Consider the following 71,406-nt stretch of genomic DNA (forward strand, 5'->3'; position numbering starts at 1 on the left):
TATTTGGTTTGCGGAACTGATAGGCATATTGGCAAACTAATTCTGCCTCTCCACTAGGCAGTTTGGCTGGTACAGTTATACCCTTTGTAGTGTAGACTACTCCTTAGAGAATCATTACAGAAGTTAGAAATGGAAATTATTACTATTATATATTAGGTGTATTTCGATAGTGCCTAGGAGCCCCATTGTGCTTGGCATTGTACAAACACAGAACTAAAAAAGCTTATGATCTATTGGGTCCTTTTGCAGTCTCTCAGGTGCCAGGCAGAGTTCTTCCCTGGAGTAAATTGTTCAGTGCTTTGTCCAGTCTTCCTGTAAATAACTCAAGCAATGGGACTTGCACACGCAGGCAAAACCGCAGCATTTTGCAACACAGGATGCAATCAGCCCCTGTGTATCTAAGATCAGAATTGAGCCCTGTAGTTATACTACGTGTATTTAGGCATGTTCAATGAATCCTATAGCAAAATGCATTTAATTTGTATATGTACTTGTCTTCCAAGAATTTTTAAGAGCTTGCAATAAACACAGCCAAAGCGATCACTCAACAAATTGAAATCACTGCTGTGTTAATGGGGCTACTATATTTGGATGAAATTTAACCCTAATGACTTTATCTTGTAATCCGGTAAAGTGAATGGGTCAACAGAAGTTATGCTTAGAGAGCTGAGTGGACATTTCTCCAGTGACATCACCTCTGCTGCTCTCTTGATTTAATGTTCATCCTTGGTTAATGCCTCATCTCTCCAAACACCCACAAACTAACACATTACTGTAGATTTCCCTTGCCCCGCCCCAGCAGGTCAGTTTATTCTGGATTTAATAAGTGTAATGCATTCAACGTAATTTTCTAGGGTTTGCTTATTAATCCCTCCCTTTGCTGCAGTGGCTGCTTTGATCTCACCTCATGCAAACAAAGGGCTGCTGGTGCCAGGTTTGAATACCAGAGATGTACTGTTATCTCTTTCTGCTATCCCAGCCTGTTGCCTTTTCTCTTTTCTGTTCCCACTAAAGGCAGAAAACAAGGATCTGCCTCTCCAAAGCTGTGACAGACTGATGAGAATGTGAGTGGGATGTCTCATCCTAGCAACTGGGCCCACGGAGGGCATAAGGGACCTAGTGGGCAGAGACTTGTAGGTTTGAAGCTGAAAGGCTCAGGTTGTAAGTGATGTATCTTCATCTAGTAGTTGGGTCTGTGGTGACCAGCATATGGGTTTTCTTCCACTGCCCCTGCAGGCTGCCTGGGGATCTGAAGCCAAATACAGCAACAAAAAAAGCTTCCAGTGTATGCAAAAGTGTGTAGGGAGGAGATTTCCAAAGGCATACAGAGCAGTTAGACACACGGCTCCCATTGAAAGTCAGTGGGCTTTGTGGGCCCAATTCCCCTGCATGATTTTGAAAATCTCCCCAGAGATACATGGCCAGAGATACATGGCCTAGGCCGATATACCAGGTCTTGTAAATAAGCATCCATGTATCCCCATGCATCCAACCGTGATCACTAGATGTTGTCCCTGGTCTCGGCCCACAGGTGGACACTATACATCACTGCCAGAATTTTCATACACCAGAATGCATCCATCCCTGTGGAAACTGCAGCAGGGTTACATTAGAGGTGAATCTGGCCCAGTGAAACCAGGCATGATGACTGAATCTCACGGCAGTTAGGAAGAGCGCCCAGCAGTGGGGATGCTTCTCTCAATTATTCGAGTCTCTTGGAAATCTCAGGAAACACAGCCCTTCAGTCAGATTTCCAGCAGCCACTATTATGGGTTGGGCTGAAAATACTTATGTTGAAAACCTCATTGAAAGTTTTTGGGCATGTTCACTTATGATCCCAGTCACCCTGGGGAAATGCAGAGGCATCAGCAAATATATGGCAAAAAAAAAAAATCATCTGAATATTTTCAAACTTGCAAAAAGTTTTCATTCTAGTTCAGTTCAAGTGTGGGGCTGAGGTTTGGATCAGTTTTAAGTGTTATCCAAATGTATATTCACCCCTCCCTAGGAGAAACATTCAGCAAAATTCTGAGAAATGGAGCCAGCTCTGTGTGCGGTCCAGGAGCCATCTTGGTGGCAGAGGGGAAAAGGGCTCAGGGTGGGTGGGCTGGGAATGCAATACCGGGCTCATTTTTGCTGCTCCTTTAAAATATATTTGTAACTCTCCCCCCCACACAACTTTCCCAATGGGTGCAGTCTACTGACTGCAACTAAACAAGCTAGAGGACAGACCATGCCCCCAGCAGGCCACATCCCCTATGGACTAGGGTAGGCTCATTGAGCAGCAGGGTAGCTAATCCTCCTGCTATTTAGAGTGAAACTGATCCCTGTGCAAAGAGCCAGCACAAGGCCCATTTACAAGGACAGGTTGCAAGTGGTGCATTGACTTGGGCCTGTTCCTCCAGGTTTACATGAGGGGGAGCAGGTGGGTTAAATGGCCTGAATTCTACCCTCGGTGATAGCTTGCTCATTCCCCTACCTGGTGCTCTCTTGAGCGTGATGCTGGAATTCTGTGTAGCTACTGCATGGGGTGGGTCAGTGACAGGGGCGCTGAGAGCTTGAACCAAACTGTAAACCCAGTATATGATGGAAACCACTTTGAGACGGGAGTGCCGCCGCACCTCGGGTTCCAGCACCTATGGTCAGTGAGGAATCTGCACCCCGCTCTCCCCACTAATATACCCGTCTGGCAGAAGCATGACCCCGCCCCATCCCTGTTGCTAACTCACACATCCCGTGATGTATATTCTATTCATAGAATATCAGGGTTGGAAGGGACCCCAGAAGGTCATCTAGTCCAACCCCCTGCTCAAAGCAGGACCAATTCCCAGTTAAATCATCCCAGCAAGGGCTTTGTCAAGCCTGACCTTAAAAACCTCTAAGGAAGGAGATTCTACCACCTCCCTAGGTAACGCATTCCAGTGTTTCACCACCCTCTTAGTGAAAAAGTTTTTCCTAATATCCAATCTAAACCTCCCCCACTGCAACTTGAGACCATTACTCCTCGTTCTGTCATTTGCTACCATTGAGAACAGTCTAGAGCCATCCTCTTTGGAACCCCCTTTCAGGTAGTTGAAAGCAGCTATCAAATCCCCCCTCATTCTTCTCTTCTGCAGACTAAACAATCCCAGCTCCCTCAGCCTCTCCTCATAACTCATGTGTTCCAGACCCCTAATCATTTTTGTTGTCCTTCGCTGGACTCTCTCCAATTTATCCACATCCTTCTTGAAGTGTGGGGCCCAAAACTGGACACAGTACTCCAGATGAGGCCTCACCAATGTCGAATAGAGGGGAACGATCACGTCCCTCGATCTGCTCGCTATGCCCCTACTTATACATCCCAAAATGCCATTGGCCTTCTTGGCAACAAGGGCACACTGCTGACTCATATCCAGCTTCTCGTCCACTGTCACCCCTAGGTCCTTTTCCGCAGAACTGCTGCCTAGCCATTCGGTCCCTAGTCTGTAGCTGTGCATTGGGTTCTTCCGTCCTAAGTGCAGGACCCTGCACTTATCCTTATTGAACCTCATCAGATTCCTTTTGGCCCAATCCTCCAATTTGTCTAGGTCCTTCTGTATCCTATCCCTCCCCTCCAGCGTATCTACCACTCCTCCCAGGTTAGTATCATCTGCAAATTTGCTGAGAGTGCAATCCACACCATCCTCCAGATCATTTATGAAGATATTGAATAAAACCGGCCCCAGGACCAACCCTTGGGGTACTCCACTTGATACCGGCTGCCAACTAGACATGGAGCCATTGACCACTACCCATTGAGCCCGACAATCTAGCCAGCTTTCTACCCACCTTGTAGTGCATTCATCCAGCCCATACTTCCTTAACTTGCTGACAAGAATACTGTGGGAGACAGTGTCAAAAGCTTTGCTAAAGTCAAGAAACAATACATCCACTGCTTTCCCTTCAGCCACAGAACCAGTAATCTCATCATAAAAGGCGATTAGATTAGTCAGGCATGACCTTCCCTTGGTGAATCCATGCTGGCTGTTCCTGATCACTTTCCTCTCAAGTAGTATTCTTCCTACTAAAAAAACAAAGACAAACCCCCAATGCAGAAAGAGAACTGACCACACATTTTGCTGCCCACTAAAGGGAATCCTTTTGAATGCTGTTTCAAAATAGCCAGAGCTGGGTGGATTACATCACATAACACCCTCTGCACCTCTTCCACCCTCCCATCCCCCAGACAGGAACTTTTAAATTCTGGGACTATGACAAAAGAAGATGGGGGCGTTGGAAGTAGCTCCATTGCCTCACGTTGTCTCCGTGTTGCGGAGTTCACAAACACAAGGTACACAGTCAGAACAGCCCAGGGCAAAGTTTGTACTTTGCTTGAATCCGAACTTTTGTTTACCAAGGTAATAAACCAGTCTCCTCTTCCAGGTGTAAAAGTTATTCTGAAAAGGCATATTTGTATTGCGCCCCGCCTCAGCTGTATGGTATGTGCTCCTCGTCCTACTCGGTGTGTGCACTGCCTGGACTGCTTCTGAGCCGGGGGGGTGGGGGTGGGAACAAAAACCCCACAACCTCTGTATACACATAGGGAGGAATGCGGCTGTTGTGCCAGTGGAATTAGGAACCTGGGAAACAAATTAGGAGCCCCAAGAAACCTTAGTGCACCACTAATCTAGCTCCTGTACTCCCACCTGTGTTCTTTGAAGCCCAGCCCTTCCCTCCTCCACAGTATTTGGTGCATTTGCCATTAGGTTTGCTGTGTAAATCCTAGTGCAGGATCCCGGGCAGGTGGCCCTCCCGGCCTGTTTGACAACTCTGTTTAGGCAAGTTGAGCTGCAAACACTTATACGGTATCCAGCTCTCCACCAAGTTATGTACTCACTTTGCCTCCCCTCACAAATTGCCCCAACAGGCCCCACGCATTAAATAACATGAAGGATTTGGTTCGCTCTCACGAACGCTGAAAAAATGTCAGCCTTGCGGTTTCTTACACCTCACCTTTTACTCCTAGGTTTGGGCCATGATGGTAAATATGGTCAACTCCTGATGGTATATACGGTAAAGTTTCGGGAGAGCAGACCCACTTTGGATTAAATGGGAAACACTCCAAATGTTTGCCCATCCCTTGCCACTTGTTCAGTGGCCCCTGAGCTTCCAACCCATTAGCAGTTGGGCCTGGACACTTGGGCTAACATCTGCGCTCTAGAGAAAAAATGGCATTCGTTTTTTTAATGAGTGAAAGTGGAGAGGGTCTTATCCAAAAGATGGCACTTCCTGCAACCCACACGCACCCCGGGCCAAGGCGTTGGGTTCGGTGCTGTCTCAGAGAGAAGAGTGCCATCTACCGAATAACCAACTCCACTTCCTGCAGCAGTTCTGGATTTTCCTTGGATATCTCCCATTCAGCCACTGCCCCCACTTAGCTTATCAAATGTAATGGGATGGCATCTGGAATTGCTAAGTGTTAAATGCAGGGGTTGCGTAGACTCTTGCATGAGTACACACCAGCCGCAGGTCAGCAGCAAACTCTCCTCTATTACCTGCTATTTCTTTAGGGACAGACTCAAGGGAGCTGCTACCATCCAATAATATTTAAGCTGCACCATTCATGCTATAAAAACCTGCCCACCACACCAGTGCCTAACATCAAGGCTGAAGGGAAGAGGACAAAGTGTCAGGAACTCAGCTGGCTCTGGGCACTGTTGCCTAGCAACCCCATGAGCTCGGCTGGGCCCATACACCCTCACTAAGTGACTGTGCTCCCTGACGGCCCAACGGATCCCTCTTACAGCCTGGTTGCAACAGCAGCCCAGTGGCTGATCAATGCTTTCCGCTCCCCGCAGCTGTGCCAGGCCTCCTTCCAGCTTCCTTGCACTGCCCCTTGCCTGCTGCACTCTGGGCCTAGTCCCTGCCTGCCTCTGAACTCCTGATTCCTGGCTCTGACCATTGACTTGCCTCCCGACCACGATGCTGGCTCCGCCCTTTGGTTCATCTCCGATTGCTAGGGCGCACTGCCTGCACCTCGCTACGTGACAGGACGGACACGGTGTGTGGCATACAGGAGAAAGGGAATAAACTCAGAACACGAACAGCCTGGTAATGGCGACAGTCATTAAAAGTCAGGGATTCAGTTTGCTTAAGCATTCAGAACGTCTTTGGTCACGAAATCAGAACCCCAATCGCAATCTGAAACAAACTGGACTCTAAATCTTTTTTTAACTTTTAAAAATGTGGATAGAAATTCCTCTTATCAATTTGTTTTATCCTTTGGCGCCATAATGTTCACCCATGCACCCAAGCAACCTCCTCCGTGTTGTCCTAAATTGGACTGGAAGAGGAAATGCCCAGAGTAAGATTATTCTTCTTGTCTCTCAAGCCCAGGTGCTACCAGGACTTTACTGTTATAAGAGGACCCATTCTCAGGAGAGTTTCAACCCACTTGCACTCCAGAGCCAAGCAGTTCAGAGGCAGCTCTGGGTATGAATGCAGAGTGAATATGTTCATCATTGGTGGGTTGAGGCAGGATCATTGGAGCAAGAAGGTCCATGTTTGGAGGGAGTTTCTGACAATATTACCATGGACCATTGGACTTTAAGGATCCTCTATCTATAAAGTGGGAACAGCAGCTCACCCTTCAGCTTTGTCTGCTCCAGTCAGAGTGAACTTCCTGGTGCTCAGATCTTGGACAATGAGCAAGCACTGGGAACAGAGCAGAGATTGCCCAGCTTGCTGCAAAGACCTAGTGGTGGTTTGGAACTGCAGAGATCCCCTCAGACATACTTGAAAGACTACGGGATTGGGCCCCATCCAGAAATGATACCCCTGGAGTGTGGATGTGTGCCCACTTCCGGCCCTGGGAAAGATGGACCCAGCCTGGTACCTCCCAAGAAGAAACAAAATGTTGCCCCTCTTTTGGTTCAGGTCCATTCAGCAGCCAGATCAATTAGAGAGATGAGAGGCTTGGAACTTGCTCTATATGGGTTATGATTTCATGTCAGCTTGATGAGCACATTCCACGTCTCCTTTAACCACTCCAACAAGGCAGTGGCTGAGCCTTGTGTTCTTGTAACACATTAATTTGATTTTCCAGAAGTGGTTGGGAGTGGCATCTGATGCAGTGTTATGTCAGAGGCAGAGTAGATTGCATACGTTTTTTGATTGCAAAGGTCTGAGACAGATTTTATTGATACTGATTAGAAAAAATATTTCTGCAAATATTGGGGCACATTTTCAATGCATTTGCTCCAGCCAGGTTATGCCCATTTTGCATCCTCTTTCTGCAAAGTGCCACTGCCACCAATGTTCACCCAAAGGGAGAAATTTGCCCCTCTGCAGAAGGCCAGTAAAGGACTGTGGGCATCACGTAAGTGGAATCACACAACGGGCCTGAGTGGGACTTAAAGGATACCTTCTGCTGGCCCTCCGAAACGTGTTTTCAGTTAAAGTCACCCCCATGCAAAGTCACATGGACATGTGGAAGAGTAACACAGTATGGGTTGATTTCTTCCTACTTCATGCCTGGGTGCAGAGCTGGGCCTGGAATGGTTCTCAGCTCTAAAGGGTATGGTCTGTCCCTCACCCCATGTTTTGAGAGCCCATTAATTCAGTTTGTTCAAACAGGAATTATTGTGGGGAAGTTCTATGCCCTATGTGATATGGAAGACAGAAGGTAGATGATCACAGAGGTCCCTTCTGACCTTGGAATCTCTACCTCTGTCCATGGAATCTCAACTGGAAATGGATACACGTGCAGAAGTCTTTATATTGGAATTACTTGCGTAGTCATCCAGTCAGAGAACCGCAACAGTCCCATGCGACCTATTGGACAAACTGCAACTAAGCAACACAGCTTTTTCCGATATTTGTGATCAAACCATAGAGTCAAGAGGTTGATTTGTTTTAAAAGAGTCAAAGAAGGAATAAAATCTGAGGAAACTGAGAGCTGTTTTGGGACAATTCCGTAAGCAGGAAAAGCAGCTGCTGTTCAAATGTCCAAACCAGGGTGCCTCAGATTAAAGAGCTAAAGCAGATGGCCTGATTTTCAGAAGTACTGAACAACAAGGGAAGGAGGTCAATTGAGACACAACTGTGGTCAGAATTTGGCCCGTGATGGCTCTGATGCTGCAGAGACTTACGTATGAGGGCTTGACTTTATGGCACGCAAAGATTCCCATTGAATTGAATCAACCATGTGAGTCCAACGGGAATCAGAGCTGGTGTCAGTAGCTAATTTATGCCCAGGTTCAATAATGAGCACAATCTGTACATCTAGGCAATGGCAGGGCGCCCAGAGCTCTTGGACGGAGGTTGTATCTTTATCACTTTTACCAATCTAAAGAAATTAAATGAGTAAATAGATAATAACCAAAGAAATCCCTGATGGAGTAGGGAATTGGCAAACTGCTTCCTGACAAAATAAGGATCTCGCCCAGCCCTGAACCCAGTACTTATTTATCCAGGGTTTGCCAGGGCTGAGCCTCAGTCCCTCTAGGCTTGGCAGTTCATAGCCCTAGCACCGCTGGGCTTGCCACGTCAGTCACGAAAGTAAAAAAATTACTTGAGCCCCGGCACCTAATGGCTTACGCCCTGGCACCTCTTTCATTGCAAATTGAGCATTGCCTGAACCGTCACCCACTGCAAGAACCAGTCTTGAACAGAATCAGTTTTTAAGGTTCTGAAGTCTTCAAATAAACGGTGGTTGTTTTTTTCTCCCCGTTTCTGGTTGAGACCTAGAATTGACAAAACACAGCAAGAAATGCTCTTCTGGTGCCATTTCTGCCTCTTAGTAGAAGACAGCCACTATCAAAGGTGAATTTGGGAGCAAAGGACCCTAGAAGTGGGAGAGGCCAGCCATTCACCCCTAGATGGTGGGTAGGGGTAGTGGGCCTACCTGTGTGGGGGCTGGGAGGGAAAAATGGCTGCTGGGTTTCCCGAGAATAGAATGCTGGAGGCATTAGATGGGACCCCACCTCCCCAGGAAAACTTGCAAACTGGGAAGAGGAAGCTGTGGTCTATTGAGGAAATAAGCAATTGAATCAACTGTTTGGATACAATATTATGGTTCTGAGTGTGCTGAGAAGAACCTTGCATCTGGAGATCAGAGTCCAAGGGCTGTTGCATGAAAGGGTTGTGTGAGGATTAGGGAGGGAGCAAGGGTTGTGCAGCTTTCGAGCAGGGAAACCTCAAAAGCTGTGGTACATATAAATAAGCTTCAGCTAACGAGCCAGGGTGAGTTCCTCAGCTGACGTAAGTCGAAGCATCTCTGTTGGTTTCCCCTAGACTTTCGACTCCTTACCCAAACTGCAGCCAGATTCAGACAGTGGTGAAGTTTGCCTATCCCGAGTTGAACTCACTTTTACTGGTTTCATGGGAGAGCAACAGGTGTGGGAGGCATTGCTGAGGGGACGTACCTGTACACTCCTGCTGCGCACATGCCGCTAATGCCATGGAGGGCTGGAAGAAGTGCAGAGACATACTGGGGGGGCCTCGTTCCATGGGCCATGACCCTGTTCTCCTGGTCATGTCTTTAGCTCCTGCCAGCCAGCCAGCCCCACATACTAAGGGGACAAGATACTACCATGACAACTCCTCCAAAGCTGTGCAGCTCCCACAACTCCCATTGAGATGGCCCACACATGTTCTCAGGTAACACCTCACTTTCTGGGAGGTTTTTATGTGGGGCAGACTTAAGGTGGCCAACACTGTATTTCAAAAATAAGGGACTGCTTTCTTACCACCCCCACCCCACCTCTCCTCTCGATATTATTATTAGTGTTATTAATAATAATAATAATAATAATAATTAGTAGTAGTAATCCTAATCAGTAGTCACCTACATTCGCCAGAGGTATTTCTTGCTGCTTTTTGCAGCATGCAACAACCCTCAGTCTTGTTGTACTGAGATGAAGCCCGGGACAGGGAATTTTCTATTTCGGTTTATTTATTTAGCGTGTGCAGAGTCATCTAGCCAAGCAATGGCATCTTCAGTGGCGTGGTGCAGTTCTTTTAGGCCACCACTGAACCTAGTCAGCCAGCATTCCTCAATAATGTGCCTTATCATCTGTGTCACGCCGCAGCTGCACAAAGGGCTGTCACGATGGCTCCAGCAACACTGGTTGGCTGCACGCAGACCTTGCCCGGTCCGGAACCTGTCCAACAGGGACCACTGGCGATGGGACGGGTCAAAACCAGGCGGGCAAATTGCGGGGCCGGCGACAAGGGACTGGTTGGGGATTATAACAGATATCCATTCCTCTTGCCAGAGTGTTTCTGCCCTAACATCCTGGTGTGGTGGATGAGACCATAATGAGCGACGTGATGGCCAACGTGCAGCTGGTGGTTTTAAAAGATCATTGTGCAGCAGCAGACTTGGGTTGGCGCATACTTCCTCCAGTAACTTGCCAGTGGCGACCTCTCGTCTGATAGGAGGAGGAGCAATATTGCTCAGAACCGAGAGCCGGGGTGTGGAGTCGGCCGCAGGGTGCTGGAGAGGATACGCATGGCAGCATGTAACTACGTATCCACCAGTTTGGAGTGTGGCGATCAGCTCCACACTGGTGCCCAGGACCCCGCCACCGAATACGAGGTGGCAAGAGCTGACGTCCGCAGAGTTGGAGCATGAGCGCCCCACGACGAACCTGCCAGTTTGCTGAGAAGATTGTGGAACGTCTTCATATGGGACTGTGGGCCAAACTAGGCAGACTCGATGGGGCCCATAGTGAGTGAATAAACAAGAACTGCACGTGATTCCCATTCTGCCCTCTAGAGGACAGGAGGAATGCATACTCAGGCTGGGTACTACAATTCTTGGCAGACTGAAGATTGAATGGACCAGAGAGTGGACATGCCTCGTGTGTGTTTCTCTCTAGTTAAGGATCAAAGACACTCCTCAGTAATGCCTTGCATGCGGCTACTCTGAAAGCCAGTTCAGATCCAATGGGTCGTTCAACAGGACTGACGGATACAACTGTAATGTCAGATGTGTCGCTATCTCACTTAGCATCTGAACACATTTGGCTGATGTGACAAGTGGTTTCTTTTCAATGCCTTGCATAGAAAAGGTGAGTGTGGAATTGAGCTGTCATCTACAGCACTTTGTACCCAGTTAGTGCCAACCATGACACAATATCGTTTGATGTCACCATGTCCTCCAGTTGAAATCCAACACTTCCCATTGCCAGACAGCCTTACTTAGCAGGGGATCTCCAGGGCTGTTTCCTATTTCGTCTGTTTTTCTTAACTTTATACGTGTGTTTGAAAGACAGGGATGGGGACAGAGGGGAATTAACAGAACGAATAGATATATTTTTAAACCCAACTTTTTAATGATAAAAGATTGACATGATTCTTTAACAAATACCTGACTTTGGAGTGTCAAAATGTGGATGATGTCATAAAGTATTCAGGGAGGTTGGGATTAGGGCTAACATTTATTAGAGCGATGAAATCTGAGAACCTATTATTTTGAGCTGGGCTTTCAGTATTCCTCTGACATTAGTGGGGATCGTCAGTTGTTGCAAGGGGCAACTCACAATTGGACAGCTTCAAAGCATCTACTCTATCTCGTTGTAACCCAAACACAAGGACTTGGAAAGGCAAAGGCCATTTATGTAAGATGCTGGGTAGCATTTCCCCCCCCCCCCCATGGTAGTATCTTCTAGAAAGTCAGTCTGATCTTCCAAAGTGGGAATAGGAAACATTTGCTAAAAATCCTTTGTAAAGATTTGAACTAGATCTGATGTAGCCCAACCTAAAGCTGATGCTTGATGCAGGACCCACTGGATGAAATTCAATGACCTCTCTTATACAGGAGGTCGCACTCGATGATCATAATGGTCCCTTCTGGCCTTTGAATCTATAAATCTATGAAATAAAGAGATAATGTGAGAGCTGGGGACAAAGCATTCTCTGCTGAGAAGATCTGACTGTGGAGCAATCTTCCAGGGGAGATCAGTTAAATCCGGAGTCTGACCAGCTTCAGGAAATGTTTCAAGGCTTTCCTCCTTGAGAGAGCCTTTCCACCATATGTGATACTTGCAATTCAAATACCCCTTTTATTCCCAACCCACTAAAAACCCCTAACCTACCTCCCAAAACCTACCCCAAACACACTACTGACCCTGTAAAGGGAATAATACCAGAGACTCCAGGAAATCCACTAGGGACTTTGCCATTGCTATGGCTTTCACATGGCAGGTGTTCAGATACCGTGGTCACGGGCAGTAGTATATAAAACACTAAGATATACAAGATCGATAAAGCAATGATACTATCTAAGTGTCATGCTTCATCATCATTTAGAATTTGTTTGATAGCAACCCCACCTGTCCAGTCAATCCCAGATCAATATCACCAAGGTTTTCCCAGTGAGTTTGCTTTTACAAAGGTTGAGGGAGAGAAATACAGACAAAAAATACCAATTGCTCTAGGTCAGCCGTTCTCAACTCTGGTCCACCGCTTGTTCAGGGAAAGCCCCTGGTGCACCGGGCCGGTTTGTTTACCTGCCGCGTCCGCACGTTCAGCCGATCACGGCTCCCACTGGCCGCGGTTCTCCACTCCAGGCCAATGGGGGCTGCAGAAAGTGGCGTGGGCCGAGGGATGTGCTTGCCGCCCTTCCTCAGTGGGAGCTGTGATCGGCCGAACCTGCAGACGTGGCAGGTAAACAAACCGGCCCGGTGCGCCAGGGACTTTTCCTGAACAAGCGATGGACCAGAGTTGAGAACCACTGCTCTAGGTGTAGATGCCAGTACACTGGAGGCACCATGGTGACAGTCAAAATGGCAATGTACTTAACTATTTCACTGCTGAGCATTTTAGCAGAAACATCCAGCTGATATGACCAATGGCTTTAAAACTTCAGATGGCAGTTGGCTTTGGAATATTAAGGATATGCCAGCTTTTCCCATCCAGAAAGCATCTATGGTCAACTGGAGAACTAACAAGTTTATGCCACCAATGATACCCAGGCAGTGAAACCTGATTCAATGGAAGGGGGAAGTAATTTTTGTTCAGACTGTTTAAAACTCTTTGGGTTTGGTTGTTTTGGTGAAGAAGTCCTACTGGACTCAGACACATGCTATTCACCCCCCTGCTCCTGTCATTAAAACTTCAGAAAGCTTCCATTCCACATCTCTGAGTCATCCAAGAAGTTCTCCAGCACAAACAGGAAGATAAAGCTTGATGTTCCTCATGTCTCTAGGGTCAAAAAAACAAGCAACAAAGGAACTTTTCAAGCTGTCTAATGTGCCCAAAAGGTCCCTTGATTTTTCCTTGACAATTCCCCCTGCTTGTAAGAATTCTTCTGAGCAGAGCACAGACCTTAGCTCCGGCTCAGCAGGGGAATGACACATTCCTCCTGGGATGGGAATGGGACATGAGCTGGCAAGGAGAGAGAATGTCAACACTTGGGAGGCTGGGTGACTCCAGCCCCCCACAGCAGTGTTCTTTCATGGCACAATAATGAAAGCTTAGGGTGTTTTCAGAGCAGGGCTCTGATAACTAGAAGTACCAGACATTGGGTCTCCATTGGTATGCTTGTCTTAACTGCTGTCTTTCTTTCACAGGCTGCTTTTTGGACAGGAGTCAGCACATTTTGATTCCTGCATTCATATTTGTCCATGCCAGGTACAAACAGGGCTGTTTCACAGATGCCGTAAATGTTACATCAGTCTCTCCCCTTTATCTATGTATTTATAAATTTTGCCTTTGTTCCAACTTGGTGCAGCTGGCATAGGTAGCTAGCTACACCTTGTGCTGGAGGCCAGTTCCTGGGCATGTGCACAGCTTCTGGAGTCAGTCTGCTCATCCCCCTGTGGACAGGGCATGATCCTTTCCGCTTCTCAGGAGACAAAGCCCTCCTTGACTGCCACCGGAGAATGGCAGGGCTGGACACTACACTGGCAGGAAGGAGGAGCATGACTCTTGTTGGTGTCCATGCAGTGATGAAAAATGCCCCCACCCATCAAGACAATTGGCAAGCCTTCTCTTTACTCCCTGGAGTTACCAAGTGCGGGCCAGCCTCTCTAAAACTGGCTGCCCTTCTCTTTGGAGTCCGCTCGGGCACTTTCAATACTAATAAAATGTAGCAGCTCCGCGGGGAGGGTCACACAGTGGCAGAATCAGGTTTAGAATAAAAGCCACCTAATTCTCAGCTCAATCCTCTAAACTGCAGCCATCACTGGCCAAGGTGAATGGAGCTGCACTGATTTCCACCAGCTGAGAACCTGGCCTGTGCTCTTTGCCCTGAAGGGATTCCAATCTGGATTTTAGACACGACACAAGAAGGTATTATTTATTGGTAGTATTTTGATAGTGCATAGACATGCCAATCTAGATCAGGGGCCCAGTGTCTAGGTGCTGCACAACCAGGCGGTAAGAGGTGAATTGGGCCCCGAAATACCTACAGTCTAATTCAAGGCAAGACGCCACAAGTGCGTGTAACACTCAAAAGGAGGGCAGGATGCAGGATGCAGGATGCAGGTAAAAGGAAAAAGTGAGAGTATAAACAGACAGGAGGTGAGCAAAGGAACATTACAGAATGTATGGAGAGCACTTCCTTACCCATTGTGATGCTGCTTTGTTTATTAACTCACTTCTTCCACGTGCCATGGCAGGATTGGATTTGTGGATAGAACTGGTTGGGAAATGGAGGTTTTTTTCCCCATTAAAAAAATGTAACGGAAGCAATACGGTTTTTTTCCATCAAAAGTTTTCAACACTTTTGGGGGAATAGGGTTTGGAGTCTTGTTGAAAAACCAAAACTTCTTGAAATGTTTTCAGTTTTTGACAACTGAAAAATTCCATTCAGTGGGGTGAACATTTTTCAGGAGAAACAAACACTGTACCCCGACAGGTTGATATTCTTGAGTTTTCAGTTACTGAAAACAGAATAAAATCAGTTTGGGATGGTTGGTGGGTTGTTTTTGTTGTTGTTGTTGTTGTTGTTTTTAAGGAAAACCCCAAAAGTGGTATTGCAAATGGATATTTCCCAAAGCAAATTTCGTCTTGACTAAAAAAAGCCATTTTTCACCAGAAAAACATTTCAAACAAAAAATGCTGACCAGTTCCATTTGTAGGTTGGATTTGCATGAGGAGGAGAAGGTGTTGCAGAGAACAGTGGGATGAGAAGGGGCACCATGGAAGACACAGGCATTTGGGGAAAGAAATGAAGATACCATAAGTCTGGGGTCACTGGCAGAAAGAAGGTTCCTGGGGAGAAGGGCATAGGAGATGGAGCTGGGACAATCCACAAAGACCTTCAGCTTCCTGTGTTGTAGATCTGGCACCTATCACTGTCATTTTAAAAAAAAAATACAGTATTCTAGTAATCCTTGGTGTTACAAAGGGAGCTCTGGTTGAGGCTGAGACAGAATGAGGAGATAATGATGAATCTTTATTACAAAGATCAATTTTCTGATGGGCATGTATCTTAGTATTTCCAGTCTTAGCACCCCGATTGCTTCTGGTTTCACTTATGTGTTGGATGCTAGCACACTGATTTGTTTTTTGTCCACTGAATTTAATGGTTCTGAATCATAAAAGGGCCTCGATCCAGTTTCCAATTTTGTGGGAACACCTTATAGCGTTTAAACATCCTGATTATAGCTGATTCACCACGGCACTTAGATTTTGCAATCACAAAATCAGAAGCCACTTCTCAAAATCAGCCTAAATGTCTCTGGTTTGGGAAATTCTGCCTTAATTTGTGTGCATACATCCCATAGGCACACACTCACACATACAGACATCCATGTGCAGATGGGCACACACAAATACACTCCATGTTGGTGCTAGTTACGTTGATCAAGGAGGATAAAATGTATATTGCCAGCCTCCCAGTGCAACATACCAATTTTCAAGACACTCTAGATTGGAACAGTCCTGGCTCCAGATTGAAGGTATCCGGCTTCACTTCTATCAGCCAGTCCATGATCCAGATTCATAAAAAGTCATTGTCTAATAACTCGCACAGGGATCCAGGATCATTTGCCCACCATCCACACTTCTTAAGGGTTTGCCCTTTTGACACCCCCTCCCCAGCTTGCACCTACCATCTCTCCATCTCGTTGGACAGATAGGACCTCTTCCCACCCCTCAAAGAGATGAAATTGAGGATCCATCCCTACACATTCCAGTCTCAAACACTCCGGATCCCCTCCTCTCACAAATCTCTTAGACAGTGAGACAAATTAGCTGCTGGATTTACAGGAGCAGAGAATCTGGTTCCTTACCTGAATCTATGTATACAAGGATTACGTCGTCTACCACTGAAATGCAGCTGCCTCTGGTGTAGAACATAGCAGTTGTTTTCCAGCCCTCTAGCAATACTGCACAAAAGTTTAGGGAAGAAAGTGAAGAATAGAATATTAAATGGAGATGGTAGGTGGTCAAGATATAAATATCTCGTGGAATATGGCTTTGGCATATCTTAAACAAATATTGACTGGCTCTTGATGTTTCAGTCAACATGAATTGTCCTGAAGTCTAAACAAAGGAGCCAACAATGGTTTATAAAGCCAGAAGGCCAAGGTTAGGAGCATGATTGTTCTCTGGAGGTCAGTTGTTTAACCAAGAGGAAATAGTTTTCCATTAGAAATAACTTCAAAGCCAATTCAATAGCTCTTTGTATTAACCCTTTAGGTGTTGAAAGGTTTTGTGATGCCTTTGATGGTTCTTGTGAATCCTTTGGAAGAGAGAAGAATGCAGCATTGCAGCTTTGCAGATGGCACATATTTTCATACCTGAATTAATGAGGCAACATTAAGGTAGTTTAGGCCTGCTCTATACCTAAAATTTAAGTCAGTTTTTACATCGCTCAGAGAGGGTGAAAAACTCACCCCCTGAGAGCCGTAGTTGAGCCAACCTCAGCCCCGCCCTAGATACTGCTTGATTTCTTCCATTGACCTAGCTAACGCCTTTCAACAACAGAAAAATCCCATCTTGTGGCTGTAGCAAGTGTCTACACTATGGTGGCTTAGCTGCCATGCTGCTGGTAGTGTAGACACACCCTTGAATTTGGCTACATTTTTTAAAACATTAATAAAAAGAAACATCAATAGAAAATTTCTAAAAAATCAACAAAAACAGCTTTTTCTTTGACTTTCACCATTTACAAGACAAACCCTGACGCCCTGTGCTGGGGCCTGAGACCTATTCATTAATATTTATAAGCCACTTAGATAACACAGTAATGAGCACCTGAAATAAAGGAGTCTGAATAAATAAAACAAGCAACACCTTCTGTTCAACGGGATTACTTGTGGTCTTTACAGACTTGGGACCTTTAATGTGGTGCAAAAAGATGTGCAAATCAGCTTAACTATTTGATCAATGGTGCTTATTCTCCATTAATGTAGCATCCCAGCATAGCAATGGTGGAAGCTGTAGAGCATACAGGAATCAGGCATCATCACAATCCCATCCAAGGGGCACTACGTGATACAGTGGAAGGTTAGACATTCAAATACTCTGATGGTGAATGCCACGTACGAGGATGGAGTGGAATACCATGTAAGTTGAAGGATAGTCGGCAACAGCATACAGCATTAATAGTGAATATTGATTTAGAAAATGTAAACATTCTTTCCATTCCAGCGATCGCAGGTGCTCTTAGTAACAGAGGCCGCAGTTGTTGCTTTGGAAATCTATAACTACTTCTTCTAAACTAAAAACAGATCTCGATCCCATGACAACCACTAGCAGAAGAATTTGTTCTCTTGCAGCCAAACAATTCACAATCAATCCCTGCTACATGCTGAACTACTCCCTACGGCTAAACTCCCTCTGAAAGATGTACAAGCTATCTTTCATCTAGCAGATTTGGCCGGAACAATGGGAATCATCCTCTTCACGATATCATCAAAGATAGCAAGATAAAGCCCCTGGAGAAGAGTTTACAGTGAAATATGTATGACACGTTCTAAGGAGTACTGCCTTATACATTTCATTAATGATCTGGATGATGGGATGGACTGCACCCTCAGCAAGTTCGCGGATGACACTAAGCTGGGGGGGAGAGGTAGATATGCTGAAGAGTAGGGATAGGGTCCAGAGTGACCTAGACAAATTGGAGGATTGGGCCAAAAGAAATCTGATGAGCTTCAGCAAGGGCAAGTCCTGCATTTAGGAAGGAAGAATCCCATGCACTGTTACAGGCTGTGGACTGACCGGCCAAGTGGCAGTTCTGCAGAAAAGGACTTGGGGATTACAGTGGACGAGAAGCTGGATATGAGTCAGCAGTGTGCCCTTGTTGCCAAGAAGGTTAATGGCATTTTGGGCTGCATTAGTAGGAGCACTGCCAGCAGATCGAAGGAAGTGATTATTCCCCTCTATTTGGCACTGGTGAGGCCACATCTGGAGTATTGTGTCCAGTTTTGGGCCCCCCACTACAGAAAGGATGTGGACAAATTGGAGAGTCCAGTAGAGGGCAACAAAAATGATTAGGGGACTGGGGCACATGACTTATGATGAGAGGCTGAGGGAACTGGGCTTATTTAGTCTGCAGAAGAGAAGAGTCAGGGAGGATTCGATAGCTGCCTTCAACTACCTGAGGGGGTGGGGGGGTTCCAAAGGGGATGGAGCTCGGCTGTTCTCAGTGGTAGCAGATGACAGGACAAGGAGTAATGGTCTCTAGTTGCAGTGGGGGAGGTCTAAGTTGGATATTAGGCAAAACTATTTCACTAGGAGGGTGGTGAAGCACTGGGATGGGTTGCCTAGGGAGGTGGTGGAATCTCCATCCTTAGAGGTTTTTAAGGCCTGGCTTGACAAAGCCCTGGCTGGGATGATTTAGTTGGGGATTGGTCCTGCTTTGAGCAGGGGGTTGGACTAGATGACCTCCCGTGGTCTCTTCCAAGCCTAATTTTCTGTGATTCCTCTCCTGGGCCAACTTTCTACCTTATACAGAGGTATCAGCAACTTTGCAGCCTATTAGACCCATGTGTTCATCTTACATAGGAGCATAGAGTTGCTGTGCTAGATGAGAACCGTGATCTGCCCTCAGCAGGTCAATTGTGCAGCACACATACCCCTTGTGTCCTCCATTCTGGAGCACACAGAGAGTGGTGCCTCCAGGTGCCTCCGGGCATCCCATGGCAGCAATCATGCAGTGTAGGCCCTCTACATGAAAGCCTCCATTCATCTCTCCATCCCTGTTCAGTTTACGCATGGACTTAAAGCCTCTTGACTTGGATGGGACTTGAGCACATGCTTAAAGTTAGTCCTCCGCTTACACGCTTTGCTGGGTAAAGATGGAATTCAGCGTGTGTTACATGCTTTGCTGAGTCAAGGCCTAGGTGGGGAAATAGATCCCTGTGCCAAGGGCCAGCAAAGGCCCAGGCTTGAGGGCTCAAGGGGATGATGCATAGGCCTCGTACAAGGGGTGAATTCCACTCTGGGAGCCAGGTGTTTCCACCCCTGAGTCAGTGAGTGGGGTCAGCCACACTGTGCCCACCAGCCAGGTGGGCTCTGACCACCAGAGGCTGAAGCACAGCCAGCAGGGACTGGACATCATTATTTTGTCTGTGGGTATTTTTAAATTGTATGTATCTATTTTTGTTTTATAATAATTCTCCCCCAAACTGGCCGACTCAACCCTTCCTCTTCTACCTTCCTTTCCCTGCCCCACCACTGCCCAGCAAAGAAAAATGCCCAACGCAAGGCAATGCCAACTGATTTCCTGCATCCCTGTCAGGGAGAGGTTACTTTAGATTCCAGCTGCAGCTGCATCTCTGCTGAGGCTGCTTTCAAAGGGATCCATTTCACGCCAGGCATGGTGGGCGGTGGCTTATTGTGGGGTGGATCTTCTGCTGTGGTGTCCATCACCCAGACCTCTGCAATGGCCGACATTTCAAGGGACAACCCTCATTGCCTTCTTAATGCTCCTTGTACATTTGGTTTCCCCCATGCTTCTCCTGCTGGAAATTATTTGCATCCAAAATGCCGACTCCCAGAGCTCAGATCACAGGGAGGGCCAAGGCTGAGCCCCACTGTGTTCTAAGTTTTCTGTCTGAATATTTTTTGGGTGCCCCTAGGTGTGAAGTCTTTGTCCTGCATTTGGGCCATGGTGGTTAGAAAGATATGCACTGCCCACTAGGAAATGGGTTGAGAATCACCAAACTCACCGTACCTGGGCAACCTGACAGCTGCCAGTTATTTTTAAAGCCTCCCAGTCACTACAGACTAGAGTTGGATTTGAACCAGTGTTCTAACAGCAGCAGAGCTGTCTTTGATCTGAAGATAACATCTGAATCATGCAACATAAACTTCAATGTCAGCCTGATGACTCCTCCACTCCGCCTGCACCCTGGACAAATCCTGTCTCATCCTCCAACCCACTGAGTGCCTTGGGCATCATAAATACTATGATATCACTGTGCTAGTCAGAGAGGCAGGATTTTCAGGGTCCACTAAGGGGGTTTGCGCCCCCTCCCATAAAGCCCAGACAACCCATTGCATGACATCACGTAGGGATGGCCCGGGGCAAGGATCCATTGCATATTTTTCCTCCTGTCCATTCTCCCCATGGCAAGGGCAGGGTAAATCTGCAGTAGAATCTATAAAGTAGATCTGCATCTTGCTGGAGGAGGATTCCCTACCCATTCGTCCCTCCCATCCATGGAGATACTCAGTGCACGGCCTAGTACTGGGGCTGGGCAGGGCATGGGAAAATAGGTGCCCATGTGCTTCATTAGCTGAATTCTTCCTGCCTGGGAGAAGACTAGTTACTCAGCTCTGATATTCTGGCATCACCCAAAAGTGAAAATATTTTTTGGCAAGGGAAGCAGGCACAAAATTAGCTGCTGTATTAAACTGCCAAATCCCCTTTACTCCTTTATTAGCTGCACTTGGTGATGAGAAGTGAGGCATTAACCAGTCCACAATGGATCAAAAAAGTATTACGTTGCTTTCACTCGGTGGCAGGGAGAAGGAAATATATTTTATTACTGAGATTCCCTTGAAGGTATTCGCTTGACTTTGAGGCACCGGAGATAGAAATGAAATAAAACACAGAGATCTTGGCAGAGAAGATTTGGCAGATAATAAATAGATGAGCGTTTGGTCAATTGCTAGCCCAAAATATATCTAGGTCAGTGGTTCTCAAACTTTTTGTATTGGTGACCCCTTTCATACAGCAAGCCTCTAAGTGCGACCCCACCCTTATAAATTAAAACCACAGTTTTTATATTTAACACTGTTTTAAATGCTAAATTTATAACCCTGTTGTTTAAAAGGAATTTACCTTTTCTCACCACTTTTAAATTAAGACTAAAACACGTTATCGAATTATTGTTATAAGCAGAAAAGTTATTTTTTAAATAGTTATTGTTTAATACTGGGAAGAGGCTGCGAAAAAACTTTGTCAATATCACTTTTCACAGCAGACTTAGTGTCCTATTGCCACCCTTAATTCTGCGCTGTTGCTGGAGGCAGGCGCTGCCTTCAGAGCTGGGCGGCCGGAGAGCGGCGGCTGCTGGCTGGGTGCCCAGCTCTAAAGGCAGAGCCGTCCCCAGCAGCAGCACAAAGCTGCAGAAGTAAGGGTGGCAATGCCATATCATGCCACCCTTACTTCTGTGTAATGTTTGACCTTTGCGCTGGGAGAGTTGGCTATGGGGAAGAGGGGGCTAAGACAAATTTTGGGGTAGCGATAGCCCCTGCAGGCTCCTCCTCCCAGTATCACCCCTGCCTGTGTGTCTGACTGTTAAATTATAAATTATGTGTGTTTTTTTGCCGATCTCAGTGTTCAGATTGGTCTGTGGTTTAATGCAGTTCTTAAACTGCTGAACAATCAAGCCCTTTAATATTGCCTCAGTCCCAGGGCCGGCCTTAGGGAAAATAGCACCCTGGGCGAATTTCTATTTTGGTGCCCTTTCTTTGGAGGTGGAGTGGGTCTGGGGGTGGAACTGGGCTGGAGGGGTTCAGGCTGTCAGCCAGAGCCCCACCACCTGGGGGCTAACAGCTCGTGACCCCCATGTAATAACCTCGCAACCCCCCAGTTTGAGAACCCCAGATCTAGGAGATTGAAGCCTTGTATTGAGGTTGAGTCTTTGGTGATCTAACGGGTTGTAACAATGTCAATATCATAGCCGGAATATCAAGGGTGAAGGAGGGCATCTAAATCTAGACTTATAACCTGGCAGTGATATACATTTATGAATCATCTTAATATAATAACAATTCTGTTTTCTTCTTTTTAAAATCACACACAGACACATTTATCTTCCTCCTGGTCACAGGTCAAAATCAGAGCAGGGCCAATTTATACGAGCAGAAGATCTGGCCCAGTGTTTTTTTATATTCATCTGGCTTTCACCCTGATAAATAACAATTTACTACATCTCAGAGCACTCAGAAGCTGCAGGGCTGTCTGACCAGCCCAGCGAGGACCAATGCCATCCCAGGCTGTGTTTCAGTGCCCTTGCCTCAGGACACAAATTTTTGGGTCAAACACTCCTCATCCCCAATGGAGTAAAAAAAAACAAAGCAATTCCCCCGACTAAAGCAGGCTGTAGCCCCAGAGACTTTCCCCGCTGCTTCTCTCAGCTTTCCCCGGTTCCTTTCCTAATCCCAAAACATTCCTACACCCTACAGATCTCCAGCCCAACTCAGCTCTAGCTGGCCTTCGCGAGGACGAGATGCTCACCTCAGCCCTAACCCCAGAGTCTCGGTTGGGAAGCGACTGATCGGTCACAGCTGGGGATGGTCCATCGCCCCTTTCCAGTCATCTGTGAGTCAAGAATGCCGGATCAGACCCCTAATTTTTGTATAACTCCAGTTTGCCAAGCATCCAGATTTGGTGCCCCTCAGTGGAAGTTTAGCCTGAATAAATCCTGCCTCATTGGACCTTACCTTAACTTACTGTTTCTACACAGGGCTAACCTAGGCTAACAGATCTTCGCTGCTGCACTGCTACACAGGGTGAAGAGTCTCATTAGTCAGGGTAGCATGAAAATCGTCATTAGCAAGTCTTAATAGAAAGTCAGGGTCCTGCAGGTCAAATACTGAAGGCAGCTAATGTTGAAAACTTAAGGTCAAGTCCTGCAAACACAGAGTCATGTGAGTCACTTTACTCCGGCGAATTGTCCCCCCTGATTACTGTCCCTTTGAACGGCTTTCCTTGACTCTTCCTGTCTTTTATTTAGAAATATGATGTTACTCGTTTCATATGTTTCAACAGAAAATAGATTTTATTCCCACAGTTCTGCACTTCTCTCCTAGAGGTCAACATTTGAAGGCAATGCATAAAGGTCTTTGTTTTGGGGAATAGGGAGGTCATTTAGATTGTGTGACAATGAACATTTTAGAAGTAGCTAAATCAGGGCAGAAACCGACATGCTCTAGGCAATACAGATCATAGAATCATAGAATATCAGGGCTGGAAGGGACCTCAGGAGGTCATCTAGTCCAACCCCCTGCTCAAAGCAGGACCAATCCCCAACTAAATCATCCCAGCCAGGGCTTTGTCAAGCCTGACCTTAAAAACCTCCAAAGATGGAGATTCCACCACCTCCCTAGGTAACCCATTCCAGTGCTTCACCACCCTCCTAATGAAATAGTTTTGCCTAATATCCAACCTAGACCTCCCCCACTGCAACTAGAGACCATTGCTCCTTGTTCTGTCATCTGCCACCACTGAGAACAGCCAAGCTCCATGCTCTTTGGAACCCCCCACCCCTTTCAGGTAGTTGAAGGCAGCTATCGAATCCTTCCTGACTCTTCTCTTCTGCAGACTAAATAAGCCCAGTTCCCTCAGCCTCTCCTCATAAGTCATGTGCCCCAGTCCCCTAATCATTTTCGTTGCCCTCTGCTGGACTCTCTCCAATTTGTCCGCATCCTTTCTGTAGTGGGGGGCCCAAAACTGGACACAATACTCCAGATGTGGCCTCACCAGTGCCAAATAGAAGGGAATAATCACTTCCCTCAATCTGCTGGCAATGCTCCTACTAATGCAGCCCAAAATGCCGTTAGCCTTCTTGGCAACAAGGGCACACTGCTGACTCATATCCAGCTTCTCGTCCACTGTAATCCCCAGGTCCTTTTCTGCAGAACTGCCGCTTAGCCGGTCAGTTCACAGCCTGTAGCAGTGCATGGGATTCTTCCTTCCTAAATGCAGGACTTGCCCTTGCTGAAGCTCTTCAGATTTCTTTTGGCCCAATCCTCCAATTTGTCTAGGTCACTCTGACCCTATCTCTACCCTCCAGCTTATCTACCTCTCCCCCCAGCTTAGTGTCATCCGCAAACTTGCTGAAGGTGCAATCCATGCCATCATCCAGATCATTAATGAAGATGTTGAACAAAACCAGCCCCACGACCGACCCCTGGGGCACGCCGCTTGATATCACTGCCAACTAGACATCGAGCCATTGATCACTAACCATTGACTCCGACGATCTAGCCAACTTTCTATCCACTGTGACAAAGTTCCTCTGCCTTGGTGGGTACTGCAATTTTTGGCGGATTTGCTCACCTCAGAGGTTCACGGCAGCCCTCAGTTTGGTCACTTCTGCTAGAGGCTCAATCCTGCTGTTCACTCAGCGAACCTCATCACTGGCCAGCATGGGGGGAACAGAGAACAATCCCCGCAGTCTCTGTGTTCCACATATTGCGTTGGGGACAGGCCCGATCCCTTTCCAAATTAGACCTTCCCTTCTGGTGTTCCTCACAGACCAGGTCAATTCCTCCGGTGTCCGATCAGGAGTTGGGGGGATGCGGAGAACCCGGGCCCACCCTCTACACCAGGTTCCAGCCCAGGGCCCTGTGGATAGCAGCTTTCTACAATGTCCCCTGTATCAGCTGCGTGACAGCTACAACTCCCTGGGCTACTTCCCCATGGCCTTCCCCCAGCACCTTCTTTATCCTCACTGCAGGATCTTCCTCCTGAAGCCTGATCACACTTGTACTCTTCAATCCTCCAGCAGCATGCCTTCCTCCCTGCTCCTTGCGCGCGCCCCGCCAACCCCATTAACTGATGGGAGGTCCTTTTTAAACCAGGTGTCCTGATTAGCCTGCCTGCCATAATTGATTCTAGTAAGTTCTTAATTGGCTCCAGGTATCTTAATTAGCTTGCCTTTCTTAGTTGGTTCTAGCAGGTTCCTGATTGTTCTAGGGCAGCCCCTGCTCTGGTCACTCTGGGAACAGAAAACTATTCATCCAGTGGCCAGTATATTTGCCTTCTACCAGACTCCTGTACCCCACTGGTCTGGGTCTGTCACATCACCATATAGTCCACTCATCCAATCCATACTTCTTTAACTTGCTGGCAAGAATACTGTCAGAGACCGTATCAAAACTTTGCTAAAGTCAAGATATATTACGTCCACTGCTTTCCTCATATCCACAGAGCCAGTTATCCCATCATAGAAGGCAATCAGGTTGGTCAGGCATGACTTGCCCTTGGTGTATCCATGTTGACTGTTCCTGATCACCTTCCTTTCCTCCAAGTGCTTCAAAACAGATTCCTTGAGGACCTGCTCCATGACTTTTCCGGGGACTGATGTGAGGCTGACCAGTCTATAGTTCCCTGGATTCTCTTTCTTCCCTTTTTTAAAGATGGGCACTATAATTGCCTTTTTCCAATCGGCCGGAACCTCCTCCGATCACCACGAGTTTTCAAATGGCCAATGGCTCTGCAATCACATCAGCCAACTCCCTCAGCACCCTCAGTTGCATTAGATCCAGCCCCATGGACCTGTGCATGTCCAGCTTTTCTAAATAGTCCTTAACCTGTTCTTTCACCACTGAAGGCTGCTCACCTCCTCCCCATACTGTGCTGCCCAATGCAGCAGTCTGGGAGCTGATCTTGTCTCTGAAGATAGAGGCAAAAAATCATTGAGTACTTTTTCCACATCATCTGTCACTAGGTTGCCTCACCCATTCACTAAGGGTCCCACACTTTCCCTGACCACCTTCTTGTTGCTAACATACCTATAGAAACCCTTCTAGTTACCGTTCACATCCCTTGCTAGCTGCAACTCCAACTGTGCTTTGGCCTTCCTGATTACACCCCGGCATGCTGGAGCAATACTTTTATACTCCTCTCTAGTCATCTGTCCAAGTTTCCACTTCTTGTCAGCTTCCTTTTTGTGTTTAAGCTCACTGAACATCTCACGTTGGTGAGAAGGGCTGTGGCCTGTAGTAACACTGCTAAACCTACATAATGAAAAAACAGACTTGGGTCTAAAGAGGGACTTCTAATCCAGCAGCTAATGTAATGGACTTAAAAATAGTCCAGGCATCATGTGGTTCAAAATCACCAACAGCAAACCCAAATAGAGCCTGATGATTGTAAGCTGGCAAATTAAATGCTGGCCTAGTAGCTTCAGGGATGCTCTGGAATCTGGGTTCTTTTTTGCCTGCCATTATCCTCCACTCGTTTTGGTCTAGCTGGGATCTCATAGGGTGCCTATCGTTGCAGTATCTGGGCTCCTGCCAAAATTATAAAAGGTGCTCAGAGTCATCTCTCGCAGCCCGCCAGTCACCAAGGATGGGACTTCATTATTTTGTACATGGGGAATTTTAAATGTATGTATTTACATTTTAAAAGAAGCCTCCCCCAGCACCGAATAACCCAATCAACCGTTTCCCTCTACCTTAGAATCATAGAAACATCCGGCTGGAATGGAGCTCAAGAGGTCTTCAAATCCAGCCCCCTCTGCTGAGTCAGGACCAAGTGACCCTAGATCATCCCTGACAGATGTTTGTCCAACCTGTCCTTATAACCCTTCAATGATGGGAATTCCACAACCTCCTTTGCAAGCCTATTCCAGAGCTTAACTACTTAGCTAACTACTATAGTTAGAAAGTTTTTCCTAATATCTAACCTAAATCTCTCTTGCTGTAGCTTAAGCCCATTATGTCTTGTCCGACCTTCAGTGGACATGGAGAACAATTGATCACAGTCCTCTTTATAACCGCCCTAAACATATTTGAAGACTGTTATCAGGTCCCCCCCTCAGTCTTCTTTCCTCAACACTAAACATGCCCAATTTTTTAAACCTTTCCCCAGAGGTCAGGTTTTCTAAACCTTTGATCATTTTTGTTGCTCTCCTCTGGCCTCTCTCCAATTCCTCCACATCTTTCTGAAAGTGAGGTGCCCAGAACTGGACACAGTAAGCCAGCTGATCCCTCACCAGTGCTGAGCAGAGCATGACAATTACCTCCTGTATCTTACCTCCTGTGACACTCCTGTTAATACACGCCAGGACTATATTAGCTTCTTTAGCGACTGCATCACATTGTTGACTCATATTCAATGTGTGATCTGCTATAACCCCCAGATCCTTTTCTGCAGTCCTACTGCCTAGCCAGTTATTCCCCATTTTGCAGTTGTGAATTTGATTTTTCCTTCCTCAGCATAGATGTTTGCACTTATCTTTATTGAATTTCATGATGTTCTTTTCAGACCAGTTCTCCAGTTTGTCAAGGTCATTTATTCCTGTCCCCTAAAGTGCTCACAACCTTATCCAGTTTGGTGGCATCATCCATATATTTTATAAGCATAATCTCCATGCTATTATCCAAGTTATTAATGAAAATATTGAATAGTACTGGACCCAGGCCTGACGCCTCCAGGACCCCTCTGGAACCTCCTAGTCTGAGAGTGAACCATTGATAGCTACTCTTTGAGTACAGTCTTTGTGCATCGACCTTGTAGTAATTTAATCTTCGAGTTTGTTGATTAGAATGTCATGTAGGACTGTGTCAAAAGTTTTCTTCTCCCTGACACCAATACTGCCTACAAAATAAAAATACACCTTGCAAGGTGTTGCCAGCTGAGGGGTTTGGTGGCTGGTTTCAGCAGATGTGAGCAGAAAGTGGAATACACCTCAATTCCATAGTATTTAGATTCCTTCTTCTTTTACATTGCACCAAAAATCTGAAAGGTGTGTAAACAACCCAGGAGCAGGAGGGATTACTTAGAGTGGTATATGGAGGTATAGAGAGGAGTGAAATTAATCTGTGGAATAATTTTACTTGTAGTAGGTGGCATCTAGCTACCATACTTACATGACTCCCGTTATGAACTGTCTGAGCATCTCATAACCTTTAATGTAGTTTTCCTCCCAACACCCCTGGGAGGTAGGACAGTGCTTCTAGGCCCATTTTACAGATATTGAACTGAGGCACAGTGAGACCAAGGCCCAGATCCTTAAAGGTACATAGGTGCCTAACTCCCATGGGTGTTACGCACCTAAATACCTTTGAGGATCTAGGCCAAAATAACTTGCAAGAGGTCACCTAGAGAGCGTGTAGCACAGCAAGGAATTAAACCCACGTCTCCTAAATACTAAACACCCAAATCACTGGACCATCTTTCTCTGTTGTGTATGAGCAGCTCAGGTACAAATCTGAGATATTTGAAACTAGACTGGGGAAAATATCAAAAAAAGATCATGTCTGGAACCTTCCTGTTTTGGCAGCCCGCGATATGCCAGATGACCTGACCCATCTCTAACCTCCAGCAGTCTATTATGCTTTCACTTCTGCTCCGGGAAGCCAGTGACATGCCAACACTCGGCATCCCAAGAGGGGGAGATTTCGTAGGCGAAGCTGTGATGTGAGCCTATCAGTTGGGCTCATCCAGTACGTGCATTGCTCTCCATGTGCAGCATTCTATGTTCCTGGGGGAAACACGGAAGAGACACCCATGGAAACTCCCCCTTGGGAAGCGAAGGAGGGAGCTGTGACATGCAAAGCCTGAACAAGCAGGGAGAAGGCAGGCAAACTGTAGCACTTCACTCAAGCTACTTCCTCTGCCTTGGGGAGAAAAGAGGCCATTTATTAAAAGGACCAGGCCTAGTTCTCCTCTCCCACACATTGGTGTAAATCAGGAATAACTCATGTGATGTGTGCGGAGCGCAGTAGTTTAAGGGAGATCAGACTCAAGCCCCTTTATTCCAGCATGGTCAGGATAAAATGAATCCCAAGCACAGCCCAATATTTAATGCCATCCTACAGTTTTTTCTGCACATATTGTCCTGATTCTGCGATCCTTAGTTATATAGAACACCCCGTATTCATGGAAGCAGCCCCCCCATTCCTCCTGGGGTGGGGTGGGGGGTGGGCTCTGAAGCCCATGGAACTATTGGTGTGCATAAGGGTGGCAAGATTGGCCTTTTTTGTTTTGTGAACAAACTCTTTCCATTCAGAGTGGATACCACTTTGATACTGGGGAACCCAGAAGTAGTGCACTCAAGTTTACTCACTTCTCTTTTGGGGAATATAGAGTTTAGTTAGGTTCATTTATCCATCTCTTTTTTTTACCACTACACCACTGGAATCCAGTAAGAGATGGCTTTCCTTGCCCAAGAGAGAGTGTGTGAACTGCCTCTTTAACTGAAACCTGCAGTCATATACTTCATCTCCTGTTTAATGATTCACCTCCCAACCAGCCCACTTGCACCTTTGTAATCTTTTTGAAGGTTAACTTGTTGATCCAGCCTTGGAAGCTTGCGAGAGGTAGCAGCTTCTCAGAGAAGTTTGGAAGCCAAAGTGGCACATTCTCTTTCAGAAGTCACTTTACTCGACGCTCAGGATCTGGGGAAACAGATGGGAGGCTTGGAAAGGGAATGAAAAAAGGGAGCGAAATTTAAACCAAAGAAAGGGGAGAAAAAGCACTTGGATTTTGCTTTTTACTCTTTGGAGACAGCTGGATTTTTAGTTCTGTTTTAGAGGAATAATTGGTTAAAAATAATCTTACAGGGAAATAATTTTTTTAGGACATATGGAGTTAAAATATGATTGATAACAATCTATGTAACCATGCCCTGGATTATAGGTTACTCAGTACAGCCCACAGATAGGGAAGAATGTATTTACCATATACTCGATGCAGATATATATCCCATGGAATTCTTCCTCATCACTGTCAGATCCAACTGACTATTGCTTGCTGCGGCTTTTATTTATTTTTTTAATTCTTTAAAACACAGAGAAGCCCCACTGGAATTATTCATCTCAAAATCATCTTAAATTACCCCAGCCATTTTACAGTCCATCATGAAAAAGAGGAGAGAATTCAATTTTTTACCAAGTACTTAAAAAAAAGCTCTTCCAAATAAAATAAAATAAAATAAAATAAAATAAATCCCTCCCCACTTACTAGTATCCTCACAAATAATGTTGTGACCCATTTACTGTATCTAAATATAGTTAATAATTCAGTCTACCTGGTATTATTTAATTCTGTATCTACTAATAGAATATTTGTAAAATACTTTGTAAATAGACAGATACAAATGAAGCTTTCCCAAATAAAGTTTGTTAGCACCATCCATCCTTTTAAAAAGGATACACAGAACTAAAGGATTCCAGGAGACATACAAATTATTGACATTTCCCCCTTTATTTATTGATATCTTCCAATTAATTAACTGAGTTCTTGTTTAAGTATAGTCACAAACATTCCATGAACCAAAATTGTACTGATCACTCAAAGAACTGTATAGACAAAGCATTAAAATGTTATTTGAAGAAAGAAAATTAAATGCAGATAACATTAACCACATAGCTGTCTAACAAAACAATTAATAAAACAATAACTATCAAAATAGCTTAGAATAAGAATTAAGGGTCATATGCAAATCCATTGAACTCAGTGGGAGTCTTTCCATTTTTGGATCAGGCCCTTTGTCACTATAGGAAATATTGTTGGATAAACTTCTTAGTTCACAAAGTTCTTCTTATGAAATCAAAATGTTTTCCACAGCTGACTTTTATTACCTTGGATTTGGCTGGGCCTTCTAGGCACTATTGTAATAGAAATAGATAGTAATAATAAATAAGAATCTGTTTCAAAGACTGTCCTTGATCAATTTTTTTCAGGCAAACCAAACACTTATGTAACCGAGGCTTGAATCATCTCAGGGATTTTGTTCGTTTCTTTTGTTTTTAATCTCATTAGTTGATTGTTAAGAAAGGTGCCAAAAAAAAAAGCCACTTCTAGCACAGCTTAAAATACATGGTGAGTTTTAAATTTCCACAAGTCTCATGCTTAATATTTTCAAATGAGACAAATTCTAACAAGAAGCAGCAGGCAAAAAAGAAAAAATAGGGGTAAGGCATGGGGAAGGGAGTATGGAATGTATGGTTGTATTTGAAAATGTTATAGGTCAGTGGTACAAGGTCTTCGTAAATTTCCCTTACTACATGTGAATCACTTAATTTTGCTCTACTTAATCACCAACAAACTCAGCAGAAAAGGAAAAAAACAAACCAAGCCCCACAGACTTTGGTCTGTAATTGGTTAAAAATTGATTGGGGGCAGAGAGGAGGAAGGATAATTTTCTGTGATTGGCTGGATGCTCACTAGTACTTGGGTTTGAAATTTACCTTTTAAACCAAAGATCATGTATGTGTGGCATAGAATTGTGATGCCTACTTACACGGTGATGGGAACAATAGATACCCTTACATACATCCTGTGTAATTACTTTCCTGGCTGTAAGTATTTGCAGGGATAGATAGATAGATAGATAGATAGATAGATAGATAGATAGATAGATAGATAGATAGATAGATAGATAGATAGATAGAAAAACTGCAAACATTCTACTCTTACACTTACCTGGGGAAAGTAATTTTTGACAGACAAGTTTCACAATGAATCTCATAGTAATGACGGGAAAGTAGATCTGTCAATTAACAGGACAATTTCTCAATAATACATTAATGCCAAATTTACTGATAAAATATGATTATCCAGTTCTCCAAGTCTCATTATCTGAACTGTCCTGTTGTGTGACACTGGGCCAAGTGCCCTCACTGTCTTGGAATTACATTGACAATTGCCTTGATTATCCAATTGCCTTGGTATTCTAGATTTAGTCTCCAGGATATCTGAAAATTGAGGTTTTATTTAGAGAGAGATAGTGTGATAACATGTGTGAAACCAGTAACACAACTGTTGAGTGGTTTCTTTTTAGGTGGATGAGTGAATAATAACTTTTCCAGTTGAAAGTACAGGGAGGTTTTTAGGCAGATAGGCTGAAAATCTCTCTCCCTCCCCTTCTGCAGCCTGTGTCCCTTTGTTGCATGAAGGATGAAATAAACAAGACACTCCACTGTGGGCATGTGAATGGAAAAGTACCAGTGTAGTCCCCATGCACATTCTTGGACTGTGACTGATCTGCAGCAGCCTTCATAGCTGGTTTAGTATGGTCCGGTGTACCGAGGGTGTGTACAAAAAGCCAGGTCCTACCATGCAAATCAAGTTTTTCCACTTCCAGTCCTTTCCCCAGAAGGAAGGATCCTGCCAGATCATGAATACTCCAATAAAAACACTATTTAACATAATAATATCTCCCTCCTACTCCCCTCTCCTGTAGTTTACAAACATTAGGGTGTTTCCCCCTGGTCCTTCCACAACTCCAGCTGCTGCCACTTCTGATACCAGTGCTGGGGGAAAAATTGTTCTAAGCATAAGGAACTGAAATCAACAAATGATCAGCAAGAGGGGCAGTTTGTTTAGCTCTTGGAGTTTATTTTAATTGCAGGATTGTTTTGTAATGAACACAGCAGTCGCAGGGCAAGTCTTCTGGGATCAGGCAGAGTATTCTGAGGGTTTTCCCTGTAAATAAAAACAAAGAGATCTATATTTAAAACAATAAACTAAAACAGAATGAGATGCAAGAACCTGGCCTGTTGGGCTGTTTGGTTTTGAACTTAAACCATAACACTTATTAAAGAGCTTTGCTGTTGTCACGGATACAGTGGCAGAAGTGTCCATCCTTTTGAAAGTGCTATGTTAATAAATCCAGAAAGCTCCTAGTCCAGATGCAAAGAAAAGGGGAAAACATGCATTTGTGCTGACGGGCAGCAAGCAAAAGCAAGCTGGTAATCTCGAGTAGTTTGTTATGATGATGCCAAAAAATTATGACTGTGTGATTTTATGCAAATCAAGGGAATGGACGGTTAAAAAACTAAATGTCAGGTAGATAAGATCGCATACACCTAGAGTAGTGTCATGATATTCTTTGAATGTTACATTCATACTGGAAACCAAAACATGTTACAGAAATCAGACACCCACAAAAGGGCTCACAGATTGCACTGAAGACAGGCTCCTGCAAAGCACCAACCTCGGACAGAAAAGTAGGTTAGATTAGAAAACAAGATAATGCAATTGAATCAGGGAATACACTGCTCTATGCAGTGTGCAATCCACCCTTATTTTATAAAATTACATGCACTAAACTGCCTTTAAATAATGTTTATGTTATGACACAAAGCTGATAAAAAGGGCTGGATTTCCACAGCTCAGCTGACAATCCGACTATAACTGCCATAGGAAAAGTGTCAAAGACGGAGTGTCCTTTCTTAAGGGTCACGTTTCTGCCTCTGGCACTTTTTTTTAAAGACCTGGTGGTTCTGTGTATACAGTATTTGGGTAAGTAGGATTTATTTCCTGAAGGGGCTAATTTAAAAAAAAATGAAAATAATTTAAAATTGAGATTTATTTAAAAATATATATATTTATCAAAAGATCAGGCCCACCCCTTTAAATGTGTTGCTTACCTGACAACATGAAATACTTGCATATAAAAACGTATTCTGTATCCCTGTAGGACTGACTAATTCTGTATTCAGGGCCATCTACCATCCTTGATCAATATATCCTATGGCCTTAAATCTAGAATTGTAATTGTAGAGGGGTAAGTATTATTATTAATAATAATTTACATTTATGTGGTGCTTTTCATCCAGAAGTAGTTTAGACAGGGAAAACAACCAAGCCACCTGTGACATGCCTCTCAGGTGGCTAGTAACTCAGCAGTTTTGCAGGAGGGGAAAGTGAAGAATAAACTTTTCCCAACCATAGGAGGATTTTTAAGTCAGCAGAATTATCTCCATTGCCATTTTGACTAGAATACTAGGGTTAATACAATAAATTATAGCCTGTGTCAGAAGCAGTGGTATCAATCTGATGGGTGACCATGTCTTCATCACTGGTTTGAAACCTAGGTATGACTGATCTGACACACTGCAAAAGGAGCTGTCCTGGTCCTTCATGTAAATCTAATGTTTACTATTGTATTGACGTGGAATATGGACAAACCATGTAGGTCGATATAGTGAGGACTGCTCCTACAGTCCTTATATGTGTGTAAGGACCAAAAAGGAAATATGGGGGGAACGGAGGGTTGCATGCATCAGATCTGAAGCACTGGATCCAGATTATACAAGAAATTAAAGCATTTGCATAGCAGGTCAATGTTAACAACTTGGTTATTTACATGTTTTTATATCCACTCCACTCCCCGCCCACTTTCCTGTTAAATTCCCCCTTCAAGGGCCAGTTTCATCTTAAAATGCAGACAGTTATTGAGCTAAAGGAATGTCATCATATAGTCAATATTAGTAAACTTCCTTGCCATTTTGCAAGATGTGACTACAAATCTGGCGTGGAATTCCGACCTCACTCCCAGGCCCAGCAGGGGCTAGATGTGCTGTGAAGAAAGCAAATGACGGACTTGCTCTGCGGTGACCCCTCTGGCCAATGTAGGAGTGGCATGCATGGGATTTGAAGGGTATTCTATGTAGCCTTTCCTATGCTGGATATTGCATTCCCTACGCATTCAAAACTCTCATTTCAGAGTATGGGGAAGAAACTTCAAGGAAAGTTAATGGGGGGTTTAGGTGCCCAAGGAATGCATGTTCAAGGTACTGGGTGGGGGTGAAGGGAAACCATGAGAAGGCAAGGGCGAAATGGAGAGGAGGGAGAGAATATGGGACTCCCAGGAAAAATTAATAAAATCTATTATTTGCTTCCAGGCTGAGAACCTAGATATCAAGTTCCCAGCCCAAAGGGAATGCTCATAGCTGATTGATAACTCCTTGTAAACAGCGGGCTGATAATGGAAACTCTGATGCAACCCCACATTTGGCAGCATAAATGCATGACAAGAATTCAACTCTGTAAAATGCCAGTTGGAACAGCAATCATGATAAATCTTCAATCTTAGGATTTTTTTTAGCTCCTTCCTAACTTTCTGCAAACATTGCATTCAGCCAACAGATCAATACACGCAGAAGAAAAGATCAGACTGCAGAGCGGGACAAACAGAACAGAGATTTTCTTCATAAATTCCATCTCGTATGGAAACAAAAGCCTAGTTATTATCATCATTATATTATTTGTTATTAAGTCCATTTATATAGCACCATTTGTTTACACTGCTCTTTGCAAACACAGATAAACAAGATAAACACAGATAAACACATCTTCCCTGTCCCTGAGATCTTACAATCTAAGTAAAGCTATGCTTGTTCGCGTTGAATTATATATTACTTTTTAACTACAGGGAAGACGTCTTTAAAGCATGTCTGTATCATCTCAAGTGTCTGAGTATGAGACCTGACTTGCTACTGGGCTATTTTAAAGAATAGATGGAGTATTAGTCGTAAAGCTCTCCTTCTTTTTTCTACTTTAAAGCAGATCTGAGCATTTCAGTTCAGGGACTTTGCTGCAAATAAAAAATGCAGCATAGAATGTACAATAATATCTTTGTATTAGGGTTGCAGCCTTTGTGGAATTCATTTGTAATTTAATAAGTTAGCTGGAGCTAGGGCACAGTGACCCTGTGATGGTTTTTCTTGTGAACAAATTTCTATTAATCGTTATAAACATGAAATACCATCATTCAGACACACACACACACGGCCGTCCACCCCTTCCTTCTCTGTTATGTGGAAGTAGCCACCAGAAATACTGGATCCTTTTACCCCAAAATGATCAGGGAAAAAAATAAATAATTGCAATAGAAATCAGCTGACATGTACACACTCAGACCAGGCCTGAGTGGATTCACAGTGAAAATAAAGATGCAATGCATTTGCTTATATATATATATATATATATATGGCTAAAGGGTCCACATAATAATACGTTTACAATCTGCCCCTGCCCTCTCCGCACTACCCACCACACACACCAGTAACTCTATCAGTAACACAGATTGGAAGGTCTTTACATTTGCACTGCTGGCTGAAGTCTCCTCCAATGGCAAAGGCAGAAGGCAGGGCAGGCCTTTACAGTTCCCTCCCGAAACAGTCTACAGCTGCTTTAAAAAACCAAAAGTAATAAAAAAAATTCCACACTACCGTAGCTTGACATTTCCCTCCACCCAGAGGAAGCTATCTATTGACACACTGTTTACAATCTATTTTGCACGAATCAGCAACAATGACAACAACTGCGAAGAGTCCTGGAAAGGGAAGGAGGGGAAAAAGAAAAGGACCAAACGAAAACATAACCCTCCGAGTCTATTTCTTTTCAAGAACAAGGATATTCCTCACATGAAAAAAAGCAATGCCAAAACCATAATTAAAACACAGATCTGTCTGGGGGGGATGGGGGGAAGAAGCTTCTTTCGTCGAAAGTAAATCCCTTGCACGATCGTGAGAGCCAAAAAGAGGTGGATGGAACATTAAAAAAAAAAATAAAAAAAAGACGGATTATTTTTCAAAAAGCGTCCAAGGCAGCAGGATCCCGGGATCTTTTTACAGGAGAAACTTGCTCAAGCAGATGCAAAAAATAACGTTAAACGGTTCTGTGTCTCGCCTCCCTACGGACTGCCTGAGATTTTGTCTGCCTCCTCCTCCTGCTTTTTTAATTAGGGTTTCCCCCCCCCCCCTCCTGCGTTATGAAAACCTCCCCCCAACACCCTCTCCCAGGCCCCTACATTGCAACGCATTTTGCTGGGGGGGTGAGCAGAGCTGCGGGGGGGGGGGGGATCTGGTGTACTGCGAGGAGGCCGGCGGTGTTTGCGGGGCTTTCACGACCGAGAGCGGGGTGGCCTCAGCCCTGGATCTCTCTTATGTCACCGAATAGCAAATTAGTTCTCAGAATTCCAGGGGCCGAACGCTGCAACACTGAAGCCGCCCCGACGTCACAGAAGGCAGGCGGCCACGTGACTCCAGAGACCGGCGCCTACCACCGGCCGCGGGGGGAGCCCCCCCCGGCCCCGGCCGCTGGCCCCCGCTGGCGGCGCCGCCGCCGGGTGGGGGCCCCCGGCCGGGAAGGCTCCGCGGGGTCCCGGCGGCGGGCGGCAGGGGGCGGGCGGGGCGGATCAGGGCGGAGCGAGCGGGGAGGCAGGGAGGGGTGGCATGTGGCCTCCCCTGGGCCGGGCGCAGTGGTAGAGTCGGCAGCTCAAATTCCGAGAATTGAGCTCTGTTGATTCTTAGAACTGGGGTTCTTAGAAGTGGTGATGCAAGGAGTTTCTAGGAAAGCCCGGAGACCAGGTGATTGCTGCCGCCGCCGCCGCCGCCGCTTCTAGCGCCGCCGCCGCTGCTCCTGCTTCTTTACCCTTTAAGGCTGGAGGTTGCCAGGCGCCTGCCCCTGGCTCCCGGGCGCCTCTCTCCCCGTCCCCGGGTCCCTCCTTCCTTCCCTCCCTGCCGCGGGCGGCAGGTGTTCGGGGCGCGGAGCCGGCCGGGGGGCTTGTGGAGGGGGGGGGGGCTCGCGTGGTTTTATTTGGGGGGGTGCGGGTGAGGTTGGTGTGTTTTTGTTTGGTTTTTTTTTTTCCTTTTTGCGGGGCAGGGCCGAGGCGCCGCCGCGGAGCGAGCCCGGAGTGTTCGCCGGCGGGGAAGGGAGGGGTGCCCGGCGGAGATCGCCGGCTCCGGGGACCTGGGGGGCGCGGGGGGCTCTGCGCTGCCCCGCGGGGCTGCTTCCCTTCCCGGCTGACTCCTGCGCCGGGCCGGGCTGTCAGGAGGAGGATGTGGCGGCTCGCCCGGGGCCGGCTGCCCTCTCTCGGGCTGCCTCTCGCCCTGCCCCCGCGGACGGGGAGCGGAGGCTCTCCGCCTTCGCTGCTTCGCTCGCCTTTCTTGGCCGAGGCGCCCCTCGCCTGGCGCCCGGCCACCACCGGCCTCTCCGAGTCGATTAAGTGACAGCGGGCAGAGATTTGCCACAACAAATGTCCCCAGCAAAACTCGGCCGCTTTGCCCTGGCCCCGAAGCCCCGCTGCCTCCCCCTGCGGTCGCCCGGACACCCCGTTGGGCTTGAATTGTGTGTGTTCGCGGCCCGGCGATTTGCACGGTGGTTGTCTCTGCGTGGGAAACCTGTTTAGCATCCACGGTCTTCTTTGCGGTTGGGGAAGAACCTTCCTCCCGGGGGGAGGGGGCTCTGCACCTGCGGCCGCATCTGGATGTGGGCTCTGGGATCTTCGCGGCGATGGGGAGGTGTGGACAGGACAGGGGAGGGGAGGTGGGAGCGAGATCGCTGGCCTGGGGGGGGGGGGGGAAGGGGTGTGTGGCAGTAAATGTTGTGGTGTTTTGGGTGCTGCGTGACTTAAGGTTGTCTCCTAATGGCTGCGTTGTTGTTGTGTGTTTTTGTTTTTCTCCTCCACGGTGCAAAATCTCCGAGAGGGGAACCTGTACGGCTGATAAGGAAAGGCACATGCACCAGGGCTCAGACTAGACAGGGTGTTTGCACAGGGCAGGAGCGGCGGCGGACAAAAACGCTCCCGATTTTATTTCTAGACTGTGCTGGGGAGGCGTTGACAACGCAACTTGGTTGCGTGTGTGGTGTGTTTTTGTTTTCGTTTTTTTGTTTCCCCCCTCTCCCCAATCCAATGCAAATAGATGACTTTGCAAAAGGGCTCGCGAATTCTGCAACCTGTGGCTGTCTAGTCCTGCCAGCCCAAGCGGTAAAAAAAAAACCAGGATTGCTGGATAAGACTTGCGGGAGATTTTGAGGGGGATCCCAAAGTAATTGTGCGAAGTGACTGTTGCTTGGATCGACTAACTCTTTCTTACCTGTCTGAGCTGACAACGTCCACTCTTTGCTTTTTAAAAAAGCAGAGTAATTATTTAGGAAACATGCTTGTATTTCATAGAATAATGACCCCATCCTGGGTTTGGTTTGTGGGTTTTTTTTTTTGACAGAGGAAATAAAAGTATTTTTGACCAAGACATAAGTGCTTTAAGGAGGCTTTAAAAAATCTGGCTACTGATTTTTATATATATATATATATATAATTTGGATTATCACCAGTTTGAGGGGGAAAGTCCGTCAAACCAGCGTTTACGAAATAATTCTGGGCTCAGAACTCAGGTGCAAAGGGAGCGAAATCTCCCAGGGCTCGTGTCCAAGAGGGCGAGCGTCCTACAGGAAACCCGTGTAATCTTTTAATGGATTTCCAATTAGTTTATGGTCTCCTTGAGTGCAGCTTATGTCCTCAAAACGCCCAAGACACGGCTGCTGCGGAATGTAAACACGAGCCGCGGATGGCTCCGGAGCAGGGTTGCAGGGCCCGTGGAGACGGGCTGCCCTCTCTCTTCCCGGAGTGGGAGGGGGGGGGGTTAAAAAACAAAAAGAAATCAGTAGCCGGGGACAATTCCGCTTGTTCTCCGCGCCGTTTACTACCACGGCGCGCTTGGCGTGGAGACTGGCGGTCGTAAATCTGCTGTCCCAGCTGGCCCCTTTCCACACGCTATTCCTGGAGGTAGCAGCACCAGCAAAGAGGAGCAGGCGGGTTTGTTTGAAAAGGGAAGGTGGGGTGGGGGAGGGATCAGAAATCTCAGAGCTTTGCAAGAGTGCACGCAACCCCCCCACCCCCCGCTGCTCTCTCGAATACAAGGTGCAAAGTATCAAACTTTGGGGGGGGGGGTGAATCTTTAGAAATCTCTCTAGTTCAGCCAGCCAGGGCTGCAATCCGATCCCTGTTGACACATGGAATCACGTCAAGGGGTTGCTGCTGAGGTTTGACCATTCTAATGAGAGAGGGGTGGTGAAAACCCGTCTGTATTTCTATAAGGAGACGCAGGGGGAGAAAGTCGACCAAACCCCAGTGCCCACAGAGCGAAGGGTTCATTTTCCTCACACCTAACCTTGTTAATTTCTTCAAGGGATTTTTTTTTTTAATGGCAGGAGTGCCTTCTCCAGAGGAATGTATCCAAGACAAATTGCTTCTGCTTGGCAGGGAGGAATGGGGGGAAAGCTGGGGTCTGTGCAGTCTGTGTGTGTGTGTGTGTGTGTTTTATTGGAGAGTTCCAGTTAGTTGTGTAAATGACAGATATGACTTGATGTCAAAATACTTTCCCCTCCCACCCCGGAGAAACTTTGTTGTGAAAACTTAGTGGTTTAAGTAGTCGGTGTGGCGTAGCAGCGACCTCTCTCGGTTGTAAAGGGAATGGCCTTTTGGATGTGTCGGGGGTTTTGTTTATTGTCACAATATTTTGAAATATTATGAAATAGCCTTGATGGCCGAGAAGGAGGAGTAGGGAAATAAAAACATCCTACCTTTTTTGGAAAATGTGTGGCTTCTCTTCCAGTCTTTGAATCTGACTTTTAAAAGGCATCCAACCCAAGATCTGGCTATGTTTATACACCAGGTAAATCTGATTTAAAAATAAAGTACAAAAAAAAAAAAGAGAGAGAGAGAAGAAGCCTGTATCAGTGAGAGTTTTGCCATTGACTTCACTGGAAGCAGGGTCAGCACTAAACTGGCTTGGGAATGGAGGAAATCTACACTGATAAGCAGAAAAGGATCCTGCAGCCTCTAACTGGGGCAAAATTCTCATTGACTCCAGAAGATGTTTTACTGTCATCAAGCACCATCTTGCTGCTTGTCCTGAGGTTTTAAAATTTAATGATTATTCACAATATTGTATTAAAGGTTTATGGGATAAGTGCTTTCAGAATAAATACAGACTTCCTTCCAGCAAGCCTTAAGGGCTTGTTTTACAGCTAGGAAATCTCTTCAAAAATATTTGAAGGCAAAACTTTTTCTCATAGGGCAAGAACTTCAGTTTGCATTACAACTGTGTGTTTTAACCAGCAATCCAGTCTTTTTTTTTTTTTTTTAAATTTTCTTTGTCAAGTAATCAGTGATTTAAAATATTCAAAGGCTGTGTAAGGATCTTCCAGAAGAATGGATTCTTTCATTGTTCCAGGAAGAACAGTCTTCATTTGTAGGGAAATGCTCAATGTTGAGGGGGCAAAATAGATCAAAGATCTCTTGGGATATGTTTCAAATCAAGTCTGCTCCCACCCACCCCTGTTTTGACTGTCTGAGTCAATAATCAGAGAAGAAATGGTATTTCACTGGTTATTTATTATTCTAAAGAGACAGAACTCTGAATGAGAGTTGATTCTCAAAGAGAACACCAAAAGCAAGTCAAAGGTGTGTTGTTTTCTTCTTTTTTAATTGCTAGTGTTCCCAGCTAGCCTAAATGCTGGATAGTGAGGACTGAAGACTTCTGTCTGAGTCTAAAATAAGCCTAGCAGAAACATTAAGTTGTGAAAAGCAAGGATGGAAAAGCTTGTAAAAAAAATAATAATGTTGCTCAGACGTGTGTTTAAGAGGAACAGAATTACATCGACAAAATTATATGTTTTCCAGCCTCAGCTGTGGCGTTTTATTTTCCAAGGGAAATAGATCTCTACGACAAAGCTAAAGGATGCCATCTAGTGGTGTGTTCTTAAAATTCCTTTTGGTGACTGGTTGCAACTAATCTTTCAAGCTTGGGAAATCAAAAACATGTTGTATGCAGTACTTTAAAAAAATTCCTAGCTAGCTAAAAGTCAGCAATGAAGAATACAGAGACCCATCTAGGGCCACAGAAATTGACTAGCCTAGCTGAAAACAATCAAGTACATATTAAAATGTTATTGATACTTACATATGGAGCTCTGTCTGAATGTTTTCATGAAATCACATGTAAAATATTTCCTGCCTGTGGTGTTCCTCTACTGTTCCTGAATCATTGTCTAATATAGGTTGTCTTGTGTTGCAGAATTCTGCATTCATTTAAAAAAGGTTTCAGTCACCCTACATGGCAGCAACCTACTAGTTTATAAGAAAGTCTTAAGAAATATACTATATTATCAATATGTTATCCAAATACCAATGTAAATGCAGGTGCCAAAACTTAATTGAGATAATGCCAAGTTTTTTTTAAAAAAATCTGATTTCAAGCAACATTTTCTTAATGTGCTACAAGGACTTTAGAGGAGCAAGATAAAATAATTTAAATAGCCAAGTTACATTTATCCTCTTGGACAAAAAAGATCAAGGTAACATCTGTTTCAGCTCCTAGTGCTGCAACATTTTGGATGCAAACACTGTCTGGGGAGGTGTTAACAATTTTAGTTGAAACTTTAAAAAATAGTGGGGCCTACTTAAAAACTAATTTGGGGAAAAATTTGACTTGACAGTTTTTCATTTGGATTTATAGTTAAGTACGGGGTCTGTGAACAAGAATCTCCTCTATGAAGAATGCCCATATTTTTGCCCTAGATTTATTATTAAACCATTCTTGTGGTTGGTAGAACTACAGCAAAAACTGTAATTCCCATGTGGAAATTCTATTTCTAAGGGAGGGTGGGGGATAGTGGTTGGCTTTCTCCCCCATCCCTGTGTTGTAGGCTAGTCTCTTCACCTCCAATTACATTTATTATCAATCAGACACAATGAAGACATAAATTTTACTGACCACAGAGGGAGGCTATTGACTAATGCACTGTAGAACTGCTCGAAGAGGAGAGACACTTCTCCCTGAGTCACAGGACTGGTCATTCTGTAGGATAACTTACATGGATGGTATCTTCCCAAATACACCATGCTATGCTATTTTCAAAAATGCAGTGTGGGCTAATAGCCACTGGAGCAGCTATGAGGGCTAAATTTATTTGCTGAGTCTGAGCTGGAGTATACCTGGATATGTGTCCACAGTCCAAACTTGCAGTTACAGTAATGTATTCTTTTAAGCCACTTTAAATAGTATGTGATGTTTGAGATAATGGGCCACATTTTCCCTGGCGTCACTTCAATTGAAATAACATTTCTGTATTCATTTTAAAAATGAATGGGTGGACTTTCTTATGGATTTGGAAGCACTGAAAAAAGGGTCACTCATCCCTTTCCAAGGACACTTATTGGCTTTCTATTTTCATTAATGCTAAGCAAGATTTTGGCAGTATCAATAGGATTTTGAGATGGTATTTTCCCCCCTCCCCCTCTTTATTTTTAAATGAAGAGTAAAGTAATGTGCAGACTAGAAACTGGGCCATTTCCAAGCATTCAAAAGTGCAACCAGTTTAAACTCTTCTTCAAAGCAAGACATTAAAATACACTGTAGCAGCTTGCAGTGCCAGAAGAAATATGCAGGTTTCCTGGTTACAAATGCTGATAATTAACCCATCCCTGTAATATATTGCATTTCCTAGAAACAATTGTTTGCTGGCAGGAAATGGGACCAGACTGAAAGAGCACAGAATGCTTAATATGCTGCTAGTGACCTAGTCGCCAGAGGGAACAAGGGATGGGGAAGAGTATCCAAAGCCTCTTTGATTTACGCTGACACAGTATTTAACTCTTAGAGATTTTTTTCTCTCTTTATTTTGTTGTTGTTAATCAAAACGGGTGTTGGCCTAGCCCCAGGAGGCTACTAGATTAATAAAGCCATGCTCTGACAGCTGAAGGCCTCTTACAACCCCCTGATCTCATGCCATTCTGTAAGAAATGAAAGCTCTGAGAGCCAGGGAGCTGGCAAGGAGGTCTCTGTCACAGGAGGGTGACTTTCCCCTCTACTAATGGGGACTCCCTGCGGTGCCCTCTGGGCTCTGCTTAGCGGGCAGGTCCCAAGGGGATGGCAAACCCTGGGGTCCCTGCTTTGGGTCACTTGCCCCCAGGAGACCAATGGCAGGGACCCCCGCGGCTGTCTCTGCTGATGCTACAAGCCTGTGCCTTGCTGGAGTCGGGTGGCTCTGTGATGCTTGGCGGCGGAGCGCCCCCTAGCGGGCAGAGGGGCGTCGCAGCCCGGCGCGAAGGCCGGCTCGCTCGCTGCGAATCAGCCTGCCGTGGCTTGCGGAGGGAGAGATGGGGCGAGCTCCTGCCAGTCGCAGGCTGGCCCTGGCTAGGGCTCCGGGGGGCGAGGTGCCGCCCCGCTCCCCCCCCCCCCGCCCAGTGTAGGTGGTGGTGTGTTTGTTTATTTATTTATTTAATTGCAGGTGGATTTGATCCACCAGCCTCCTGCCAAGGACGGGGAGGGTGCAGCGGCAAGGGGGAGGAGCTGGGCACTGGGGGGGCGGGGGGGGAGGGGTTGGGGACGGAGCTGGCCGGGCCCCTAAGCGGCGGACCCCCCACCTCCACCCCTCTGCGGGCTCAGCAGCGGTCCAGCCCCAGAGCAATGGTGTCTCCAGCCCCCTCGCCCACGTGGGGGGGCCGGCCCCTGGGCGCCCCCAGGCCGGGCTCTGGGCTCCAGCCCCCCCCCCCCTTGTCGCGTTGCAAAGGGCTGCAGCCTGGCCCGCGACGGGGACGGTCTCCCCAGGCTCGCCGTGCCCCGGGCTCGGCTCCCGCCTCTCTTCCTAGAACAGGGCTGCCAGGAGCCGGAGCCCGGCGCGTTCCCGGAATGACAGCGCGGTGCCCTTCCCCGGCGCGAACTGGCCATGGGGGGGCATTTCCTCCCCGTGTAAACGCAGCCAGTCCGGAGCACGCCCGGCCGCTCACACCGCACCGGCTGGGCTGGGGCCGGCAGCTGGCTGCAAGGTACCGTGGGAAAGAGAAGCTCCGAGGGGGTGTCTCTGTGCTGGGGGGGGGGGGGGATATTTCCTTTTCCCTCCCTTACATCAGCAGGGCTAGAGGGTGACCTGGGAGGGGAAGCATTATTTGGAAGCGGATCCCCTCCTTCCAACCCCCCCACCTGCAGAAAAGGTGACCTTTGGTGGGGTGAACCCTGGAGCGTGAGAATTTGGCTTGGGGGGGGTAATAGATTTCATATCGGAGTTGCGGGGTGGTGAAGGAACTATCAGCCATTAAATCTTGACCGTCTCTTTATTGTTGCTGAACTGTGCTGTCTTATGATCAGGTGACTGCAAAGGCCAAACGGGGGGGGGGGACGGGGACGGGGACGACACGACACTCATTTGCATCTGGCTTGATTAATATGGGGTGGGTGGGTAAAGGGTGTGTCGCGTGGGGGGGGGGGGAGGAGCGCCTTCCTCTTTCTCAATCACAGCAGCAGATTGAAGGCAGATCCTGGTGTGAAGCTCAATGCAATGGTCCCTTGTTGGATAAGGCTGCTTGGCTGTCAGGAGCCCAGATTTGTCTGCTTTCTAGAAGAGCCTCTTCCAGGCCAGCGGTGGGTTTGCAGAGGGGCAGCCGGGCGGACCCAAGATGGGTTGGGCAGCTAGACTGGACGGGTGATGTAGATGTGCTGGGGAGGCAGCAGCAGGCTGGGACAAAGGACCAAGTAGCACCCGGGGTAGGCTGCCCTCCTGCCCCATCCCTGTCCAAGAATTCTACCACTGCAGGAAGTTCTTGCATTGTGTGGAAGGGGTTGGCATTCATGGTGAGCTTTGTATTTCTCAGACCCATGTCGTAGCCTATAAATGGGCCCTGTTCTGATCTCAGGGACAACTCTTGTGACTCCAGTAGCTCGTAGACATGCCTGGCATTTACGCTGAAAGGACTGAGCTCAGAGTCTGACCCGGTTGTGCATCACTTACACATTCCACTGGGGTGGGAACTTTGAAGCAAGGCCAGTTGCTAGCAGAGTCTGTAAATCTCTTGGCTTTCATGTGAACGCTGAAAGTGGCTGGCAAAGAGGGCTATGCGAAAAGGTCAGAGTCTGCAGTATTTGGGAAATGAGTCACCTTCTTTGAGTTTCAAGTTAGGGAGGCTCAGAGGCGCTCGGGAGACTCACCTCATTTGAGTGTATGAAATGGATTTTAATGTCATGCATTTGTTTTAGCATGTTAAAAATCACACTAATTCATCTTCCTCCCCATAAATCTCTGGGTACACATCTTTTGGGGCTTGGAAAGGTTTATGGCTATATCTGAAAAGCCAAATAACAGCTATGATGCTCTTTCCCCCTCTTTTAAATGTAAAAGCCAACTATGGGGGGAAAGTAATTGTCTTCATGTAGATAAGAAGAAAAATAAAATTCTCTTAGCATGGAGTGGAAAGAAGAAGAAATTCTTCTCTGTCCCCATTGCATTAACTCCCCAAAGCCAGCAGGTGGAGGCAAAGAGCATCTTTTGGCAGTCAAAGAAGGGATTAGGTCTGTTTCTAGCTTTGCTACTGACTTGCTGCGTGACCTCGATCAAGTTGCTTAACCTCTCAGTGCCTCAGTTTCCCAGTCTTTAGCAATTTCTAGTGTTTCATATTTCCAAAGTGCTTTGAAATCTTCAGAAGAATGATGGCTACTAAGGAGAATGATTCCTGACCCCTTTCAGTTTCTGGGGAGAATGAAAGAGGGGAGGGGAGAGAGTCTTGCAGCCCTGTGTGATGCAATGAGATGATAAGAAAAGAGTGGGAATACTGGGGATGGGGAGAGGCATATCTGAAAAAAGTGGTGAGTGAATTCTTGTTTGACTCCTCCTGTACCCTCCCCAGCTACCCTCGAGTCCCTGACTCATAGATATGAAAGGCTCCTTGGCATACACCTATGGTTTGGGGTAGAGGGTGTGGAAGAGTCTATGATTAGATTCCCAAAGCCTGTGGCTGCAATAAGAACATGCTGTACTGGGAGAAACAAATTAACTTTATTGGAGAGGGGAAGTGCTATTAGCTTCAGCTCGCATCCTGCTGATGTTACATCAAAACAACAAGCTTGCATCCTACCACAGCCAATTTACATTTCTGAACTAATCTGGTGTTTGTTTTCTTGTGCTTGCTTTGTAGGTTTGAAGGAAACTTTTGGGCTGTGAATTGAGGCACTGGGTATGTAAATTTAATTTCATGCCTTTTTAAATGTGTTGAATGAAATGTTTCATTAGGCCCAGCCAGAATCTGTATTCAGGAGAGTGGCTGCTCTGCACAAAATTACACATTCATATCCCACCGCCGCCAGTGGAACAGTGGCTGGAACTAATCCTGTCATTGAGGAATTTGGCATTTAAGAATCAAATTCCAATGTGGAATTTCAGGTGCTGGATGGTAGCTTCTTGGGAAAGGCCTGGGTCAGACCCTCCAACTTTGATCAAAGAGAACGTGTTTTGGAAGGCATCACATCAAGAACTGTTGAGGGAAGAGGAACAGAGTTCTGGAATTAAGAATTCCTGGTGATTTAGATTCTAGGGGATTGGGTGTCCGGAGACCTGGGTTTTCTGTTCCTGATGCAGCCACTGATTAGTGACCCTGGGCAAATCATCTTCAGAAGTGGCCACAGATTTTTGGGTGCCCCACTAGAGACCCCTTGGTCCGGATTTTCAGAAGCACTGAGCACCTGTAGCTTTGTATGGGTTCTTTATGAATAGCTCTAATTTCCATGGCTGGATCCTGTAGTTTGGCTGCCCACTCAACTGTGTGACGTCTGTGGGAATGACGCACGTATCAGAGCTGCAGGACCAAACCATAAAGTGTGTAATCTAATAATGCAGATTAGTGTGCAGAGTTTGCTTTGCTTTGTCTGCTAGTCCTCTGAGATCTTCAAATAGCAACTTCCAATGGAGCTGAGCACGGCTCCTTCTGACTTGGCCACAGTGGGAGCAGGAGCAGGCTTGGGGTGTGATGGGGAGGTGGTATAGCTTGCCCACCTATTCCCCAGGAAGGTCCTATTGTGTTCATCCTTCAGCTAGGAGTCTGGGACTCATGCTGAATCCACTCCAGTTATGGCCACTACAGATGGAAGCTGAAATGTGGTTGCATCCTAGATTATTGTTGTTTCTTCTCTCGCTGGGGGGTCTATTGCTGCCCTAACCAAACACTGTCTTGCAGGGTAGCCCCTTTGGAGTAGACCAATGGCAGGCTCTTGGCCCTGCTTTATGGTGCTTTCTCAGTCACTTCATGGTCCTATCTTTTTTTTTTTTTTTTTCTCTCCCTTTTTCAGGCAGAGTCAAGATGGCCTCTCAGGCAGACAGCTGCATCCAGTTCACCCGTCACGCAAGTGACGTGCTTCTCAATCTCAACCGCCTTCGGAGCCGGGATATCCTCACCGATGTTGTTATCATCGTGAACCGGGAACAGTTCAGAGCCCACAAAACTGTCCTCATGGCCTGCAGGTGAAGAGGGGCTAATGACACGGTCGCTTTCTCCTCCACCCCGCCCAGCCCCCTTTCCTTCCTCTGCGCGCACACACTGTTCCGTCTGATAAAGAGCACGCCTGACGTCCCAGGGTCCAGCGCTGCCTGTCTGAGCCCTGTGTTCACATCCATGAATATCCGATGCTTGGCATCTGACTGAAACCCATTCGCCATTGTACACCGTAAATAAAACACTCGCCACCTCTCGTGGCCTTGTCACTGGGCCTCGTTTGACCAGATGGCGCTATTGTGGAGGACATGAGAGGCCGTTGGCATGGAAGGACAGAGATGCAGGGAGGCTGCTCCAGGTGGCAGGAGCTGCAGAGGAGAAGGCGCTCGCACTCGGTGTAATTTGGGGGACCCGTGGAAGAATTTAATGCTAGATCAGAGGAGGGAGGAGACATGGGAGGGAGGGAGAGGATTTCCATGAGGGAAGTCTATGGAGGGTCTTTAAATGAACTAAGATCAGAGTTCTCAACCTTTTCCATAACAGGACCTCCCTGGGGCGAGCCTCCCATCCATCTTCCAGCGTCGCAATGTAGGAAGGGCAGAGGTTGAGAGTTCGTGATGTCCCGATGGAGAACCCCTGTAATAAGTTCTCTCCCCCTCTCTTCTTCTGAAATCTTGCAACTTGGGTTCACTCTCCCCTCCCACCCCTTCTCCCCTTTGCAGCGGCCTCTTCTACAGCATATTCACTGACCAGCTAAAGTGCAATCTGAACATCATCACTCTGGCCCCAGACATCAACCCCGAGGGATTCTGCATCCTGCTGGACTTCATGTACACCTCCCGCCTCAACCTGAGGGAAAGCAACATCATGGCCGTCATGACCACCGCGCTCTACCTACAGATGGAGCACGTTGTCGATACTTGCCGAAGGTTTGTCAAGTCTAGGTGAGACACCTGTGGCTGAGTTGGAGAGCCTGTATTTTGGGGGGGGTGAAGGGTGGAATTGCCAACGCATTTGATAGCTCGTTTCAAAGGCTGGGAATAAGGCGTAACACCCTTCCTTTTGTCTCCATGCAGTGAAGCCGAGGTGGTCTCTGCAATGAAGACGCCAAGGGAAGAGTTCTTGACGGGCCGGATGCTGAGTCATCCAGAGGTGATGGCTTACAGGAGCCGGGAAGTCTCCGAGAACAACATGCCTCTCCGAAACACGCCTCTCTGTGATGGGAGGGCCTTTGCCTCCAGTTTGTACAGTGGCCTGTCTGGATCGCCCCTTTCCTACACTGGATACAACCCCATTCCAGTCAACGGTTTCCTCTTAGATGACGAGCTGCGAGAGGCGAGGATCCCCCTGCCGGATGTCTCGAGGGTCAACCCTTTCCCAAAGGAGAGAATGCTGCCATGTGACAGCTCCAGGACAATCCCCACAGACTACACCAGAGCTGTCACCGACCTTTCAGCCAACATGTGCCACGCCACCATCTATTCTCCAAAAGAGGCTGCTGCTGAAGAGGCCAGAAATGATATGCACTACAGCATAGCCGCTGGCCCTAAGCCCGTCGCACCTCTGGTCCGAAACAATCCCTACTTTGCCTGTGACAAAGCAGCCAAAGAAGAAGAGCGGACCTCTTCAGAAGACGAGATAAGCCAGCACTTCGAACCAACCAACACACCAGTGAACCGAAAGGGTCTCATCAGCCCCCAGAGCCCCCAGAAGTCAGACTGCCAACCCAACTCGCCAACCGAGTCCAGCAGCAGCAAGAACGCCCGCATCGGTCAAAGCTCTGGCTCTCTGGGTACCAAGAGCCCTACTGACCCCAAAGCCTGCAACTGGAAGAAGTACAAATTCATTGTCCTCAACAACCTAAACCAGAGCACCAAGCAAGATGGTGCCGACCAGAATGAAGCGGGGACCCTCTCCCCTCACTCCTACGTGTCTGCGTCGGCTTGCCAGCAGTCCATGGAACCTGAGAATCTAGACGTCCAGTCCCCAACCAAGCTGAGCTTGAATGGGGAAGACTCGACAATCCCACAAGCCAGCAGGCTCAACAACATTGTGAACAGGTAAGGCAAACCCCCTGGAGGAAACGGGACTCCTTGCAGCACTGCTCGGTTTTATTAATGCTTTGGGTAGATGCCTAGTTTTGGTGAATCAGTTCCTCGGCAGGTGTAAATCAGTGAGTTCCATGGAACCTCGCCAGTTGATGCCAACTGAGGATCTAGCCAGTAATATATGTTTCCCAAATGTGTAACCACACCCAGCATAGGCTGATGGTTACATTAGGAACTAGGAGTCCTGGCTCACTCTGTGGCTGTGGCCACTTCACTTAAACCCTGTGCATCGGTTTACTCTTCTGTTACCTACCCGAGAGGGACGTTTATAAAGTGCGGCGAGATCCTTGTGGGATGGGCACTATAAAAGCATGAAGTGTGATTGCTGAATGCCCTGTAGAGGGAATGCCCAATGGGGCCCTGATCCCGACTAAGGCTCCTTTAAGTGTCCACCTGGCAATGCGTGTGTATTCTTCATGCCTGCGCTGAAGGAGGTGCTGTGATCTTATGGCACTAAAGCCTTCCGATGGGCGTTGCTCCTCTTCCACAGATCCCTGGATGGGTCCCCTCAGAGCAGTGAGGGGCAGTCCCCTCTGTACCTGCATTCCTCAAAATGCAGCTCCTGCGGCTCCCAGTCCCCCCAGCATTCTGAGATGTGCCTTCACACCCCTGGCTCGACCTTCGGAGAGGAAATGGGCGAAACCCACTCCGAATACTCCGACTCCAGTTGTGGTAAGTCCAGAATCCATCCTCCCGCACTTGCCCTTCCAGCTGGCAGAGGGGGGCGCCATGGAACCTGTGGGATGAAGCTCCCCCAATGCCATTCCGCCACATAGGAGAGGGGCCCGGCCGCAGCACCCCCAGAACTCTGGGCATGTTTGAGCCTGCATACAGGCTAGCAGGCTGGTGTCTGTCTCTACAATGGGCTGAACCCAAATTCTGAATCTGAACTTCAATGGTTCAGGCCATCTCTTTTCCAAGCGGATCTCAAAGTGCTTTCCAAACCCCCTGCTAACTGGCTGAACGAAGCATTCATGGGAATTGGTTTTTGCCTCTAACAAGGCAGCTTGGGCTAGTTGAGAGTAATTATCATCTCCCAACATTTTAAAACAGGATGTGAAGAATGCCACACCCAATCAAAATTGCCAGGGTGGGGGACTGAGCTCGGCAGAAAGAAATGATCCACACTTGGACCTGGCCATGTTATCTGCCTCACTCATCAGTCCTTGGAACTGTCTCTAGTCTAGACGAACAATTGTGGATAAAGAGGGCTGGACTGTAACAGGGTTCAAAAAGGAGCTAAATAAGTTCATGGAGGATAGGTCCATCAATGGCTATTAGCCAGGATGGACAGGGATGGTGTCCCTAGCCTCGGTTTGTCTGAAGCTGGGAATGGTCGACAGGATAGATCACTTGATGATTCCCTGTTCTGTTCATTCCCTCGGGGGCACCTGGCATTGGCCACTGTCAGAAAAGAGGATACTTGGCTAGATGGACCTCTGGTCTGACACAGTATGGCCGTTCTTATGCTCTTAAGAGGCTTACGAAACTCCGTTTTGTAAAAATCTGTTTGCCCCCATCCTCCAACTCAGTGGGGGGAAAAGGAAGATTTTATTTGCTGCCCAAAACCCAAGTTTCCCCCAATGAGTAGAACTCTGAATTCATATACAGTGAAACCACCATCATGAGGCAGCCTTCCCACCTTCTGCTTCCTATTTACTAAGACGCTACTTCTGATTGGTTTGGTTGTTGGCTAGCCCCATGGGTGATTTGTTTTGCTGTGTATGTATGAAGGAAAGTGTAACGGACGCTGTGGAAGTGCTGCTTTCCCCAACTCCATCGAACCCCCGTGAAACAGACTTTAGCTTTGGCACGCTGGCTTCCCCTCCCCACGGGCTCCTAGGCCCCGTCCATACAGGAGGCGACCCGTGTGCTGCTGTGCTTGCTGATCTCATTCGTTCTCCCCGCCTCTCTCTCTGTCCCCGACAGAAAACGGAGCCTTCTTCTGCAATGAGTGCGACTGCAGGTTCTCTGAAGAGGCTTCTCTCAAGAGGCACTCCCTGCAGGCACACAGTGATAAGCCCTACAAGTGTGACCGTTGCCAGGCCTCCTTCCGCTACAAGGGAAACCTAGCCAGCCACAAAACCGTTCACACAGGTACAGCCTGGCGCTCCTGGTGCCAGCCCATGGCAATGTGTCAAAGCAGGTCCTGAAAAGCACACAAGGCCCTGAAAGCTCTGCCTTGCATGCAGGCCTAATCCGTATCCGGCACTGGGGCATTGCAACTGGGTATGCAAGGAAGGGCAAAGCACCCCAGCACCTGACAAGGGATGGTCGTGGATCTTCAGCCACATCCTGAGAGCCTGAACTCCTGGGTTCTGCTCCTTTGGAAATGGCTTAACCCCTGTGTGCTTCGGCTATAAATGGGGAAATACTTATGTTCCCCTCTGGGGGGCTGTGAAGCTTAATATCTGCAAAGTACTTTGGGATCCTTGACTATGAGGTGTTGCCTAGCATTTGGTTCTCTCTCCACATGTGAACTGTATTGGCTGTTCCATTCAGAGTGTTTCGGGCAGGGAAGGGGCCCTTTGGACTTTTTTTTTTTTTTTATGATGGATAAAGAGGCTGAGAGGGGTTATTTTACCAAAAATAAATAGTCTGGTGGTTTTTCCATTAGAAAGTCTGGTGACTGGCAAACGGCTGAAATGGTCTGAGCCAGTTGAGAAAGGAAGGGATCAGGGGTTGAGCTGCTGCTCAGAATCCTGGGTCGGGTTTGGCTCGTTTCTGTAAACGCTCAGAACATTGATGGCCAACTAACACTTTGGAGAAAGGAAGTTTGGGTTAAAGACCCAGCCTTCCTCCCCCATCAGTTGGGCTGAATTGCACATTGCCTGACTTTACAGCACATAAAGCTAAACACGTGCCGGATCGGAGCCGTAAGGTGCAAGAGCTCACAATATACATCCCCCTCAGATTCCTTAAACATCTTCCTGCAAAATCAGGGAAAAGCAGATTTGATGTTCAGGCTATTCTTCATTTAAAAACAAAGGCAGGAGGGGAAAAAATAAACTTCCGATGAACCTTTCAGCCCATCTGTATCCATCCCAAGGATGCAACGGAGGATAAAGATCCAATGAAGATTACCTTTGTGTAGATGGCAGGTGGGAATAATTGAGGCTGAATAGTTTGGAGCGCAGTTACTACTGACTCCATGGCTATGAACCAGCCTCTGTCGCTCTCAGCCTTGCTCACTTTGCCAAAGGAATGACCAACAATTGGATCAAATGTATTTAAAACCATTCAGAGACCGACAGAGCCAGGCAGATCTCATCTGCTTGCTGTATCTCTGCTTTGCTCACCCAGCTACAGTCTAAAGTTGGTCAATATTGCTTGTCGCTGGACTAGGAGGGGCTAGTTAATCCTGTTTGGCAAAGCAGACAGACTTGCCTTTGTAGACCTGATTTCTAGGGCTGTGCCTCACAATCTGAGCCAGACAGTAGTTCTATGAATAACTTTCTGGGAGAAGGAGAAGAGGGTCACATCTGGCTAGGGTTCCCTGCCAAAAATACCAGTGCGCAGTGGGTGTGCCACACAGTCAGTGAGCAGATTCTCTGCTGCACCCAAATGTTGTAGGCGGGAGGTTCCCTGACTCTTAACCCAGCTCTGTATGCAGGCTAGAGCAGCCTGAGGGCTGCTCTAACATGCACTGGTCCCCCAAGGGACCGCCTGCCAGCTGAGGATAGCTGGAGCATGCCATACTGTGGCCATGCCTCTTCTTTCCAGTGCCTGTGTGGAGGCTGGCGTAGGACCGGACTATGATTTGTAGTGATCTGCATGATCTGCCCCCACTGGGGACTCCCATCACATACACACTGAGGGAATTCCAAGCTAGGGGGAGCAAAAGCAGAGCAAAGGGATTGGAACACAGCAGGGAGTCTGCCCTGGGCTTTGCAGGTTCAGCGCTGCTAGGAGGCCCGTGTCTTTTCCATTCTCTTGTGGACTATATAGCAATTTAGTGACTGTAGTGGAAGCTTTGGGGCGCTCGGGACACTGTGTGCTAACCTGGCGTCTCTCTGTTTCTGGCGGGGTGACAGGTGAGAAGCCATATCGTTGCACTATCTGCGGAGCGCAGTTCAACCGCCCGGCCAACCTGAAGACCCACACACGCATCCACTCCGGAGAGAAGCCCTACAAGTGTGAGACCTGCGGGGCTAGATTTGTCCAGGTGAGGATCCCGCTTCATGCTCTACAATTCCCCTGGAGAGTGGGTGGCGTCTTCCTGCTGCTCTGGGTCCTGGGGCTCTGCTGGATGTCTGTGATATGGGAAATGCCCTGAAGGGGGCACTGTTCCTTGCTTAGGGCCTGGTGATGATCCCATGCTGTTGTGGGGCAAATACAGGCCCCTGGAACTTTGCCCTTGGCAGGTCAATGAAGCTAGTCCATTGTTTTTTTCAATGAAACAGATCTGTGCCTCTTACATTTCTCCGTGTGCTGTCAGCCGTTCGGGCTCTCAAAGGGTTTTGCTGCAAACATTCATTAGCTTATGCCCATGGAGTCTGATCTAGGATTCCGTACTCGAGGAAGATGGCCCTTCGGATGGTCACTTGAGTAATAAGGATTGGGCTTGTGGTTAGAGCCTCTGGCCACAGAGATGGCAGCTTTTCAAACTCCTTTTGATGAAGCTGGTTTATTAGAAAAATCCATTCGGTTTAGAGTCTGCCTTTAATATCAGAGCTGCCGTACCGAGTGGTCAGTCCAGTGTTGCCTCTCATGGCCAGTGGGTGGGATGAGGATTTCTTCCTGACCCCAGCTGTTGTCTGGCTAATGCCCTGAAGCATGAGGATTGATAGGAGTGGCTTGGGGAGCTTGGTCTGAATGTGAAGTGCATGTGGCAAGCATGCCTATGGGGACACTTTTCTGACATTGTCTCCTCTGCGGCAGGTTGCCCATCTCCGAGCTCATGTGCTAATCCACACTGGCGAAAAACCCTACCCCTGTGAAATCTGTGGCACGCGCTTCCGGCACCTGCAAACGCTCAAAAGTCACCTTCGAATCCACACAGGAGAGAAACCGTACCATGTAAGTGACCTCCTGGCATTATCGGTGCTAGTCACCACGAGCCAGAACTCCCTAGCAGCCATAAGGGCCACCTACCGTGGTGGGGAGAGGTTGTCCGGCACTGACCGCTGGCATCACCCCTGGCATGGCTCAAGTCCTGACCACCAGTTCAGTCTTAGCTCTGGTGTATCCTTACCAGGCTTCTCCCCAAGGACACCTCTCCGTTCCCCCTCCCCATCCACCCTCCGGTACACAGGAAATTAGAGGCCTGCTGCTGAGATGGTATTTTGATGGGTTGAGCTGTAACTGGAACCAGCCCTGACCTGTTTTCTCTTCCTCCCCTTCCCCAACCGAAGAAGGTCACGTTCCTTCAAAGGGCCTCGGCTCACGTCACAGTAGAGGACAAAGGACATTGCTCCTCTACTGTACGGGAGGGTGAGAGATGCTAGAGATGAGGTGGTCAAGACGTCCCCTCCAGGCTCAACTCATCCCTGGCATAGCTCTACGGAGTGAGGGCTATTCACCGGTTAGGGTACACTGCTGTGCAGTTGGTGGCGTTACCCCAGGGGTGAGCTTGGCCCAGGATGCTTTTTTAACCCTGAGGCCCATAACATGGGGGCTTAACCTCCAATCCAAAGAGCTGGAGCTAACCAGGAGTAGACGCTACCAAGACACGGAGGGACTGGGGCCTGGAGTGGCCCCGTGCCATGTAGCACCCACTTCCTATGCATCTTCTTGGGAGCCCCCATCCGACCCATATGGAGATTGCTACGTACAGTCTCCTGCGCAATATCAGCAGGTGGGAATAGTTAGGATGGAAGGGGACAGAAAAAAGCTACTTTGAGTCTTACGTGAGGCAGAACTCTGGTTTAGAGGCTAAAGCAGGCAAGCTAGGACCCCGGGGTCTACTTCTAGCTTTGCCACTGACTTGTTGCGTGGCCTCAGGCAGGTCACTTAACCTCTCTGGTGCCATTTTTCCCCCTCTGAAGAAAGGGGGTTCCAGGGTGCTGAGAGTCCTGAGCAATCCTTGCTTAGGACAAGATTTCGAGTCCCCAGACAGAGGCACTACAGACCTGCCAAGTGCTTCATATCACTCTTACTCACTGTGTTTAAAGTGACCGGCTGGGAGATGGCGTCCGTCTTTTCGTTAGCATCTCGGCAACAAAGATATTTTAAAATTGAGGCAGAAGTGTGGGCTGGCGGGTCAGGCGCTGGCCTTGGGTTCAGATCCCGGCTCTGCCACTGACGCCTTGCGTGGCTTTGGGCAAGTCACTTAGCCTCTCTGCGCCTCAGTTGCTCATCTGTAAAATACGCTCCCACGCCATGTTGCGAGGCCACATTAATGAATGATTGTGAGGCAACTCCGACAGGGCGGGGGCTGCTGGGGGCATATATGTGGCTAGATTACATATGGCTCTGTAAACTTTTGAGCTAACAGCACCTTCCCCATCCTTTTGGTTTTAGTGTGAGAAATGTAACCTGCATTTCCGCCACAAAAGCCAGCTGCGGCTGCACCTCCGGCAGAAACATGGCGCCATCACCAACACCAAGGTGCAATATCGCGTCTCGACAGCCGAGCTGCCACCAGAACTGCCCAAGGCGTGCTGAAAGCCAGGTGGATTTCTCTGCGGGGAGAGGGGAAGGGGAGTCTGGGGGAAGGGGGCGGGGGGAGATATCCAAAGGATACTTGTAACACTTGTAACACTTTAAAACTTTCATCACACGATGGAGTGCCTCTAAGCCCATAGTGCAGAAGGTGGGAAAAAATATTAAAAAATACACGGGTTTTATTTTTATTTTTCCCAGTTATGTGAAACTAAAAAAAACTTATTCAGATTTAAATGTGTATAAAAAATGTCTGTCCAGTGGAGTGTTGATAAACTCTGGAGTTTAACCTTCACAGTCTGAAGATGAGGAAGGTCATGCTGATTTACGGGAACAGTTGGGTTTTTTTATTTTTTATTTTTTGTGTTGTTGGGGTTTTTTTTGCTTTCTCTTTGTATGCAAAATGTGTGTTCTTTTAAAGAGACGAAAAGAATTGTGTACTATTGAAGAGAGGGCTTTAACTTTTTTAACCAAAGGTGAAGGAATCTATGGCAGAGTTGTAAAATATATATATATATATATATATATATATATATATAAAATATAAATATATATATATACATATATATCAAATATAAATATATATAAATATATATAGACCTTAAAGATATATTAAAAATATATAAAATGCATTGAAGACTTGATTGAGCATCTGCAGGCAGATGCTGATTTGAGACTCTTTAGTGTGGTAGAGCACTTAACAAGATATTTTAAAGTATTGCATCTGTATAAGTAAGAAAATATTTTGTCTAAATGCATCAGTGTATTTGTATTTTTTTGCAAGTGAAGGTTTACAATTTACAAAAAAAAAAGTGTGTATTAAACCAACAAAGCTGCAGAAGGAATTTAAAATAATAATAAAGTGTAATTTTTTTTGTTTTTGTTTTCAGTCTGTATATATGTAAAGTGTGGTTCGCACGGTGCCTTTTTTTTCAATGGACGTTTTCAATGTATGAACTGTATGAGCCCAATTTCCTTTTTAAGGTACAGCCTTATGTTGCAAAAGGAGTCCTCTGGCAGAACTGTTTATCGGGGAATGTTTTTTTTTTTGGGGGGGGGGGATGGAGCTTGGGTTTGGGGGGTTTTTTAGGTCTTATTTTACATGCTTGTGTTATGAACAATCTCGGGAGACAGGGTTTGGGCTGTGTCTAAACTGCATTAACGCGTTCTGTAAAATATAGCTGTACAAATACAAGAATAAAATGATGAAAAGTGAAGTACAGTGGAGTGAGGGGTATTTTCTTCTGTCTGTTTGGCTTAAAATGTCTTGATCTGATATTCTCTCACTTGGAAGGGTCCAGACTTAGTCACTAAGGGTCTGATCCAAAATGCACTGAAGTCAATAGGAAAGACTTACCCTAATCCCTATTGAGGCATGTGGCCCCAACCCAGCAAAGCATGCGCCCAAGTGGTTCTGTTGACTTCAAGGGCCTATGCTACTTGCGTACAGTTAAGCATGATCTCAAGTGATTTGCTAGATCATGACCAGTGAGTAGCCTGCAGTTCTCGTTGACTCCAGTGGGTCTTCTGTGAATGCTCAACACCTTTGAAACTCAGACCACTTTTACTAATGTGCCTAGCTGCGAAGTCCACGTTTTCCAAATTTGGGGGCCTAATGCTCAGCACTGAAGGGCTAGATTGCTGATGAGTCAGAGTCCGTAATCTCTAGCTGAGGAGCTCAGCTGAAGATATGGTCTAGGCCATATAGATTCTCTTGTGAGTCTCCACACTTCCCACTTGGAACCAGAGGGACCCACCTCCCTCCATTCATGACTGCATAAGGCCCCGGTGGCAATACCAGTCATCCTTTGGCTGGTGAAGTCTGACTGGGGATGTATTTTAGGAGCTGCAAAGAAGGAGACACCAGTAATCATGTGACTGCCAACAAATTGTTCCTGGACCACAGTTTCAGAACTTCTGCTCCGCTTTGATGTCCGAGCAGGTATTTGGCTTAACAAAGAGAAGGTAAGGGGTAACATCTTTATAGTCTGTGAGTACCTACAGCGGGAACAAATATTTAATCGTGGGCTCTTCAGTCTAGCAGAGAAAAGTGTAACCCAGTCCAATGGCTGGATGTAAAAGCTAGACAAATTCAGACTGGAAATAAGGGGTACGTTTTTAACGGTGAGAATAACTAACCCTCGGAACAATTTGTTAAGGGTTGTGGTAGATTCTCCGTCATTGTCCATTTTTAAATCAAGGTGGGATGTTTTTCTAACAGATCTGCCCTAGGAATTTTGTTGAGGATATTCTCTGGCCTGTGCTAGGCAGGAGATCAGATGAGATGAATACAATGGTCCCTTCTGGCCTTGGAAGCTACGGGCTGAGAAATTTAACAGAATAGCTGCTGTCCCCATGTGACTTGTTGGTTGCTATTTTTGCTCTGGTGCGCAAGCAACACCAGCTAATAAAAGTCATGTTTGATTTCAAGTTCTGCTGGAAGCACTGCCCTCTGGGGAGGTAAAAGTCCAGTGTCTATGTGGAAAAGGACAATATTTGTGTAGGGGAAAAACTAATTGCATCCATGTATAAATAATACCCAGCAGCCTAAGTAATAGACCAAAATACTGCACTGTCCAAGGGCCCTGTTTTGCTATGAACTCTTCTCTTTATCGGCTACACCCCACTCTGCCTCTCAACTCTCCACTCAGGCTAATGAAGCCTGGAGCGTATTTTGAACTAAGGAGAGCAACCCCGCTGCTGCTCAAGCATTATAAGCGTGGCTCAAAGGCCACTGGGCTTTAGCTGTTGGATCACCGTGGTGCCCGCCACCCTGCTAGCATCTGCTGCATTGTGCAACAGTGAAACTGAGCTGTGTTTGCAGCCTCTCCAGGAAATGAACGATCCAGAGCATGGGGGTGGGTTACGTTATTGCACTGTCTGGGCTGCTGGCCAAAGGTGGGACAGTCCAACCTGTCTGGACCCTAGTGCAACATGATGAAAGAAACTCACTTCCTCTGTTGATAAACCACTGGGCAAGGCTCCCGTTTGTTAATTTAAGGCCAGGGTTTCCAAACCTGGCAACGTAAATGAAAAACTATGCAGCACCCCCAAATTCCACAGACCTCAATGGGAGCTGCAGGTGCTCTGCATTTCCTTAGGTCAGGCGCCCACTTGTGAGATGCCTGGCTTTATCTTTTTAAAGGCACATGCAGTCTGATCACCACACCACGAATGTCCGTGCAGCTGGACACTGCCTCGGCAACGTGCCAGATGATGAATGAGCTACGTGGAAAAATAATCGGACCTGCTACCTTTCACTCAAAGGGGCGTCGCAACTAGAAACAGGCGGGAATCTTTGGGGTGGAGAGGGGCCACAATGAAGCCAGGAGTGGCGCTGTAAAGGCAGGGATGAGACGTTTAAATTTGATGCAGCTCTGAAGGGGGAACCAATGAGGAGGAGGAGAGATGTGGGGAAAGCAACGAAGGAGGGTATGACACAGGGTGTCCGATAGGCAAGGAGAAGGCAAGAAACAAGACAGCGCCTGGACAAGCATTTTAGCTACCGGAACAGATTTTCCATTGACACTGGAGGAAGGTGTGACAAGACCCAGGCCAGGCCTGGAGGTGAGTGCTACCAATCTGACACCACCCAACGAGTGCTATGTTCACAGAGGACGAGCTCCTTGGGCAGGGGGTTCGCCTGAGTCTGCAGCATCTTGGGCTCCTCTACCAGCATGGAAAGTTTTTCTCCTACCACGAGCCAGAAGAGGTGATCAGTGAGGCCCAAATAAAGACCAGGCCTGCTACCACGTGGCCACCAGCTCACCACCACTGTCCAGCTGAGAACAGAGCTGGGCTAGAGATAAACCGGGGGGCCAGGGCTACTTCTAGGGGTGGGTCAGCAGGGCAGTTGCCCTGGGTACCAAACTGCTGAGCTGCTTGCCTTTTTTTTTCTTCATCTCTGTGCTCTGATTGACTGGCCATTTTTGCTTGACCAACTTTTTCCCTTTTGCTCAACCTCTTGGGTTGTGGGGGAGCCATTTGCCCTCTTGGGCCAGCTGACAAAACAGCTACTGCCTGGAGTGCTTCAGTCTGGATCCAATCGCTCCCATGGATGGGACTCTGGCTTGGGCCCATGAATGGTGTTTTCTGGGACAAGAGCGAGGTGAGCAGCTGGACCTAGATGGGATGGGCCAAAGGCGTCTTTCCCAGTTGGTGGCGATCAGTGACAGAGCACAGCTGGCCGTCTTAGTGCTCCGGCATCATATCTGCTCAGAGAATCCAAGGTTAAATACACTCCCAAATCCTTCCCCTCTGATGCGTGAAACCTTCATGTCAGATAACACTTGCACATGAGCCATGTTACTGTGGTACCATATTCGGAAAAATGTCAAAATAAAACATCTTGAAAAGCTTGAAACTTTTTCTTTTCAACAATTTAGTGGGTCAGAAAATGCTTCCAACTTGACCATGGGTCACAAAGTTTGTTTTTTGCCAAATCGGTATTTTCCAACCAAAAAAAACACTTGGTTGCAAAACTCCCGACGCTTTGAGAAGAGCTCTGTGTAAGCGCGAAAGCTCTTCTATCTCCCCAACAGAAGCTGGTCCCACAAAAGATATCACCTCCCCCACCCTGTGTGTTTGTTAGCATGCCACTTGGATCTCTCCCTGGCACTCATCTGGTCCCTGTTTCCATAGTCTCTGAGCGTTGCACAGTTGTTACTGTATTTTGGAGGATTGAATGTTTTTCTAAAAGTTCTGCTCTAGGAATTATTGTAGGAAGTTCTCTGGCCTGTGTTATGCAGGAGGTCAGACTAGGTGATCACAGTGGTCCCTTCTGGCCTTGGAATCTAGTTAGGCTCAAAAAACCCCCTATACGCCGGGGCTGCGCTGTTTTCCCCATGTACACATGGGAACCAAAGCACCGGGAGACAAAGTGACTTACCCAAGGTCTCCCAGGAACTCAGTAGCAGAGCAGGAACTTGCACCCAGGTCTCCCAAATCTTAGCCTAGTGCTAACCACTGAACCATAGCTTCCCAAGTGGGAGAGTTGGACTGGATTCCATCCCCCACAGACCAAACTTTGAGTTTTCAGGGTGCAGAGAGTTTTGCCCTCTATGCAAATCAATCCATGCAGAGATCACACACAGCCCCAGTTTGACTCTAGTATTTTTATTATGCTCATAACAAAAAATATCAAGGGCCCGATATTCCTCATTTGCATGCTTAGCTGCATGCACAAAATCGGTGTTTGCATGGACTAGTGGTCAGTGAAACACAGCAGGCCGCTTGTTCCCATGTGCACTCAGTTTTGCCCGTGCAATTGCAGTGGTGTGACTCCACACCAAGGTTTGCCTGCAGAGTTGTGTACTTGCATTTAAGGATGTTTGCATCTTGAAGAAGTAGTTGAAAATGGAGTGGATCGAGCGTTTTTCAATCAAATGTTTTTTTGGTTGAAAAATGCCCATTTGTCTAAAACAAACTTTGTGAACCAGGGTCAACTTGGGCAAATTTCCTTAAAAGGCTGGGGAAAAAGAGTGTCAAAATGTTCAGAATGCTTTGTTTTGACATTTTCAAAAGGAAGCATTCCAGTTTTCCAGGACAAAATGACTTTGCGTTTCAAAACGTAAGCTAATTAGACTGAGTGGGCGAAAAGGGCAAAATAGAAAGTACATGTTCTGAAATGATTGAAAGAAAACTTTCTGAAACCTTTCAATGGACCCAAAATTTCAGGTTTTCAGTTTGTGGATACTTTTGTGGAGAGTTTGACTGTTCGTCCAGATTTGAGATTTTTGGGGGGTGGGGTGGGGGAATTCCCACATTTGAAAATATTCACAGGACAGGAAACAGTTTCCCACACAGTAATAGTTGATTGGTTTATTTATTTTTATGAAAAATACCTTTCTGATAAAGCAGGCGTTTTCAGAAGGTCATTCCTGATGTGGTCAAAATTGGGGGAGGTTTCATCTAAAACTCCCCAAACCTGCAAAGTGTTTGTTTTTCACATTTTCAACATCCCCTCCTGATATTTCTGGAGGTGCAGCAGGAGCTGGCTCAGAACGGGATGTGGAAATCAAGCCACCAAACACTTTTAATGGTAAAACAGATGCAAAATCACCTTGTTTGAAATTTAAGGAATGTTTACACATAGGAATTATCTTTGCAACTTTCCAAATACATGGAAATTGCCCTAAATATATTGATGGATGTGATAATTCCAACACCTGTATTTTATTTATTTATTAAGGCAAATAAAAAATAGCTTCTTCAGGCTTTAAGGTGCAGCGTTTGTCTCTGAGTTTTGGAGCACTCTGATAATATCAGCTATGATTTATAACGATTATGATTAATATTACCTAGCTGTTACATAGCTCTTTCCACCAGTAGATCTCAAAACACTTTACAAAGGAGATCAGTATCATTCTCCCCATTTTACAGATGGGGAAATTGAGGCACACAGAGGAGAAGTGACTTGCTCAAGGTCATCCAGCAGGCCAGACTATCACAAATTGTATCCAGGTCTCCTAGAGTCTAGTCCCATGTTTCTATCCACTAGGCAACACTGTCTTAATATGAAGAAGTTGTTTGATAATGACTTTAAAAGTCTCTGTTGACTGGAGGTTAGCGAGAGATAAATATATATAATAATTCTGGATACCATATAAGACCTTATATAAACAGATTACATAGAATAATAATGATGATGCATATGGGATAATCCAATTTTTATTTTAATAATTTTCCCATGAATTAATTGGAAGTCTTAAACACATACATCAGCTGCTGACAACTGCATGTACATAAGTTAGTGTGACATGCCTTCAGTGATGGAGGAATTTTGTTATTATGCAGATAGTGTGAAGTGTGATTTTCGGGAATGCTGTTGTAATCTGTCAAAGTGCCACAAGGTGACAGTGTAGGACAAAGTTTGAGTGTACAGTAAAACAGCTCTAGACTGAGAGCTTGAATGTGTTAAGTGTGTTGTGTGTATACACACACACACACTCTCACACACACACAATGATTAGGTCCAGACTGTAAAAGAGGCCTGTACCTTTCAGTGTATTTTCTAGTTAAAATAGTGTTTAAAGTTTTAAAAAAATAAGCAAAACAGTGCACTCAGTAGGATTCATTGACCTCTCACTCTTAATACAAGCCAGTTATTTATTTTTTTCATTCACCTCTGGCCTCCCGGATCCTTTTATCTGGCAGGAAGGCAAAATTCATGGTCAGCAGCGTGAGACTCTGTGTCCACAGAGACAAGACCCTCTGAGCCCTTGTTACAAGGCTTGTGCAGCTGGGTATTAATTTCTCGGGAAAGTCCGGGGTAGCTTAGAGGAAGGAGAAGATGGAGCCCAATAGTGGTTCTCTGTGTTCCCCCATTTGTCTGTAGCCTCCTGTTCTCTCTTGTCTTACGTTTACACAGTGAGCTCTTTGGAGCAGAGACTGTCTTTTTGATTCTGTGTCTGTACAGCGCCTAGTGCAATGGGGTCCTGGGCCATGACTGGGGCAGGTGCTACTGTAATACACCTAATAAATACTAATAATAGATTGGAGCCCCTTTTTCACTGCAGAACCCTGCTCATTCCTTGAGGTTTAACAAGTCAGTGGGGTTTGTTTTAAATGTCAAGAACATAAGAACGGCCAGACTGGGTCAGACCAATGGTCCATCTAGCCCAGTATCCTGTCTGCTGACAGTGGCCAATGTCAAATTCTTCAGAGGGAATGAACAGAACAGGGCAAGTGTCGAGTGATGCACCCCATCAGCCAGATGCAGCTTCTGGCACTCAGAAGCTTAGGAAAGCCAGAGCATGGAGTTGTGTCCCTGACCATCTTGGTTATTAGCCATTTAAGGGACCTATGCTCCAAGAATTAAGCTAATTCTGTTTTGAACCCAGTTATACTTTTGGCCTCCACAACATCCCCTGGCAATGAGTTCCACAGGTTGTCTGTGCATTGTGTGAAGAAATACTTCCTTTTGTTTGTTTTCAACCTGCTACCTATTAATTTCATCTGCCAACCTCTTGGTCTTGTGTTATGTGAAGGGGTAAACAACACTTCCTTATTCACTTTCTCCACCCCATTTCTGATTTTATAGACCACTGTCATATCCCACCTTAACAGTCTCTTTTCCAAGCTGAAAAGTCCCAGTCTTATTAATCTCTCCTCATATGGCAGCGGTTCCACACCCTTGATCATTTTTGTTGCCCTTCTCTGAACCTTTTCCAATTCCAATATATCTTGTTTGAGACAGGGCGACCACATCTGCACGCAGTATTCAAGGTGTGGGCGTACCATGGATTTATATAGTGGCATTATGATATTTACTGTCTTATTATCTATCCCTTTCCTGTTGGTTCCTAACAGTCTCATAGCTTCTTGACTGCCGCTGCACACTGAGCAGCTGTTTTCAGAGAATTATCCATAATGACTCCAATGTCTTGTTCTTGAGTGGTAACAGCTAATTTAGACCCCATCATTTTGTATGCATCACTGGGATTAGGTTTTCCAATGTGCACTACTTTGCATTTACCAATGTTGAATTTACTCTGCCATTTTGTTGCCAGTCACCCAGGTTTGGGAGATCCCTTTGTAACTTTGCCGTCTGCTGTGGACTTAACTATGTTGTGTAATTTAGTATTGTCTGCAAACTTTGCCACCTCACTGTTTATCCCTTTTTTCCAGATCATTTTGAGCAGCATTAATCCCAGCACAGATCCTTGGGGACCCCAGTATTCACCCCTCTCCATTGTGAAAATTGACCATTTATTCCTACCCTTTGTTTCCTGTCTTTTAATCAGCTACTGGTCCATGAGAGGACCTTCCCTCTTATCCCAAGACTGCTTACTTTGCTTACGAGCCTTTAGTGAGGGACCTGGTATTACCAGGCTCAGGCATTCACAAATCATGAGCTTTCCCCGTCTTCCCCCCAGATAATGAGGTTGGCGTAAAAATCATTGGAAGTTAATGCAATAAATTAAGGGTTCTGTTTCTTCACCTTGTGACAATAGAGTCTGTAAGGGTCATGGTTTCAAACTTTTCTCGGCAACCATGTGGGCTGGCAACTGACTTGTTTTAAATAATGAAAGTTGAGCTTTTCTCATAATCACTTAAAGCTGGGGCCTTTAAGAAAAACACCAAATATCAGATGACTTGTGATATAAATCATGAAAGTTGGCAACACTGAAAATAGGGGCATTTACGTTATCATTTGCAGTGGAGAGATTTAAACATTCCCCTAGCAAGATAAGTAAGGCTACCACACATGTTAAAGGGCCCATCTCACCCAGCCGTTTCCACAGTTTGCTGGGATTGCCTGATTAATATTATTTAACATACTGGGTTTAGTGTATGAGCTGAAAACAGTCTTCCATTCCATTTTTTGTGACAAGATCAAGGAAATGTATATTTCCAAACCTCGTTACCATCTTCACTTGGAACCATCTTTCCACTCAAATAATATATTTTGGCTTTTCCCACCCCTTTGGTCTCTGAATTATACATTTTAGACAAGAAGGAGTTTTAATTAGAGAGGATTTGGGATCTCAGATTAATTGTTCCTGCCAAGATGCATTGGAGAAATAACACTTTGTCAATAGCGTACTATTGAACAGTAATTTCGTGAGATTCTGAATTTATAGGTCCATCAATGGCTATTAGCCAGGATGAGCAGGGATGGTGTCCCTGGCCTCTTTTTGCCAGAAGCTGGGAATGGGCGACAGGGGATGGAACACTTGATGATTCCCTGTTCTGTTCATTCCCTCTGGGGCACCTGGCATTGGCCATTGTCAGAAGACAGGATACTGAGCTAGGTGGCCTTTGGTCTGACCCAGTATGGCCGTTCTTATGTTTCCTTTCTCGAAAAGCTGAGAGTCACTTGCAATGTTATTATCTCCTAATTTCATAATTACTTTGGGATTGCTAAATAAAGAATTTTTAAAACTGGAGGCAGTGTTGTCTAGTGGACAGCGCATAGGACTAAAACTCAGGAGCTCTGGGTTCTAGTCCCGGCTCTTCTGCTGGGTGACCCTGGACAAGTCACTTAACCTCTCTGTGCCTCAGTTTCCAATGTTTTGCAAATGGGATGAAGAAAGTGCTTTGAGATCTACTATGTAAAGGTGCTGTGTTCAGAGTAGTAAAACTTTTGTTTAGTATTTGTTCTGTGGTTGTAACTAGTAGTCCCAATCAAGGATCAGGGCTCCATTGTGCTAGGTACCATGCACACACAATCAGTGAACAAACCGCCTTGCCTCAAGGACTGTACAATCTAAGTGTAAAGCCAGAGTGCAAAGGAATTTTATCTTGACAGTATCCTTTTAAGACTCTCATTTTCCAAGGGGAGGCACATGTTAATTTCCCATTAATAAGAATTTATTGTCCGGAATATTTCAAATGACACTATGGTAGCCAAAAATAAACTGCTAGGAGTGGCCATTGCATTTGAGAGCATGCTGGCTCTGTAGCCAGAGACTCCCCAAAGGGAACCCCTTCTGTTCTTCTAGTAGTTATACACATTGGCACACAGCTCGGGTTCATGCAGAGCCCATTCTGTGAACAGCCCTCTCCCAGGGATATGCCAGATACCAACCAGAATGGGTTTTCTAGCTCTTTTCTGAGCTCTGCCTTCTCATTATCTTTCAGGTGTAACCAACTGCTCCTCTAATGCCAGCATGTGTGTCTCCCGCAGGGCACAGTCACACAGCTGCACAAATGAGAGGCTTGTTGTGTTTTAAAGGCAAGCTGCAAGAGATGTGGTACTCCAGCTGGCTGCCTCTCTCCTCCCCAGAGCTGGCTGCATTTCAAGGGGGTTGTAAGCATTGTCACTAATCTGTGACCACTTAGGAATTCATAGTTGTCATCTTGCTGCACACTGTGGCTAACTGGAATTTCACGGCTACAGCGCTCATATTTTACATCTTCAAAAGCACCAGCTGCTGGCAGTTGAGCTGAAGGAGAATCTCCATTCACTGCTAGCAGTATAGGGTCTATGAGAAAGAACTGAACAGTTCTGATTAGTGGGCAGCAGCCAGATACAACCTAGAGAGTTCTTTACAGTAGATAGTCTGTGAAACTTGGGGAGCATTTCAGATGAAGGGCAACAAATACATTCAAGATCTGATCATTGTCACATCCCCCCAACAAATGCACACTTGCACCAACACAAAAGGGGAGGACAGTGAACTTTGCACAAGCTGGGTGGCCTGGCCAAAAGCCCTGCTCCATCGGAGGTCACAACTAGAGCTGGTTAAAAAAGAAATGTTTTCAGACTTTTTCCCCTGATGTTTTGGAGTTTCTTTAATGTTGACGTTTTAAAAGTTACCAGCAGTTCTGTAGTGGGTGGGAAAAGTGTGTGTCAAGGGGGGATTTAAAAAAAAAGTAATTGCAGATTTTCTTGTTCTTTATTTTGTTTATTTTTGAAATTTCAAACTTCAAAACTTGTCCACAATTTTGAAGTTGGCACCATTTCAGGCACTGGGGAGAGACCTGGCTCTCTGTGGGAGCATCCCAGCACTTCACAGATGTCCTGAGATCTATGGCATTTCTTGGGTAGAGGCCCAGGCCCCAAGCTGGCAGACTCCATGCACCAGAGGGGAAGATGCAGCAGCCTCAGAGTTAACCACTTAATTTGGCCATCATGGGCCTTGCTTATAAGGCGAGGGCACGATCAGGCCATCTGTCACTTCGCACAGCACTGAAATGCAGCCACCTCTGGGGTGGAACATGGCAGCAGCGAGATAACACTGCCCAGCTGAATAAGGCAGGATCCGGATTGACTCTATGCAAATTGAGGTTTAAGCAAGGCATTGAGCCTGGGTCATGCAGCTGAAAAACACTGTTCATGTCCCTGCTATGACAGCAGAGGGCAAACTTCCCCAGCCTGAGATCTACACTTGCGGCCACGACTGACTGCTTTCAATGATTAATAGCTCTAAGTATCAGCAGAATAACCTGTAAACCTGGGGGTGATCATGGGAACTGGGGCAAGAGGCTGTCACTTAGATTGTCTCCAAAACCACATGCCCAACAGGGCTGCAGAAATAACGGAATAAAACAACAGCAACCCAAAGAGAAATGTCCCTTCAGTTAACTCAATTTCACGCCCTTAAAGACCTATAGCTTTGCTCGGGCAAACCTTACAGACTATGTAAGGCTATGTTCCCAAAGCCGGTGGATCTTGCCAGCTGGATATCTCCCTGAAATCCACCCCTGCAAACCAAGGCCTAGCAGGCATATCTGGGGAAAAGAGAGATGGCTAGCACCTCTCCCCTCCAGCTACCCCTAGTTGCGAGAATGGCCCATTGGCGGCATGGGAAGCCGGGTGTAAGTTACAGCCTCCCTGAGGCTGCTCTAACTTACTCCAGGGACCAAACCAGCTCCTGGCTGCCCCAGAACATAGAATCTGTGAATGTGGCAGAAAGCCACCTCTGTCTCCCCCCACCCTGCACACTCACTTCGCTCATATGCCAAGCACAGCTCTGCCGGGTGTGGGAATCAGACCTGTATGGTTAAATGGTGCCTTTAGAGTCAGCGCTGGGCATGGGGCAGGGAGGGGCTGAGGGCAGAATCTGGACTGGTTTGTTTTTCATTCAGTTGTCATCTCCTGTCTCTGTGTTACTTATCTTTACACCCCCAGCTGATTATCAGCAGGAACTCCCCCCCTGGGAATTTATGAATGATGGGGAGTAACAGAGCATGATGGGACTCAAGTGGTGAAGACATACCCACCCTGGATACTACAAGCCCCCTGCACAGGGAAGATAAGGAGTCATGCTGTCAGTGAGGCCATTGTGAGCATGGGAATCGTGGAATGGGACCAAGACTCAGCACGTGCCTTTAAACAGACACTAACGAGCCCCTTCTCAGGGCACCGACTTTAATGGGAGTTGTGTGACTAAGGCCTGATGCACGACTCAGGAAGTGGGGGGACAAGCACGTCATTATGAGAACAAGGGAGCAATAGATCGACTCCCTGTCTGACGAACAGCAGGAGAATCAAAGCCCCTTCTGAACTGTGATTGCCAAGGGATGGGAACCAGGGAAGACCTGAATGACATGAACATTCACCGTAATGCTCTAACGTTGACTGGGAACGGAACCACGACAAAGACAGAGTCGCCTCTGACTAGTGTTTTATAGGATTGAGGCTTTTAATTGCTAGATTGCAGGGAATCACTTCCAGGCCGAGTTCAGGTGCAACACACCTGTTAAGCTGCTGAATGCAACAATGTATTGGGGGTGAAATTCACCCCTGGTCAAACACCAGACCAAGGCCCATGCAATGGTGAACCCCTCTACATAGGGCCTAGGTGGGACTTAAAGGAGGCACCAGCCCCCTGCACTAGGATGAATTTCATCTGTGGGAGTTATTGTAATCATTGCTATTGAATTAGGGGTTGTTGTCATTAGGGTGCTGACAGTGTGATCAGCATTTGGACAGAACACGGAGGAAGATGCTGTCAGTCCACAAAAGGAACTGACCTTTTGCGGGCCTGATTTTGATCTCACACCAGTTTGACACCAGTTTAACTTCACTGACATCGATGGAGTCACTCCTAATTTCCACCAGTGCAAGTGAGAGCAGAATCAGGGCCTGTGCTTAGGAGACATGGAAGATTGGTGGAATCTATTGAACAGCTCCATATTGAATTGGGCCTCCTCCCCAGTCTAACCAGATGACGTGCATACACGCCAGGCATTTGAGCACTGATTTCCAGAGAGAGAGAGAGAGAGACCTAACCGATTCCACCACCTCTGGGCTAAAGGGCATATAAATGCAGTGCGACTAGCAACCATTGTTTCCTTCCCTGAATGAATTTAAGTCGAGGGCCCCAGGAGTACCAGAAGCACTTTACATTTGTTTTCCTTCTTTCCCCAGTGCTGGGGCATGCTGGGTGTCGAACTGCAAGTTAGAGCAGCCTCAGGGTAGCTGTAAGTTGTGCTGCAACCACTACCAACCGGAATTAGTAGAGTGCCCTGACATGTCCACTTGATTTAGTTGGGGGTCGGTCCTGCTTTGAGCAGAGGGTGGGACTAGATGACCTCCTGAGGTCCCTTCCAACCCTGAGATTCTATGATTCTGTGCTGACTCCCTGCCCTCAGCTAATGTTTTAAGGCCGCTTCAGTTCCCTTTGTACAAAAGACATGTGAGGGACCAAGGACATAGCCCTTTGTCTCAATTCCGTCCCCCCCCCCCCATGTTTTCCAGCTGGAAGATTCATTTGTACAGCGCTGGCAAGTTCCCTTGCATTTTGAATGCAAAGTAACCGTAATCAGCTCTTGATGCCTGAACCAAACATCACAAAGGAAGAGGTGGAAGGTGTGGGAGGGAAGGGATTCCAGTGAGCTTCCAGAAGCCTCTGCAAAGCTTCCCATCAGTCAGGCCAATGAAATAACAACACTTCCCTCATCCCCACCCCTTCCTGCTACATCATTCAGATAGACTGCTTTGCTACTTAGCTAGTCTGGACTTGGAAACATCACCTGCTGGCTGGAAAACTGGGAGCCCAGATGCCTGGGTTACAGTGTTTGCCGTAGAAAGGAGTATCGCCCAGTGATTAGAACAGAAGGCTGGCAGGCGGGATTTCTGCATCCTATTTCCTGATTCGGGGGGCAATGTGTTCTAGAGGGTAAACCAGAGGATGAGGGTCCAATTTCCCCCTCCTATAGGGACAAGGGATCCCCACTGGCTTCAGTGGGAACTGGATTCTGCTGCAGAGGAAGAACAATTCAGAGGATACTATGAGGGAGTTCAGACATCTCCTGGCTACCTGGGTGTGTAAATTATACCAGGTGTTAGACTCAGTTAGGCACTCTGAGACTCGCGTCCATTCATGAACCTATTGCTTACTTTCCCATAAACACCACCGCAGATA

The 71,406-nt window shown here is 46.6% G+C and overlaps 1 protein-coding gene and 1 long non-coding RNA gene across 6 annotated transcripts; one reads left to right on the top strand and one right to left on the bottom strand.

Annotated features, from left to right (window-relative positions):
* Nucleotides 1–30,291: 30,291 nt before the first annotated feature.
* On the bottom strand, nucleotides 30,292–36,923 carry LOC140917054 (uncharacterized). Its single transcript, XR_012160703.1, has 2 exons — nucleotides 35,937–36,923; nucleotides 30,292–32,533 (listed from the first exon to the last, which is right to left on the bottom strand). It is a non-coding gene; the product is annotated as an uncharacterized lncRNA (long non-coding RNA).
* A 160-nt stretch (nucleotides 36,924–37,083) lies between these two features.
* BCL6 (BCL6 transcription repressor) lies at nucleotides 37,084–56,634 on the top strand. Of its 5 annotated transcripts, none has more exons than XM_073359061.1 (10): nucleotides 37,084–37,206; nucleotides 46,590–46,628; nucleotides 47,737–47,908; nucleotides 48,602–48,808; nucleotides 48,956–49,939; nucleotides 50,478–50,659; nucleotides 51,917–52,084; nucleotides 54,022–54,152; nucleotides 54,869–55,006; nucleotides 56,450–56,634. In XM_073359061.1, the coding sequence occupies exons 3-10, from the start codon at nucleotides 47,748–47,750 to the stop codon at nucleotides 56,591–56,593; spliced, it is 2,115 nt and encodes a 704-aa protein (XP_073215162.1). In that variant the 5' UTR covers nucleotides 37,084–37,206; nucleotides 46,590–46,628; nucleotides 47,737–47,747; the 3' UTR covers nucleotides 56,594–56,634. The 5 variants fall into 5 exon arrangements, with proteins under 5 accessions (XP_073215162.1, XP_073215164.1, XP_073215159.1 ...); XM_073359058.1 differs by having other exon boundaries at nucleotides 37,085–37,206; nucleotides 48,602–48,823; XM_073359060.1 differs by lacking the exon at nucleotides 37,084–37,206 and adding an exon at nucleotides 43,994–44,450 and having other exon boundaries at nucleotides 48,602–48,823.
* Nucleotides 56,635–71,406: the final 14,772 nt, after the last annotated feature.

This window comes from Lepidochelys kempii, chromosome 9 (genome assembly GCF_965140265.1).
Source record: "Lepidochelys kempii isolate rLepKem1 chromosome 9, rLepKem1.hap2, whole genome shotgun sequence".
In the NCBI taxonomy this organism is placed as follows: domain Eukaryota; kingdom Metazoa; phylum Chordata; order Testudines; family Cheloniidae; genus Lepidochelys; species Lepidochelys kempii.

Bases quoted from the DNA above. Each gene is read 5' to 3' on its own strand.
- BCL6 (XM_073359058.1), top strand. From the start codon at position 47,748: ATGGCCTCTCAGGCAGACAGCTGCATCCAGTTCACCCGTCACGCAAGT. The intron at 47,909-48,601 runs GTGAAGAGGGGC...TCCCCTTTGCAG, and splicing joins ACTGTCCTCATGGCCTGCAG to CGGCCTCTTCTACAGCATAT. The intron at 55,007-56,449 runs GTAAGTGACCTC...TTTTGGTTTTAG, and splicing joins CAGGAGAGAAACCGTACCAT to TGTGAGAAATGTAACCTGCA.